Source organism: Lactuca sativa, chromosome 6, assembly GCF_002870075.4.
Source record: "Lactuca sativa cultivar Salinas chromosome 6, Lsat_Salinas_v11, whole genome shotgun sequence".
In the NCBI taxonomy this organism is placed as follows: Eukaryota; Viridiplantae; Streptophyta; class Magnoliopsida; order Asterales; family Asteraceae; genus Lactuca; species Lactuca sativa.
This window is the reverse complement of record NC_056628.2, coordinates 66,660,546-66,732,634: the sequence shown is the minus strand read 5'-3', so window position 1 is coordinate 66,732,634 and position 72,089 is coordinate 66,660,546. Positions and strand designations below refer to the sequence as shown.

The 72,089-nt window shown below is 38.7% G+C and overlaps 1 protein-coding gene across 1 annotated transcript; it reads left to right on the top strand.

Annotated features, from left to right (window-relative positions):
- Positions 1-29,006: 29,006 nt before the first annotated feature.
- On the top strand, positions 29,007-29,617 carry LOC111877508 (protein transport protein Sec61 subunit beta). Its single transcript, XM_023874031.3, has one exon. It carries the CDS (start codon positions 29,125-29,127, stop codon positions 29,446-29,448), a length of 324 nt encoding a protein of 107 aa, XP_023729799.1. The 5' UTR covers positions 29,007-29,124; the 3' UTR covers positions 29,449-29,617.
- Positions 29,618-72,089: the final 42,472 nt, after the last annotated feature.

Sequence of the window (72,089 nt, the reverse complement as noted above, 5' to 3'; positions counted from 1 at the left end):
TAGGGTTTCATTCTACCAGCTTACTCGTCGAGTTGAGGCTTCCCAACTCGTCGAGTAGACTTCTTAACCCGCGTCCCAATCCATCCCTACTCGAAGAGTTTGGGGCCTCAAAATCGTCGAGTTTCTATACAAAAATGAATAAATTATGATTTTAAATACATACCAGAAACCATACGTTACATATTTAGTTTGTGTTGTAACTGATGAGGATGTGGGAAATAGTATAGAAAAACATAGAGTATGTTTTCCCACGGGAAGGGATTTCTAAATTCGCTTTGATATTTTTGGAGTATGTTAGTTTTAATGATTTTTATATTTGGTGAAAATTAAAATTGATTTGTCAGATAAATATAAAATTAGTCTTCGTTTCTATCATCCTAAATCATTAATGACATTGATGTTAGACTGTTGATCAAAGTAATCAAATCAGATATCTGGAATGTATACTTGATTAGCTGCAAAGTAAGCTTCATGTTAAAAAAACTAAGAAAAACAATTAAATTTCCATTTTCAAAAATTATACATTTTAAATCCGATTACCATGTTTTTTGTGACACCCCCAATTTCACGGGCAGAAACGACCGATTTATTTATGCTTATTTAAAATCAGAGTTTCCTTTTTAAAGAATAATATTGCGGAATTTCTTCCCAAAACATGATAATAATATTATCAAAGCATTTACGAAGAAATGTATTTTATTGAAAACGTTGGGATGTAACGGTCAATACAATACATCAGCATAAACAAAAATAATACAGACCTTACACTAGTTTATCTAAACTACTGGCCTATAAGCATCCATACATTGCTCATCACAACATCACACTAGTGATTTCGTGCCACTACCTATAATACGAGAAACTGAGTGGGTCAGGATTGGGGGTCTGGTGAGCACATATGTTTTTCAACCCGCAATAGTTATATTATTTTAATTATATATTTTCATCAAAACATTCAACCCAATTACTCATTCTCGTTATCCTCACTTTCTATCCCCGAAGGCATCTAATTCAAGGGACCTATCCTAAGATCATCTTCAGGATAGACAATAATGCTCGGGAGATTCCTTACCACTATATGTCAATAAGGCACCGTGTAATGACGTAAATTTTCAAACAATTTTTCTCATTTTAAAAACTTAATATAACTCATATAAGAATTCTCAAAATCACATATGTCTCAAATATCAACAAATAAAACATAAATCCCAGAATCATAAAAACAATCTCTCGCCAGTTTGTACAATCATGTCGGTGCCTTGTCGTGATCCTCGAAACTACCTGAAACACATAACACATAACACGGTAAACATAAAGCTTAGTGAGCTCCCCAAAATACCACATATAACACTCGAGGCTATACTCTGTAGGACCCTCCGGTCGATGTGTCTCGGTGGGACCCTCCGGTCCCACAACTCAGTAACTCAATACAATACACAGCAAGTATATCACAGAATAATAATAGCATATCTCAGTACACAGCACATACACATAAGACCCTCTGGTCACACATAAATTACCATTCAAGGTAAGTAAAGTGAGAAGACTCACCTCGTAAGCTAGCAAAAGAAACCTCGGTCTCGGAAATCTCGAACTCTACCCACCGGTCTAGCCTCCGCCTAACACATAATAATTATCTCTAATTAGTATCGGCTACTAAGAACTAGACTAACCCTTTTACACTCAGAGAAGGGTGAAAAGACCATTTTACCCCTCCATAGGCTTAATAGTCCACAATTTGTCCAAACCCTAAAAGTCAACAAAATTCAACAGTAGGGAGTACGTTGCGCGTACTCGGTCTCTACGTTGCACGTACTCAAATACCATGCAGACATCGGGGGTGCTCGACGCCTACGTCGCACGTATTGGGATTACGCCTAGCGTACGCCCCAGTTTTACACTCTTCTCAATTTTGGTCTTAACCAGTTAAGACATAGGCTCATATCTCAGATCTAAACTCCATAATGTCTCTTAGTCCATATAGTCAGTGACTTTAAGCCTTTGCATAGTTGATTAGGTCAAAAACACTCAAAACACCCATTCCCTTTCCTTGTGTAGCTCATAACTCATGCATGGCTCACTGCCAACGCCCAAGATTGGATTTTTATGACTCTACAACACACAATACACTGAAAAGGGCCTACTCAAGGTCTCTGGAGTTCATTATCTCATAAAGTCTCCATCTTTGGGACAAAACCCTAATATACTCAAACAACATGGTCATGACAAAGGAAAGGCAAAGTTTGAAGCTTTATACCTCAATAAGAAGATTCCCACTCTGATTTGCTCGGATCTAGAAGCTTGGACTCCAACTCCTTCTTCTTCAAGACCTTCTCTTCTCTTCAAAATCACAAAAACACTCTCAAGGCTCAATCACACACACACACACACAATCTTTAGAACGAGGATTAGGGCACTCTTAGGGTTTCTTCTCTAGGAATGGTGGCCAGAAATGAGGCCATCATATCCCTTATATAGGGGACTCACCCCAAATTAGGGTTGCATTCTGGGCCTAGTATGCCCACAGTACCCATGGGTACGCCCAGCGTATTAGGTGGCCTCCGCGTTACAAGCATGCTGACGAGTACGCTAAGCGTACACCTCATGTACGCCCCGCGTACTCGTTTTTCACTCTTAATGCAATAGGGATCAAATTAGACAAAAACTCCAAAGATCAAGGTTCTCAAGGCATACCTGGACTCGGGATGTTACAAATCTCCCCCACTAGAATCATACTTCGCCCTCGAAGTCACGTTCCTCGAATAGTTCCGGATGCTGCTCCCGCATCTCCGACTCCGGCTCCCAAGTCATCTCACTCCCTTTCCGGTGTTGCCACCGAACCTGAACCAGGGGTACTTCTTTGTTCCTCAAAACCTTCACCTGTCGATCCATAATCGCGATCGGTCTGTCAACATAATTCAGGCCCGCATCCACCTAAATGTCCTCTAGGGGTACCACTGTCGTCTCATCGGCTACACACTTTCTCAACTGGGACATGTGAAAAGTATCATGGATCTGGCTCAACTCCGCAGGTAGTTCCAAACGGTATGCCACCTTACCCACTCTAGCGGTTACCCTGAAGGGACTGATGTATCGGGGCCCCAACTTGCCCCTCTTCCTAAACCGTATCACCCCTTTCCAAGAGGATACCCTCAGGAGAACGAAATCTCCAACCTGAAACTCAAGCTCGGACCGTCGCATGTCCGCATAAGTCTTCTGGCGACTCTGGGCCGTTAGTGACCTTTGTCTGACCTGCTGAATCTGCTCAGTCGTCTTTAGCACTATCTCAGTGCTACCCATCACTTGCTGCCCCACCTTTCCTCAATAGATGTGGGTCTGACACCTTCTCCTATAAAGAAGCTCAAAAGGAGGCATACCGATACTGGAATGGTTTGTTGTTGTAAGAAAACTCAACCAAGGGTAGGTATGCGTCCCAACTTCCATCGAAGTCTATAACACATGCTCGAAGCATGTCCTCGAGCATCTGAATCGTCCACTCACTTTGTCCGTCTGTCTGAGGGTGGTAGGCTATACTAAAATGCAATTACGTTCCCAACTCCTCATGGAACTTCTTCCAGAATCTGGAAGTAAAATGCACATCCCGATCTGACACTATAGATGTCAGCACCCCATGCCGAGCTACCACCTCTCGCACATATATCTATGCCAGCCTCTTAGCAGAAGAGCTCACACTGATAGCAAGAAAGTGAGCGCTCTTCGTCAACCGATTGACAATCACCCAAATTGCGTCGACACCTCGCGCGGTCCTCAGCAATTTGGTGATAAAATCCATAGAAATTTGTTCCAATTTCCATTGGGGAAACTCCAATGGCTGCAACTTTCCATGGGGACGCTGGTGCTCGACCTTAACCCGACAATAGGTCAAGCACCTCTCGACTACCCACGCAACGTCTCTCTTCATACAGGGCCACCAATAATCCTTCTTCAGGTCCAAATACATCTTAGTGACCCCGGGGTGGATCAAAAATCTCGATCTATGTGCCTCCTCCATCAGTGTGCGTCGAGCTCCGCCCGTATAGGGCACCCAAATCCTTCCTCGGAAGGTCATAAGCCCCTGGTTGTCCGTCACAAACTCGGACACCTGTCCAATCACCCGCTCCCTCTTTCGGTTCTCCGGTCTCACTGCCTCCGCCTGGGCCTCTCTGATGATATATAAGACTGGAGTCATCACTGTCATCCTCAAACACATGTCTCAGATCGGGGTACTCTCTGCTCTATGGCTCAGGGCGTCGGCTACCACATTAGCCTTGCCCGGATGATACAGGATCTCGCAGTCATAATTCTTCACCACATCTAACCACCCTCTCTGTCTCATGTTAAGGTTTGGCTGATCCATAAGATACTTCAAAATCTTATGGTCCGTGTAAATGGTACACTGAACCCCATACATATAGTGACGCCGGATCTTGAGGGCAAATACCACCACCCCTAGCTCTAGATCGTGGGTGGGATATCTCGTCTCATGAGGCTTCAACTGCCTCGATGCGTATGTTATCACGTGCCCTCGCTGCATCAGTACCGCCCCCATGCCAGAAATAGATGCATTGTAATCAACCATAAAATCCTCCATTCCCTCCGGAAGGGCCAACATGGGAGCCTCGCACAATCTCTAGCGAAGGGTCTTAAATGAGGTCTGCTGCACGGGACCCCAAGTAAGTGCAATGCCCTTCCGGGTCAAACTGGTGAGAGGGACAACAATATTGGAAAAATCTCTGATAAATCTCCAATAGTATCCGGCCAGTCCCAAAAAACTCTTGATCTCGGTGGGGAACCTCGGCACCTCCCATCTCATAAATGCCTCAATTTTGGCCGGATTGTGACATCCCCATTTTCACGGCCAGAAAAGACAGATTTGTTTATGCTTTGTTTTAAAATCAGAGTAATCGTTTACTGGAAAACAGTTGCGGAATTTGTTCCCAAAACAAAATGTGATAAGCATTTATCAAAGCATTTCTTTAAAGAAATGTATTTTCATTAAATAACAAAATCTCAGGATGTCATGTTCCGGTACAGACCAAAAGCATAAACAATATAAAATAGACCTTACAACAGTTATTTATAACTACTGATCCGTAATCCACAATTTCTTGTCAAGTCCACCAGCTTATACTCTTGTGTCATTACCTGTAATGCAAAGAAAACTGAGTGGGTCAGGCTTGGGAGTCTGGTGAGCATATAGGGTTTTCAACCCACAATAATATAATTATTATATTTAATCATCAAACAATCAACCCAATTACCCATCCCCATTATCTTCTTTATTTCTCAAGGTTTTACCCTAAGAATCAACTATCCTTTATTCATTCTTTCCTAAGGATTTACCTAAGGAATTGGCACGAAGTCCATTGCTGCCAAAGTTTATCTATCAGGTACTAAATCCATAGCTATCAGGCGCTTACTCCATAGTCACCAAGGTTCACTTAACAGGCGCTAACTCCATAGTCACCAAGGTTCACTTTAATAGGTGCTAACTCCATAGTCACCGAGGTTCACTTAACAGACGCTAACCCCATAGTCACCAAGGTTCACTTTAATAGGCACGAAGTCACATCGTCGCCAGGGTTTATCTAATAGGCACGAAGTCACATCGTCGCCAGGGTTTATCTAATAGGAACTACGTCTCATAGTCACCAGGGTTTACTCATACCATCTCTCATCACACACCAACTATTCCATCTACCCATGTTCTACCCAACATATTTGTAGATATAAATTACATATATAGTTTTAATCATATACAAACCTGTATAAAACATTCATCCAACATCCCTCTCAAATAAACAAACAATATATAAATATATAACACGTATTTCATAGAAAATACTTCATATCTATGTGTTAGAAGAAAGTAACTACACACTCACTTGATTAGACGATTCTCGGACAACACTACGGCTCGTAAAGTAGTATTCTTCGGTAAAACTGGAAGATCTTCACACACCGGGCTTCTCGCTGGTAGAGCTTCGGCTCAGAAACTCTTTTCTTCTCTGGATCTTCGGGCTTCGGGACTTGCTTCGGGTCTCGGGATGATACCAGGGGTTCGGGGGTATAAAATAGGGGTTATATAGGGTATTGGGAGTGGGAGAGAAGAGATTCAACAACCAAACTCGGCTGCCCCTTGAATTCTATTTATAGGGACATTTTTCTGGATTCACGTCGTGAATCTCAAATATTCACGTCGTGAGTTCCATAGTCATCAGGTGTGTCATCGCAACTTGCGTCTGTTAGGCTCCAGAAGTCATAAATACTGAGTTCACGTCGTGAACATTGTATTCACGTCGTGAACTCTGACAGTTTTGGTGTTTCGCTCCCCGAACTTCAGAAATTCATAACTTTCGCATACGAACTCCGTTTTCGATGTTATTTATATCCACGCATAGGTGAGATTATGCTCTACAACTCTCATTTAGACTTCGTCGGCTAATTTTGAATTTACTTTTATTATATTATTTTTAGTAGGCCGGGATAGGAAAACTACATTAGAAATCCAGAACTTCTTCGTCTAACGTCCGTTTTCGTCTGTCTTTTTACCGTTGGACTACAATCGATGAGATCTTCGATTCTTGTTTAGATCGTTTCGGCTAGAAACCACTCGATCTCATATTCAAACTTGGGGCTGCATACTACTAATGCTGAAACTTCGAAAAATCATAACTTCCTCATATGAAGTCAGATTTAGACGTTCTTTTTATGCACGCTCTTGGTTTAACGTATTCTACGACTTTCATTTAGATTGCTAAGGCCAAATATCTCTCTAACGTAAATTCACTATTTACGTCGCGTTGTGTCATGCCGGTTCTGTCGCAAAACTTCTACATGTCATAACTTCTTCGTTATAACTCGGATTTTGGCGTTCTTTATATGTACGAAAATCCTTGTAGCATATACTATAACTTAGTTAATATTAATCCTTCTAAATAATCTTCCATCAAAAAGTCATTTTTGATGCTTATCGTCTCTAAATTGACTAGCCCGGATCTACAGGCGTTACAATTATTTCCCCCTTGGATGATTACGTCCCGGAATCATCAATGAAATAGGACTTGTATAATGATTCCATACGTTATCTCTTCATCCTAGGTAATACATGTAAGTTCTATGTTTCCTCGAAAGAGTATCTAACTTTTGGACTTCTCGATAGCAGGTAGTGCTCAATCCTACATCTGCTCTTCGTACCATGTTGGACTTTCAATCGTAACCTTCGAGTTACAAAATAAATCCTTATTGAGGACTCCTTCTTCTTCTTAGGATAAGTAGTTTCCTTTATCTATTGTAACAGACCGATGGGTCGTGTTCTAATGACCTCTCATCGTATGATGCAACGCTTAGACTCAAGTCTCTTAGAGTCAAATTCCAGAATGGAATATACCTTCCTTCATATTCTAATGTGATATAATCACATTTTTGCATGTAACATTTCTAGCTACAAGCTTCCTTAACAACGAGCATGATGTCATCGATCACATTGATTTCAATCTTCTGACATCAAGTCAAATGCTACATCGAACTCGGTTCTCTAAACCACGTAACAAACTCATCGTAGTCCGACTCAATTTGATATGAACACTAAGGTCAGAATATCAGTCATCTTTTTAGTCATTATCGAAACAATGGTAACGACATAATTGAATAAAAACAAACTCAATTACAAGCTTCTTGGTAACCTTGTGACTTTCCCTGATCCAAGCGTGAGTCATGTGCTTCAAGTAGTATAGATCTATACTACTATTCACACCTACTCATACTCGTCCCAAGTATTGTCTCGTAGTCCCCAAGTCCTAAAATCACCAAAAAATTTAACACATACGAATATTTCCAGTTAATCATACAAATTTTCCTAGACTCTATTAGGACTTCTTTCATGCGTATCTTCTATCATCAATCTTGCTTCAACTCAGTTGGTGATGGAAATTCCAGATTATGGGACAACTTCACGAATTACACCAATCGTTCCATCATCCTGCCAATTGAAGGTGTACTTCAGACATACTGTACTCCTCTAAACGTTTCGCTATTTTATCAGACATATTCTAAAGGCAAGATACCACTCTTACGATATCTTCCGATAGGTGTCATTCACTATCATAAGCATTTCATTTTCTCCATTTTCTCAATTCTCTACGAGTCTCCACCATAACGTTTTGTACACCCAAGCAGACATTCGATGTACCGGGCGAGAATTTAAGATAAGAAAGCTTTATTTACGATAGACGTATAAATCTCCTTATCACTCTGAAACGTTTACATGCTAGTTCTAATATTGTAGTCATACGCTTAGAATCCTAAACACGTAAGGTTTCCAGACCCGGTCGGCAACAGACCATAGATCCGAACAACCAATATCATATATGGCAAACATATAGCACTTAGCACCTAAAAGCATTTTAGGCATCTTTCCTAAAATATACTAGTGCTTGTGTCTAAAATATGGTAGACACTCATATCACAATCATCGCTTAGCAATCTAAGTTTAAGTCTAGAAATCCTACAAATTCCTAGTTCTCTTAAACTAATGCTCTGATACCAACTGTGACATCCCCATTTTCACGGCCAGAAAAGACTGATTTGTTTATGCTTTGTTTTAAAATCAGAGTAATTGTTTACAGAAAACAGTTGCGGAATTTGTTCCCAAAACAAAATGTGATAAGAATTTATCAAAGCATTTCTTTAAAGAAATGTATTTTCAGTAAATAACAAAATCTCAGGATGTCATGTTCCGATACAAACCAAAAGCATAAACAGTATAAAATAGACCTTACAACAGTTATTTATAACCACTGATCTATAATCCAAAATTTCTCGTCAAGTCCACCAACTTATACTCTTGTGCCATTACCTATAATGCAAAGAAAACTGAGTGGGTCAGGCTTGGGAGTCTGGTGAGCATATAGGGTTTTCAACCCACAATAATATAATTATTATATTTAACCATCAAACAATCAAACTAATTACCCATCCCCATTATCTTCTTTATTTCTTAAGGTGTTACCCTAAGAATCAACTATCCTTTACTCATTCGTTCCTAAGGATTTACCTAAGGAATTGGCAGGAAGTCCATTGCTGCCAAAGTTTATCTATCAGGTACTAAATCCATAGCTATCAGGCGCTTACTCCATAGTCACCAAGGTTCACTTAACATGCGCTAACTCCATAGTCACCAAGGTTCACTTTAACAGGCGCTAACTCCATAGTCACCAAGGTTCACTTAACAGGCGCTAACCCCATAGTCACCAAGGTTCACTTTAACAGGCACGAAGTCACATCGTCGCCAGGGTTTATCTAATAGGCACGAAGTCACATCATCGCCAGGGTTTATCTAATAGGCACTACGTCTTATAGTCACCAGGATTTACTCATACCATCTCTCATCACACACCAACTATTCCATCTACCCATGTTCTACCCAACATATTTGTAGATATAAATTACATATATAGTTTAAATCATATACAAACCTGTATAAAACATTCATAAAACATCCTTCTCAAATAAACAAACAATATACAAACACATAACATGTATTTCATAGCAAATACTTCATATCTATGTGTTAGAAGAAAGTAACTACATACTCACTTGATTAGACGATTCTCGGACAGCACTACAGCTCGTAAAGTAGTATTCTTCGGTAAAACTGGAAGATCTTCACACACCGGGCTTCTCGCAGGTAGAGCTTCGGCTCGGAAACTCTTTTCTTCTCGTGATCTTCGAGCTTCAGGACTTGCTTCGGGTGTCGGGATAAAATAGGGGTTAGAGAGGGTATTGGGAGTGGGAGAGAAGAGATTGAGCAACCAAACTCGGCTGCCCCTTGAATTCTATTTATAGGGCCATTTTTCTGGATTCACGTCGTGAATCTCAAATATTCACATCGTGTGTTCAATAGTCATCAGGTGCGTCATCGCAACTTGCGTCTGTCAGGATCCAGAAGTCATAAATACTGAGTTCACATCGTGAACACTGTATTCACGTCGTGAACTCTAACAGTTTTGGGGTTTCGCGCCCCGAACTTCAGAAATTCATAACTTTCGCATACGAACTCCGTTTTCGATGTTATTTATATCCATGCGTAGGTGAGATTATGCTCTACAACTCTTGTTTAGACTTCATCGGCTAATTTTGACTTTATTTTTATTATCTTTTTATTATATTATTTTTAGTAGGCCGGGACAGGAAAACTCCGTTAGAATTCCATAATTTCTTCGTCTGACGTCCGTTTTTGTCTATCTTTTTACCATTGGACTACAATCGATGAGATCTTCGATTCTCGTTTAGATTGTTTCTGCTAGAAATCACTCGATCTCATATTCGAACTTCGGGCTGCATATTGCTAATGCTGAAACTTCAAAAAATCATAACTTCCTCATATGAAGTAAGATTTAGACGTTCTTTTTATGCACGCTCTTAGTTTAACGTATTCTACGACTTTCATTTAGATCGCTAAGGCCAAATTTCGTTCTAACGTAAATTCACTATTTACATCGCGTTGTGTCGTGCCGGTTCTGTTGCGAAACTTTGACAGGTCATAACTTCTTCGTTATAACTCGGATTTCGGCGTTCTTTATATGTACGGAAATACTTGTAACATATACTATAAATTAGTTAAGATTAATCCATCTAAATAATCTTCCATCAAAAAATCATTTTTGATGCTTATCGTCTCTAAATTGACTAGCCCGGATCTACAGGCGTTACACGGATCGACCAAAATACCATTCTGGTTAACGAGGTGTCCCAGGAACTGGACCTGTTGTAACCAGAAATCACACTTGGAGAACTTGGCATAGAGCCTCTCCAACCTCAGTACTCCCAGAATCTCTCTCTGGTGCTCCTCATGTTGCTCTCGGGACCTCGAATATACCAAAATATTGTCGATGAACACAATCACCGAACGATCCAACATGGGCCTACACACTCGGTTCATGAGGTCCATGAACGTTGCCGGTGCGTTGGTGAGCCCGAAAAGCATCACCACGAACTCATAGTGCCCATAACATGTCCTGAAGGCCGTCTTCTGGACATCCTCCTCGCGGACTCTCATCTAATGATTCCCAGACCTCGGATCGATCTTCGAAAACCAAGACGCCCCTACAAATGATCGAACAAATCATCGATCCTCGGAAGTGGGTAACGGTTCTTGACCGTCAACTTTTTCAACTCCCGGTAACCGATGCACATCCGGTGCGAACCATCCTTTTTCTTGACAAAAAGATCGGGGCTCCCCACGGCGAACTACTCGGTCTGATAAAACCTTTCCCCAGCAGCTCCTGCAGCTTTGAGGATAACTCCTGCATCTCCGGAGGCGCAAGGCGATAAGGTGCCTTGGCAATAGGCGCCGCTCCCGGCACCAAATCGATCCGAAACTCTACCTGCCTCTCGGGATGCACTCCTGGAAACTCCTCGGGAAAGAGATTTGGAAACTCGCACACTATCGGAACCTCAGAGACAGAACTCGATCTCTCTGCAGTAGCCCACGTATCCATCACATATGACAAAGATCCCAAACAACCCTGCTGAAGACTCTACCTCGCTCTAGCGGTCGAACAAAATGCCGACTCAGATTGGGTACCCTCGCCGTTTACTGTAAGTACTCCCCCACTAGGGTCTCATATAGTCACCAGCTGACGCTCACATTCGATCACAGCTCCAAATCGACTCAACTAATCCATGCCCACGATGACACATACATCCTTTGTCACACCCCAAAACCGAAATGGCAGAAACGTTCTGGGGTGGATGACGTCATGTCAAGTATTACAACACATGCATTATAGTAATCAAATTAAAACAACCATTGCATTAATAGTATTAGTTTTACATGGTTTACACTACAATACAACAAAGCAATACATATAATAATATAAGTGCAGTTTGGTACTAAGCTATCTTCATCAACAGCTCCGGGAGTGTACCTGTCTAATGCTGACCTGAGAATACAAGTTATTTGAAAAGCGAGTATCAGCATTTTTACAAATGCTGGTGAGTTCATAAGTATTTAGTGTCATTTTATCCAAATAACTTTAATGAAAGTGGTAGTTTTAGAGTATCCATTACATTAGTGTCTTTTCCAGAAAATCCTATATTTTCTTTAATAAAAGCAGTCTTCTACCAAGACTGGACGAAGTTATGTGGTGAAAGTAGTTTTCCCTTAATCGCTATCATTATCAAAATACAGAATTTGATTATTAAAGAAAGCAAGAGAAATCAGGGAAATAACATGTGCCTTAGCAGTGAAGACTGCTGACTAAGGCAAAGGAATCATAGACTCCAGGAGAGTATCGAACAAAGAACACGCCTGGCTCAGTCTAACAAAGAGAGACACAGACCCCAGACGGTACCAAATGAAAGGTACGGCTAGCAAGGTCTAAAAACAGAGGATACAGACCCCAAACAACATCAAATGAAAGATACAGCTAGTAAGGTCTAAAACCAAGAATACAGACCCCAGACAGTATCAAATGAAAGATACAGCTAGCAAGGTCTAAAATAGTGTGACTCTGAGAGTGGATTTTCATCATACAGTGTAGAGTACAGTGTAAAATACAGTGTGAAATACCGTTACCTTAAGGCCATGAATTATAAGGTAACCTGGGATACTCGTAACCATACTAACTGACAAGAGAGTACCTGACGCCCTGCAAGCGTCTATAAAATGTGACATTTGTCACCCCTTGGCTTGGTAGGCCGTGGACTGTAGCTAGCAGTCAATGTGAGGGGGTGTCAATCCCGTATAGATCTATACACACAATGTCCGCTCTCCCTACAGGAGACTCTGGTTACCAACTAGACTACGGAGAAGGCCGTGTCCCGAAGATGCATCCCAAATAGTGAGTAGTGGGTTTCCAATATAAGTGCTGAACTAGAGGTAGAGACTCATAACTGAACTGACTAGAGTAAACCTATATGGCTATGCTCGTATACATAATATATAACTAATGAATCAAATGACCTTCGGACGGACATCTGATCCCACCAGACCACATCTCAACGAAGAAAAGGAAATAGGGCTGACAAACCTTCCTAAGTCTTTCAATCATTATTTATATGCATCTATACAAGCACAGGCATACATCTAACTACGGTTGAGTGTGTAACAAGTGGAAACATATCGTAAAGTATAACCAAATTGTGATGTATAACCGAATCGTGTGGAATAACCGAATCATGAAGTATAAGCGTACAATGTGGAATAACCGAATCGTGAAGTATAAGCGTACAGTGTGGAATAACCGAATCGTGAAGTATAAGCGTACCAAATATATGTGTATCACGAAGTGGAAGTGACAACAGGTGAAGTAAGAACGTCTAACAGGTATAAGCGTATCACGAGGTAGAAACGACAACAAGTGAAGTAGGAGCGTATCGAGTCTAAGTGAAGTAGAAGCGATATCAAGTATAAGTGAAGTAGAAGCGTATCGCTAAGTAAGATTGTAAACAAGTATAAGTGTTTAACTAAGTAGAAGTATCAAATAAGTAAAAGAATAACAAGGCATTGGTATATAACGAGTGGGGTATCAAAACATGGGAGAAAAACTTTATACTTAAGAAAATCACGACAGGGCATTCTTTTGTAAAATAAGTTTGAAAACCTTTGGAAAACTCTCATAAATCAGTTTTAAATGAAACATTGATAAAACAACATAAGTAAAAGATTTGGACAAGTGAAAGCATTTTAGAAAAACCCATTTATAGTGTCATACCCGATAAAACAGTTTACAGTGTGGTAAATCCTTGTGCATGCGGGTTATCAATCACATGTGATTGATATGATAACTGGCATGTTTAACTTGTATTCCCCCCTATAAAACATGTAAAAACATTTAAAAGGTTCATTCAGGGGTATGAACTCACCTGTTGTAAGTGGATCCAACGGAGGTGCCGGTTGGGTGCTCGGTGTCAAGTAAAGACTTGGACACACTTAGTGACCTACTTAACATATGATAACATATGTTCAGATTCAATTAGTACATTTAATACTAATTTAACAAGTATACGCACTCTAAGGAGCAGAAAACACTTTGGTTAAGTGTTTGGGGGTGTCCCGGGTAACATCTAAGGGTGTGAATGACTTAGGAATGGAGTTTACTCTTCAAGAGTAAACTCTATACACTTAGTTTACGACCCTGGGACAACTCCCCATGAGTTTACGGCCGTAAGATCATGGTGAGGATGTTCTAGGATGCTTAAAGGACTTATATCAATTGTGGAATTTTGCTAGGTCCAAATCTAATGTGTTTGAATGGATTTAAGGCACTTATATGGACCAAATGGGAGTTTACGGACCTAAAATAGGGATTTTACGTCCGTAAGCTCCTATGTATATATCTTTTGGTGTTTTAAGGGCTTAAATGGTAGAGGATAAAATCCCATGCATTTTTCCAAGTCAAATGAAGGAGTTTGGGCACCATTTGGGCACTAAATGGGAGTTTACGGCCCATGAACCACCTCTATGGGAGTTCACGGCCGTCAACTCCTACTCCCTTGGTTTTATTTAAGTTCAAGGCCCTTACAATTATGGTATTGCATTCAAGCTATTTTTCCAAGGCTATAGGGGGTGTTGAGGGCATTTCTAACACAAGGAAATGAGTTTACTCCCCATGAAGGGGAGTTTACGGCCCAAGCACAATCTTGGGCAGTAAACTCATGTTTACTCTCCAAAATGCTAGTTCAAGGTGTTCTAAGTCCAATTCCATAAGCCTACAAGTCATATCTAAGCCTTAAGGACAATTTGGAGGGGTTTTGGGGCTTAAAAACCCCATTAAATGGTGTTTACGGTCCAAGAGTGTTCTTGGGCCATAAACACATCATTTTGTCCCTATTTTATGATTTAAACACGAATTTGCATGCTAGATAGGCTATGCAACAAGTTAGGATAGTTTACCTACTCGTTTGGGGCTCGAAACGAACGATTTTTGGCTCGGGAAAAAGTTGTAGAGAGAGAGTAAAAAGGTTGAAATGGAGTTTACTCTCCCTTATATAGGGGTTGGAGTTGAAGCTCAGTGGAAATCTACCCGATACTGCCGTCAAACGGGGCTTTTGGTCGCACCCGATTTGGCAGTCGTAATAAAATTTAACTTTTTCCAAAATAATATGGAAATGTAATCTACATGCTTTTACTTTATTTTATTACGATGAATAACGACATAGAATATAAACAAATAAAACATTTATTTATTTGACGACCTCTTATTAACGGAACTTTTATACAGTGGAATATTCTGTCAATGGAAACGGGGTAATGTAAAGGAATGAACTTTGGGTTGTCACATCCCTCATCGCGATCGGTACCAGATCTATTGGAAATTCAACTCCGAAAATCTCAAGCACACATCCTCGGATCACATCAGTCGCAAACACCGCATGCTCATCAGCTAGGGAAACTCTCAGAGGTCGACTCAACGCCTCTCGACGGATACTGAGGTGACGATTAAAAGCTAAAGATACGAAAGACCGACTCGCACTCGAGTCAAATAACACCAATACAGGCACAAAACTCACAAGAAAATTACCTATACACAATCACAATATAATTACCAAATATCTCAAAAGAATAAAATAAGAATACATACCGGACACAACGTCAGGTGTTGCGCGAACCTCCTCTGCAGTCGGCTGAAAGGCTCACCCATGAACCCTCGGTGTCTCGGCCTTCACTGACCGACTCTCAGTAGCACGCACAGATGTAGGTACAGATCCCTGGGCTGATCCCTACACGAGCTGGCGGCACTCGGCTTGCTGGTCGCCGGTCTGGTTGCAATGGAAGCAAACCGAGAATCCCTTGGGGAAATCCTTCGCCATGTGCCCCTCCATGCCACATTTATAGCAAATCCCCGAACGGAAAGAACCCTCGTGACTCTTTCCGTACTTGCTACAAGTGCGGCCCTTCTGGCCCCCAACTCTAGTATCAGCGGGCTTGGCCCACTTCGTCGCCGGCTGCGACTATGCTAGTCTCCGGTCCCTACCCCGGGACTCCTCCTCGTCCTCCATGGTCTGCAACTCAAGCTCAATCTCCCTCCTCCTGGAATTGGCCTGAAGCTCGGCCAATGTCTAGTACGATGAGTTCGCCACGAACTCTCGTATGTCCCTCCTCAATATGCTCAAATATTGACTCACACGTGCCTGCTCAGTGGACACGTGTTCAGGGCAAAACATCACCCTTTCATGGAACATCCTCGAAATCTCAGTCACTAACTCTGTCTTCTGCCTAAGAGACAGAAACTCCTGCGCCAACCGTTCCCGCTCCACCGGGGGAGCATACTCATCTCGGAACAACTGAACAAACCTCTCCCATGTCACTGCCGCATGATCTGCAGTGGTAAAACCAGCTGTCACAAACTTCCACTAGTCCTTCGCTCCCAAGCGAAGCTGGTTCAGCACAAGCCGAACTCTCAAGTGGTCGGGGCAAGAACACGTGTAAAAAACCTCTCGATATCTGAGATCCATCTCATCACAACGGTCGGATCCTGTGTCCCATCGAACTCTGGTGGCTTCGTGTTGCTAAGCTCCCGGAACAACAGCGAATCACCCTCTTGAGGCCTAGCAGCGGCGACAGCCGTAGTGGCCGCGACAACAGCAGCCTCAGTGAATGCAGTGTATCGCTCATCGAACGTCTGTATCAAGGTGGTCTTGATAGACCCAAACATCTCTGGAATCTCTGCTCGAATAGCTGCAGCCACCTCCTCATGGATCATCATCCGTATCTCCTCATCGCTACTCCCACTGCCTCTAGGGTTGTGGCGTGTTCCCACCATTATGTCTCTGAAACACAACGCAAAATTATCAGAGACCCGCTCGAGCATGATCACACTCGATGACTCGCTTCTACTTGCTTCTTAGCATCCTAAGGATTCTTACTTGGACTGCTCATTGATCCGGTGCTTCCAGTAGTACGGGCCCAATACAACCTTCTTCACCTTATCAGTGTGCACCCCAAGTCTTGCTCCTCGGATCCCAATTACAAGTACTTTATGCCTCACAAGCTATTCTCACAGAAAACCTTCTCATAGGTTCGCTCCTAAAAACTCATACTCAACGCAAATCACTGATAGCAGAAATCCCTAGGCTAAGGCATCACAAATCAGACCACCCTAGTCCTAATATATGAATTACCTAGCCTATTCTACAGCATGCATTATATTTCATGAAATATCTCGTAACACAAAATAAGGGTATTTTGGGAATTCACCGCTCAGCTCTGGCTGATTGTACACACTGCTCCGGCTCGTTTTCTCTTAGACTCTATCTCATTTTAGAAAAAAATGATCTCTTTTTAAAAATCTTTCTCAAATCCTCAGTTTGAGTCCAAACACACCCGAAGGTGCATCCGAATCCCTCAAACCAAGGCTCTGATTTCAACTTGTAACGACGAAAATTTTCAAACAATTTTTCCTGTTTTAAAAATGTAATATAACTCATTTCATAATTCTCAAAATCACATATGTCTCATATGTCAACAAATAAAACACAAATCCTAGAATCATAAAAACAATCTCTTGTCAGTGTGTACAATCATGTCGGTGCCTTGTCGCGATCCTCGGAACTACCCGAAACACATAACACATAACACGGTAAGCATAAAACTTATTGAGCTCCCCAAAATACCACATACAACACAATTGCCACTCGAGGATATACTCTATAGGACCCTCCGGTCGATGTGTCTCGGTGGGACCCTCCGGTCCCACAACTCAGTAACTCAATATAATACACAGCAAGTATATCACAGAACAATAATAGGATATCTCAGTACACAACACATACACATAAGACCCTCTGGTCACACATAAATTACCATTCAAGGTAAGTATAGTGAGAAGACTCACCTCGTAAGCAAGCAAAAGAAACCTCAGTCTCGGAAATCTCGAACTCTACCCACCGGTCTAGCCTCCGCCTAACACATAATAATTATCTCTAATTAGTATCGGCTACTAAGAACTAGACTAACCCTTCTACACCTAGAGAAGGGTGAAAGACCATTTTACCCCTCCATAGGCTTAATAGTCTACAATTTGTCCAAACCCTAAAAGTCAACAAAATTCAACAGTAGGGAGTACGTTGCGCATACTCGGTCTCTACGTTACGCGTACTTGGCTACCATACAGACATCGGGGGTGCTCGACCCCTACGCCGCGCGTATTGGGATTACGCCCAGCGTACGCCCCAGTTTTACACTCTTCTCATTTTTGGTCTTAACCAGTTAAGACATAGGCTCATATCTCAGATCTGGATTCCCTAATGTCTCTTAGTCCATATAGTCAGTGACTTTAAGCCTTTGCATGGTTGATTAGGTCACAAACACTCAAAACACCCATTCCCTTTCCTTGTGTAGCTCATAACTCATGCATGGCTCGCTACCAATGCCCAAGATTGGATTTTTATGACTCTACAACACACAATACATTGAAAAGGGGCAGATCAAGGTCTCTGGAGCTCATTATCTCATAAAGTCTCCATCTTTGGGACAAAACCCTAATATACTCAAACAACATGCTCATGACAAAGGAAAGGCAAAGTTTGAAGCTTTATACCTCAATAAGAAGCTTCCCACTCTAATATGCTTGGATCTAGAAGCTTGGAATCCAACTCCTTCTTCTTCAAGACCTTCTATTCTCTTCAAAATCACACAAGCACTCTCAAGGCTTAATCTCACACACACAAGCTTTAGAACGAGGGTTAGGGAACTCTTAGGGTTTCTTCTCTGGGAATGGTGGCCAGAAATGAGGCCATCATATCCCTTATATAGGGGACTCACCCCAAATTAGGGTTGCATTCTGGGCCTAGTATGCCCAGCATACCCACGAGTACGCCCAACATACTAGGTGGACTCCGCCTTACAAGCACGTTGACGAGTACGCTAAGCGTACACCTCAGGTATGACCTGCATACTCGTTTTTCACTCTTAACACAATAGGGACCAAATCAGACAACAACTCCAGAGATCAGGGTTCTCAAGGCATACCTGGACTCGGGATGTTACACACCGGGGGGGGGGGGGGGGGGGGTGGAGTACACTTGGTGAACACTTAGTTCAAAAACACCTACAGGTTGTGAGCCTATTATTGTACCACTAGACTGTCTAGAATAGTTTGTTGTCGTCATCTATACTCTACAGGACAACTAGATCATCTTTCAGGTCAAGGTCTCCCATCATCTTTCATCTCTCATCTGTATCATCTTACATCTACCCATCTTTACCCAACGTATTTACAAGCAATAAAATAGGTATACAGTTAAAATCAAGTAAAACATGTATATAAACCATTCATCTAGCATAGATATCAGGAAACACAGATAATAGGCACACCTAGCAAGTAATCATCGTAAATACTTTATATCTAAGTGTAAGATGAAAGTAACTATGCACTCACTTGCTAAAGTGATGACTCGAAACTCGTACAACGCTTCACTTTAGCACTTGGTTTTTCCTTTGACATGACCTAGGTTCTATTCACACTAAGTCTTAGACTAATATTCTTTTAATAATAGAAAACCTAATGTTAAGTTTTTCCATGTATTTGGTTCCAGGTGCTTCATCTTTAATTCTATGGAACAAAGGAACAAATTCGATAAGAAAGATGACGAAGGAATTTTCTTGGGGTATTCTTTAACGCCGAAGGCATATCGGATTCTCAAAAAAGATCAAAAAGAATCGAAGAGACCTACTATGTCACCTTTGATGACACTTATCTTAAGAAGTAGCATAAGATTGATTCCTAATCAGAGGAAATCTTTCCCATGAAAAATCCGATGACAATTCCTCTCTCTAGCCTTTATGAGGAATTCATGAACCTCTTTGACGAACTTGATAAAGCGATCTCTTTAGAATCCAAGGCAGCAGATAACAAAGAAGACAAATTGAAAAAGATTATTGATGATGCTGTGAAAGATATGGAATACGAGCATCCCACTCCGAAAGACTCCAAAATTTCGTCTCAATCAAAAGTTGTTAATGCTCCACCGCAGGGGGAGGGTTTCACTTCAACCTCCTCATCTCATACACATGTTCAGGGGGAGAAAGAAACCCCTGAAATCAACTTAGAACCACCATTCTCGGGGGAGGTTTCAACTCTGAATGAAGAAGAACATACACCATTCGAGGGGGAGAATGAAAATCAGAAGGATGCTTCCGTCGTTGGTCTTAAATGGGTGTTCAAAAATAAGCTCGACAAAGAGGGCAACATGATTCGAAACAAGGCACAGTGAGTTATAAAAGTGTATTGCCAAGAAGAAGGGATTGACTATGAGAAAAAAATTCACACCATTAGTAAGGCTGGAGTCAGTTCGCATCTTTCTGGCATATGCAGCACACAAGAACTTTGAAGTCTATCAAATGGACGTTAAGTGTGCCTTCTTGAATGGGGAACTTGAAGAAACAGTGTATATGGAACAACCACCAGGGTTTGTAAACGAGAAATATCCAAACCACTGTTACATTCTAGATAAAGCAGTTTATGGTCTAAAGCAAGCTTCACGAGCCTGGTATGAAACTCATACGAGATTCTTAAAACAAAATAAATTTTAACAAGGTTCAGTTGACCCAACCTTCTTTCGCAAGAAAGATGGTGACCATTTGATGATTGTCCAAATTTACGTTGATGACATCATTTTCAGTTCTACAAATCCCAGTTTAATTGTTGAGTTTTGAAAGTTGATGGAAACTAAATTTAAGATGAGCTTAGTGGGTCGAATTAATTTTTTTCTTGGTTTGAACATAATACAGAGCCAGGAGGGAATTTTTATCAACCAGGAGGCTTATACGAAGACCTTACTTGCTAAGTTTGGAATGGTGGGTGATTCGAAGGTGAAGGTTCCAATGGCATTCGGAGCAAAACTAACACCGTTTTGTACAAACCAGTTGCTGATATGACACTCTATTGTCAAATGATAGGGTCATTGATGTATCTAACAGCTAGTCGTCCAGACATCATGTTTTCTGTTTGCTATTGTGCCAGGTTTCAATAGAATCCTCGCGAACCCCACATAACTGCTGTTAAGAACATATTTGGGTATCTTAAACGAACCTCCTCGCTTGAAATATGGTACTCTTCCAGTTCAGGGTTCTTTGTGCAAGAGTTTTCAGATGTTGATCTTGGAGGTTGCGGTTTAGATCGGAAGAGTACAACAGGAGGATGTCAATTTCTTGATGGAAAACTTGTTAGTTGGCAATCAAAGAAGCAAACCTGCGTCTCCCTTTCAACCACAGAAGCAGAGTACATAGTCGTTGCCTTTTGTACATCACAAGTTATCTGGATTCAAAGTCAACTTCGTGACTATGGTGTCAATATGAAGCGAATCCCCTTATATTGTGATTCTGAGAGCGTCATTCACATATGTCACAACCCAGTGCAACAATCTAAGATCAAACACATTGAATTGAGGTATCACTTCATCAAAGATCACATAGATGATGGAAATGTCAAGATTCACTTTGTTAGATCCGCTGATCTGTTGGCTGACATTTTTACAAAAGCCTTACCTGAACAAACCTTTAATCGCATTCTTCAAGGCTTAGGGATGATTGAGGCTGAATCAGTTCCGAAACTACCTTCGCAGTCTTAAAGTTTTGGTTGAACCGCGAATTGGTGCGAATGTTCATAGTGACTCGCAGTCCACTGTTCACACTGCGAATCGGTGCGAATGTTCGTAGTGACTCGGAGTTTACTGTTCATTCATGGTTCGGAACGTCGTGTATCCTTTGTACATTGTGTTTATTGCTACTTATTTCATTTGTCTGTTTTTATTTTATTTTCAGAAAATCGAAAATCGAAAATTATTTTATTTCTTTTTCTTTTTATTTCTTTTTCAGAAAAACAAAAATGCAAAAATATTTTCTTTATCTTCAGTTCTTATTTCTCTTCATAAAATATTCAAAAATACCAAAAAAATAGACAATTGAGCAGAATTGAAGAGACATACCATGTTAGTATCAATTACGAATGATGGGGCATGTAATGAATTTCTAATCTTTACACTAGTTAAGTGTCCCTAGAAGCATGCTTTTGCATGTAGTTTGAAGCCTCTGAGACTCTGTGTTTGAAGCCTTAATGAATTGATAATACCAATCATTTCTTCCTAGTCAGGCTGAAATTCACATAAATCATTGAGCTACCTTACTCTTCTCACGTTGAGTTAAGAGTTGACTGCTTGGTCACTTTAGTATAGGAGAGGTACATTTCTCTTCGGAACCATCTCTAATTTTTCTCCATCACATTCATTTCCACAATCGTAATCCTTAAGACTCTCAAAAATTACCACTGAGGTTTATGGTTGCACAATCATTGTGTTTATGATCTTAAATTCGTTATAACTACGAATTGAGTGAAACCCAAAATCCAACACATATTTACGAATTGACAATGAACAATTTAAATGTTCTAGATTAATCACCATGGAATTGATGAAACTCTACTTTTTGGTTTGTACCTTGAAATCTCTTTTTGTTTTTGAGAGATCTTAATGAAATGGTATAGACCTAAGACTTTTCTTCCCATAAGATCCAATTTTTATTTTTCTTGATATTTCCATATTATCCAACCACTAATACATTTTCCAAAGCATACTTGTTCTTATGACTACATTGGTCAGACAAGTACTTTATACGAACATTCAGACTTATTTTGAGTTTCAGACTTAGTTGAAGAAGAATCCACCCCTTTTGCCTTATTAAAAGAAGCCTTTCACCGTTTCTCCACAAACAGATAATCGTAATTCAACGGGACACCACACAAGCACTTCAAAGTCTCTCTTGACTGCGAAGTAAGAGAGAGTTGCTTGAGATCCATCTGCTTCATGTCTTTAATGACATCACTAGAATCCCTTAGAGAACTTGTTTTGTTTCTTTATCTTTGGCACACTCTTGCACAAAGATCATTATGATTTTCAAAAATTTGGTTCGTTGTCCTAATGGTTACTTTCAGGTTCGGAGTATAGTAAACGGTAATCAATTGCGAAAGTATGAAATTGCAAAAGTATGAAATGGCGAAAGTATGAAAGTGCGAAAGTCCGAAACTGAAACAACGATATTTGTGGATAAGATTTGAATTTAGGCACGTGAAAACAGAAACGATGACTGCTGTCAGTTACGCTGCCCGACGTCACAGTTTTTAGTCACAACTTTTTAGGCGCTTTTTCAGTAATTGGGATTATCAACAGTCGATTTTTCTCTCTCCTATCAAATCGTATATAGGATTTCAAAGCTTCATTGTTTATTAGCACTTTCAAAAGCATTCGAAATTCACCCGACGATTTCTCTATCTACTGTTCATCATCTTCTTCACCAAACAACAATGGCAGCCTCTTCTGAAACACCTTCTGTCGATGAACAAATGGGACTATCAACTCTTCCCAACATCAAGGCTAACCAGAATCTAATTCTGGACCTTGATCCTACCAAGTACGACGCCTTTCTTCAACCTCTAATCGAGTGTCTGCGCTATTCACCACTGGTAATCACCCTAACGAAAACTGAGAATGTGCCCTTGGTTCATCTATCCAAGGCATATTCAACTGCTAGCTACCAATAAGGAGAAGAGCTTATCACTTTTGAAGTCGACAACAAGAAAACCCACATCACCAAGTCCAAGTTTTGTAACCTGTTGGGCCTTCCTCAAGGACGCGACCTAAATAATCGAGAATCCATCTCCAACTCTATTATGTTGGAGATGTTCTATCAAATGGGCTATAGGGAATACTTGGCCACCGTCTCCAAATTCAAGAAGCCTAGTTTTCCACCTGTATGGAATGCTCTGTTCACCTTGATTTTCAAAAGCTTTTCTGAGAGGGTAACAGGATCAGACTGTGCAAATTAGCTGTTCATGACCATCATGTATGGTGTTTACTCAGGAGTCAATCTCGACTACGGATCGGTGCTTTAGGCTCAACTCGTTCAGAGTACGCTTTCTACAACTAGGCACATTGAGATCTCATGTGCACGTTTTTGAACGCTCGTTATACAGAGGGCTATCGATCACCTTAGCATTCCGGTGATAGAGGGTTCAATTATGGCCAACATTCAAGTTTTCCACACCACCAACATCATTCTGTCCGACACTTCCAGATTTACCTTCATCGGATCAATCCTGGAATCGATGCTTCGCAACATTCCAACTGTGAGCGAAGTTATTCAAGCCTATCGCAGTCTACCGGATTTTGGTCCACGACCAATGCCTGGTGCATTACAAAAGGTTCTTGATGAGGCTAATAAGACAATGAAGGGAGGTAAACGTAAGGGGAAGGTTGTTCCATCCGAACCTGCCTAGACTCCAAAGAAGAAAGTGAAGTGAGTTGCTCGTAAGCCACGAACTCCCACCCCAAGTGATGAGGAGGATTCGCATTCCAACATTGTCTCTGAGATTCACATCAAAGAGCAAGTCCATCACGAACAAGATGACACTGCTGCGACTTCGTAACCCCAAGTTTCGGAGCCAGTATCTACCAACCCTGAGGTCACTTTTCACATACCTACATTTGTTCCATTTCAGATGATTTCTTTCAGAGTTTCACACCTCCTCACTCTCCAATTACCACTACCACTCCCATCACTATTGAACCATGTCCAACTATGGGTGTTTCACAACCCCAAGCAACTCTGGCACAGTCCACTCAATTGTTCAATGATTATACAGCAACAACCACAACCACTAGTGAACCTCCAATTTCTGTCAAAGTATCTGATACGGGGGGCAGGTGCTTCAGGTTTCCCTCTTGGTCAAGGTTCTACTCCTATCTTACCTCTCTAACAAGAAGATTCAGATACTATGTTTGGGGGTGATGAAGATTTTGAAGCTTTTGTTTATAGTCCTTCCACAGTTCAAGAAGATAGTGATGATGATGCTCCAGTTACCAAAGGGCAATTCAAGGCCATCAATGAGAAGTTGGATACCTTGCTTCAGTCTACCAAAGCATGCTCTCGCAGTGACTATTCTGAGGAAACAGTTAAAGCATTCCTTGAAACCCTAACCAAAGAGCACACTGCGAACCTTGACAAAACAAACAACGCAGTTGATGACTCTGCATCTATTTGCAAGGAAACGACCGAAAAAGTCGATAAACTAGTTTTTGATGCTCAATATTTTATGAGTACTTTCCAAACTTCCTTTGAAACAAACACTGCAAAGGCGAATACAGTTATAACCAATCTTGGATCTACCCTTCGGACTGAGAAGGATGCTCTTGAGAAAGTTCGCACCGACATTCAATCCGACAATACAAAGTTTCACACCTCTATCTCTTCCAAAATAGACAAACAACATGAAAATTTAGCTGTTGAGAACAAAATAATGGATAAGCTTGCAGTCAAAACAGAGAAGGTAAAATTTTTATTTGTCAAGCTTGCTCATGCTAATTAGCGAATTGACAATCTCTTGTCTGAAAAAAACTGCAATGAAGAGTTGCATAGTTGATGTGCATGCTTACTTGAATAATTTTATTGAAACTCGTGATTCACTAATCACAATATCTATAAGGAAACATTCGGTTGATAAAGAAGTTGCTTGACTCAGTGTACGAGGTTAATGAGGGGCTACTTAGGACTGTTTTCGCAATGCTAAATAGGCTTGAGGGTGTTTCGGAGTCTGACACACTTCTGAAACAAAGGGGAGACACTGTGAAGCCATCTACGAAAGAAACCCATAAACCAGTCGATACTGCTGAAGGATCTGATGTTCTGAAGCCAAAGTCAAAAGTCGAACCGAAGGATAATGTAGCTTCGGGTTCTAGAGGTGAAGAAAAGATTATCGATGACAGTGAAGAGGATGAACATGAGCTGAAACAAAGGAAGGCTCGTGAAGCTAAGATCGATGAACACAATCGCATTGTTAGAGAAGTTGAAGAAAAAGAGAAAGCGCTTCGTGATGCTCAAATCACTCTAGAAGCTAAGAATGTGTTATTTCCTCCTTGGTCTATGGAGAGAATTATAACCGAAGCAATTGACAACCCAAGCATTCACTAGTTAGAGTCGGTCACCTCGTTCGATCTTGAGAACACATTGGATTCACAACTTGTTTTTCTAATTACCCCAAAAGCTTTTTTGTTTCGTAGCTTTGATGTAATTGTGAATGCTTCAGAATCAGATGAAGGTGTTAACAAGTCACTAATTGAATTATATTTGAAGCATGGCCAACCTCAACACCTCACTTGGAATGCAACGAAAATAACAGTTGTAAAGGTGATTGGACCTATTCAAACTGAGAACTTTGTCAATGCGAAGTTTAAGACTGCTCGAGGTTCAGAGAGTTCAGTGTTTGAGTTCTCTCTCGCTAATTTGGCATGTTTAAATCCCTACGGTTGGATTATGCTGTTACACCTCTTAATGAAGGAAGAAGAAGAAGTATGAACCAATTATTGCTCATATCAAGAGGATGTTGGTTTCGTACATCCATGAAGTAGCAAAGATGGATGTTGAAATTGCCATTGTGTTGCGAAAGAAACCAATAGTCCTTCCCGAAGCTTCTATGAAAGACATCAAGAAGATGAAGATGGGGAAATTGAAAAGGACAAATGAAGCGTGATGTTTCAACGGGGATTAAAACAAAAAGGCGATGTCCAGAAATGTCTATTTGCTTTGCCTGATAAGCACCTGTTCTCCACTTCATGGTTGAACTATGTTTTGGAGATCACAGAACAATGCAAGGCAAATGATGCAACTGCGAAGAAGTGTTATTCTGATATGATGCGATGGTACATTGTTGTTCGTAGTTCATTGCACAGTATCATGCCCAAGCTCTTCAAGACACAAAAATGAATGCAACTGTGAAGAGTCTCCTTCCTCAATTGACACAAAGGGGGAGATTGTTGGGTCACTGGATTGCGTCAATTGTAATTATTATATATAGTCCATTTTATGTAACGGGTTGTTGTCCACCCGGTGTCTTTAATGATTTGGGTTTAGCTATAAATAGTGCATGTATGCACCGTATCTAGTGTCGATCTTCTTGTAACCCTACTCTGCCTTTACAGTAGCAATTCTTCAACGAGTTCTTCTAAGGCATAGATTATTAATCATTCGACATTATTTTGATCATTGTGTTCTTTGTTTATGATTCAATTACCTGTTTGAAATCTATTGATCTACTCATCTTAATTCTAACACCACCCTAATATTATTTCCTTTTATTTCATAGTTTAGTAATTTTAGTATTTGCCCCTCAACTTCTATTTATACCTTTTAATGACTTGTATTTACTCTATATTCCCACAAATCAATCTAATTAAATTATATACCCTTTAAATATCAATTACTTCTTTTAGATATTAATTAATATCCATTTTTTATTTAATTTATTTCAATCCATACGCTTAGAATTGAAATAAATTTACAATCACTAATATTCGAATAACGAAAAGCTAACATTGTTAACAACAAGATTTCGAGTCGTTAAAGACTAAGAGATGGATGGGGAAGTGATGGAAAAAGTAAAAGGAAACTAACAGGAAGGCGTAGTACACCCATACAAGAGTGTAGAGCACTTTCGAGAACAAAACAAAAAACAAGAACTCGCTTTTTTTTTTTTTTCCATTTCTATCCATTTACTCTCTAAAACACACACTTGAGGTGCTATTTCACCTAGAAACGTCGGAAGCATAGAAGCAAGGAGATTTCAAGAGTTTGTCCATTTATCCTCCAAACCAAGGTAATAGGTCATGATTCCAGCATCTAGTTCTTCATTTTGTGGTGAAATCTTATAGTTTTGATGACCCTTAAAGATTGAATATGAAAATGTTAGCTGGAAATGGTACTCATAAGTGTTGTAACAACTTCCCTAACTCTATTAACATACATGTATGTGGTTTGAAGATGGGTTTATAAAAGAAATTTCTGAACCATATCTTATTTGCTCTTGCATGTTTAGATTAAAACCATGGTTTAGTGAATCAAGTAATTTTGAGCTATTGAAAGTTGCTATAATAACTGAATGACTGAGTGTATTGAGAATTTAATCGTTGGATGGAACCATAACTAAAGCCACAAAGGGTTTGTGTCCGTTACCTATACGGTGGCTCATTTAATGAGTCTGGTGCACCTAGCATGCTATGTAAAGTTATGCCTTTGATAAGGGTATATAAAAAACATATATACGTTCAGCTGAGTAACAAGTATTCTGATACCTGTGTTTATATGTGTTATAGTGGTGCAAGTAAATGAGCTAAACAAGGAGGTCAAGAGAATGTAATATCACCCATACAAGACCTAACGAGGTAAGCAGATAAACTTGGTGTTAAGAATGTGTTTAGAATATACCTTGATACATGTATCTGGTTGTAAATGTTATAGGGATCTTTACAAAGTGAGCCTTATGGGTGTTCTAAGACTTCATTTCATTAGATGGTGAAAATCCAAGGGAAAGTATTATATGGTGCTCGTTACAAAGTGAGTCTTATAGGTGATGTAAGGTTCACTTCATTGGATGGTGAGTTTATATGGTGTAATGAGACTTATTCATTGGTGTTTATATATAACCATGGAGAGATTGTGCAAATCGAATAGCCTTAGATAGTTCTTACAAGTTGGTTGCCATACTAAAAGACATGTCAGGAGAAATTGATTTACTTTGTACAAATAAGCTTAATGGTATTACAAAACGAGCTTAATGGTATAACAAAAACGAAAAAAATGAATATATTGTATATTAAACATAACTAAAAGATAAACAAAATAACTTCACAACATTAAGCCCACAAAGCATACACTCATAAGGATGGATGAAGTCGAAGGAAATATGCAACATGTTAGCCGATGTTCTTTCTTCTATCTATTTATATAATGTGTTGTAAAACTTATGCAGAGGTTTGGATTTTGAAAGGATGGATTTCCATATAGGAAGGGGGTTGAAAATATTAAAAATAAAAGGTGAGATAAATATTAAATAATAATGTTACCTTACATAACATATGGATTGGAATGGGTGACCTTTACTTTCTTATACAGAATTTTTAAAACGAAAAAATCATTTAAAAAATGGAAAAAGATAAATTAACCCAAAATAAAAACCTTAGGGTTTCAAAGTCGCCCCTTTTTCATTTCCTGTTCAATTCTCACAATTTCTACATCTGTCTTCTTCAACAAATTCGGGAACTTTCCATCTTTCCATCTTACGATCTGCTGCATCGATGGTGAGGGGTTCATCTCAATCTCAGTCCTCCTCCTCTTCTTCCAATTCCCGACCAGGACCTGTCGGCGTCGCACCTCGCGGCTCCCCTGCTGCCACTGCTGGCCTGCGACGCCGTCGTCTTGCCACCGGATCGTCCTCCAGCGTCAGTAATGGAACCGGTGGTAATACCGGAGGCAACATGCTCAGGTTCTACACTGATGATGCTCCCGGCGTCAAAATCACTCCGACCGTTGTCTTAGTTATGAGTGTTTGCTTCATCGGCTTTGTCACTGCTCTTCATGTGTTCGGTAAGCTCTACCGTCGATCCTCCGTCGAAGCTTGATTTTACACGGATCTCGTCTAATCTTTCATGCTTTTGTTGTATGATCTGAGCTTTCTTGATCGGCGCCATTAATTTTGTGCTGTGTAAATTTGATCTAGATGCTCAGATCTTGTTTCCAGGTTATCGTTCCAAAAGATAAAGAAATAAAAAGGTTTAGTTTTATGAATCAGTTGTTTGTGTTTTTAGAGGTTCAGATTATGAATTTATGACTTGCTTTCTTGATGATACACAATTTTTCTTTGCTAATGAATGACAAAAGTTTTAATGAGGATCATAGTTCATTAATTTCATCAATCATCGTCTTAATCAAATTAAGCAAAAAACAAATGACGAGAAAACGATATAATGTATTTATTAAGGGCAAAGTAGTAAAATACGAGATGCAGCGGGATAAGTCAATTACTTAGCGAACACTATGAAGCTTTCTTTATGATCCACTTGTTTGGAAATTTGGTCACTTTACATGATACAATCTATGTTTTTTGGTTTGTATCCGTCTAAATATATAATAAAATTATTGAATTAAATAATTGATAAGGATAAGGACAAAAACCACAACAACCTTGTCAAAATAAGGATATTTGCAAGAAGAATCTTGTCAAAATAAGGATATTTGCAAGAAGAATCTTCTTGGCTACCATGTATCTTAACGAAATTGAAAACTATGTTTATATAAAAATAAATATCGTCTTAAATTATATATGTGTATAAAAATAAATAATATTAAAAAATACATATAAAATTATTAATTATATACAAAATTGTCGTCTTAAGTTACATCTTATAAATAACGTGACCAGTTACAACTCATAAAAGCTTGAAGTTTGATATTGTCGTTATTGAAAACCTTGATTTTAATCCTAAAAAAATTGTCACTTTGTAAAAAAAAAAAAACATAAGTTGTTTTAGATAAGTAATCTTAAAGATATTGCTATTGTAACACAATTAAGTTTGAAGTTTGTCCCGAATGGTTCATTAAAGTTTTTTTTTGCATGATAAACTTTTAATAGGGGTTTGGCCCCAAACTCAGGTTCACTCCTTTAGTTTGGCATCCTACATGACAAGGTAGGTTTATATTAATGCCACATGATGCTTACAAGGCATCCACCCCCAATTAATAAATTGAAAACAAAAAAGGTCGCCTTCCCCTCTTAACCATCATCGGTCTATGTTGAAGGATTGTTAGCAGCGCGTCCATGTTAGGAAATCAGGGGACACTTTTCAATAATCAAAATAGATCTAATGCCGTTTGTCAAACCCTAATAACCCTTATTAGAAAATAATATAGATAACACACAAAGACATAATATTTATGTTGTTTGGTTAAAATTACCTATGTCCATGGGCAAAAGGATAATATTCTCATTTATAGAGATCTTGTTAGAAATTTGGGGTATAGAAAGAGTTTGAAGTTCTGAGAAACAAATGCATATACGTTGTGATCTGGACATAGAGAAACAAATTGATTAAAAATAAACCAATCCCCGACAACGGCGCAAAAATGAGGGTTTGGTCTTTTAAAATACTTGAAATAAAAGTAGAGTTAAACTAATAATTAAATAGACAATTTCGACAAAACAAGGGTTTGATGTAAAATCAATAAGAGAAAAATGATTGACTTAAGGTTTTCTCACTTGAACATTTGATAAACATATCGTTAGAATCCAATGGTACAATACCTGTTTTAAATCTTTAATTTGGCTATAGTAATCCAAGAAGCTTGAGATTACCTAGACTTTTCTTAATTGTTAAAATAGTTAGAAAAGCTCATAACAATTTTCTTAGTCAAAGTCACAATTTCCATTAAGCATGTAATTAGTGAAAGTCAACTAGCATTAAGAACCAAAAAATCATCAAATCTAAGAGGAGTCAAATGTTTTCACTTCCATGTTGGAGAAAATGTTTTTATGATTGTGTGAAGTAAAACTAACACAAAAATCACTTGTTGCTTGCTAATTTGAAGATCCTTTACTTAATCAAGAAATTAGCCAACTAATCACCACAAACACATTTAAACTCATGAATAAAAACATACAAGTAGCAATAAGATGTTAAAACACAAAACATTCTCATAAAGAATCAAGAAGTTCATGGAGTCTTCAACATTCAACAAACATTCAAATGATTTCACCAAAGTCAACCAACTTTAGTCTAGCTAAACATGGATAAACACAAGAAAATAAAGAAAGTATAGATTGTACCAAACATTTAACAAGAATCAAGAGCAAAAAGATGAAGTTCTTGAGGTGTTATTGGTCTTCAAAATGCTCCAAAATCTTCAGAGAAATGATGATTTTTCGGATGTGCATGAGTGTGCAAAAGATGCACCCCAACCTTCCTCACATAGCCTTTCAAATGACATTCCGAAATTACCCCTGTAGTATCATGCGCGGCCGCACAGCCCTATGCTGGTGGGTTGCGTGAGTGGTATCTGATTGCGGGCTTCTTTGAGTTTTGGGCCTCCACAGCTTAGTCCATTGGCCCAGTTCGAGTCCAATCTGCTTCTAGCCCATTTTTCTTCAAGTTCTCTTCATTTTAAGCCCAATTTAGCTTCTCCAAATGATCCATAGCTCACGTAATTGCCCGATTAATAATCTACGCACGCTCGAAATTCTCCCATATCTTGCAAATTTAAAGTTTATTTCCTCCATGCCTTCAATTAATCAGCAAGCCCACTCCATGCATCAACTCCATTAGCGATCAAGCCCAAAATTCTTGTCGTCCTCTAAGTCCAATCGCTTCCCAAAGTTCCCGCTCCGTTAGTCTCCTTAAAATATGAATTATGCTCATGACACTATAAAGTACCTGAAATGGTACCTAAAAGGGAAATATGCATAGAAATTAATTAAATTATGAATGAAAAATGTTAAAATAAACTAAAAAAAGAATTAAATAAATGAAACTATTATCGATTCAGAACAAGTGTGTGACCATCTATCTCATTCTATGGTTGTGTGTGGCAATGTTTTCGTTTAGTTTTATGTTGATATCAGTCTGTGCTGTGAATGGAATAGTGCGTGATAGAAGGGTATGGCCCATGTTGTGTTCGGTTAGTATTGAGAGGGATGTTGATTGGGTTCCTGCAAGTTGGTGGACTGATGGTTGGGTATCTTTAGCCCCCTGTGGTGCTGGTCGCGACTCTTCAGGCTATGGATGTGATGACGGAAAGATCGGTTTAGTGTCGTGAGCTTATCGTATTAATGGATAGCAAGTGTCACGATGTATCGTGAACCAGTGGTTGTATGATTTATATGGGTAAGACCCGATAGTCTTTTTATTGAGACTCTTAGGTCTCATATCGTTAGCTTTCTTGGCTTATTTAGGTGTTAGTGCATTGTAGGAGTTGGTGGATTCAGTGACCAAATGGTTTGGATCATGTGGGCAGTTAAAGGTTGTTAGGAATAATAGTTGTGCATCTGTAGTTGCTTGCAGAGTGTTTGCATTATGAACTCTGTTTTATTGCGGGTTGTCTATTAGGAGTTCGGTTACCATTGCTAGGCATCGGTTATGGAATCTCAAGTCATGAAGTTCATTGTGAATGTCTCGAGTGATTTATCAGGTGGGGGTTAACCTAAGCTGACATGGGATTTGGATGCAACGTGATAATTTTTGGATTGACCATCCTTATGCTCGTGGGATGAACAGGTTGGTGATGACTTGTCAATAAGTTAAGTGTGTATTTAAGGTTGTTAGGCACAACCTCCGAATTGGGGATCGGTGAAATTCAATATCGGTATATTTTAAGCATTCCTTCTACATAGTAGAATGGTATTCCTAGTCAGATACTAGGGGAGGGTGAGATAAATGAATGATCAACAGTCCTAAGGAATAATTTTTGGGGTTTAAATTGATAGGTTCATGTTTTCGGCAAGTTTCATGCTTTAGTGGTTATCGTTGTAATATTAGGTCTTTCAGTTGGCAATAGTAAGGTAGTTGTCTTAGTTCTCAGGCAGAGCAGTTAGGCTTCCTTCTTTGGGTGACGACAGAGTGTTAAGGTTCATTCTTTTGGAGGTATAAGCGATTTCTACCAAGACGGGGCTCCTCCAGAAACTCTAGATACCCATCAACTATTTAAAGACCTTGACACGTAGGATTTTCGACCAATGGTTAGAGCATAGAAACCATAGCCGAAATTCTGCATATCCCCTCCTCTCTCCTTCTCATCCTCTTGCTATAAGTGTTTGTGAGCCATTAGAGGTGCAACATTTAGGGCACTAAATCTTTCAAGAGTCAAGATCAATCAAGGAATTCTTGTTATTGCTATAAAACAAGCAAGGTAATATTCTTAACCCTTTTATATATGAATTTCGAATTATATATGCTAGCTCTAGGGTTATTGCTTTGGAATTTCTTTTGCATGTTGATTTAGTGAAAAACTTAGATCCAAAGCAATTAGGGTTGCATGAACACATAGGATGTTGTTATGCTTATAACCCAACACAAAGTTCTACACTTCTTCTCGAGTTTTTGAACGTCCGACTCTCTGGCACGCCATGTCGCGTGCTGTTGACAACAACGTGTACAAAACCAACTCATCACCAGAATCTTCATCATCGGATGAAAGAAGAAACTAAAGCAGGAAAATTATTCATATTGTTGAAAGAGTGTGTTTGAAGGATGTAAAAATATGTTTAAGTGTTTGTATATATATGAGTTAGGTTTTAAATTTTAAAAAAGTAATTTTTTAAAATTCTCCAACGTACACAAAGAAGAAACGGTCAAATGGGCATTAACCAGTCACCTTCCTCGTCTTCGCCCGTAGCCAGAGTTACGTCGCACCACCCCTATGCACCTTGGGGCGTCGTTCACGTGTGGACTAAGCCTCCACGTCAGCATTCACGTGCAAATATCCCAACCATACCAGAAAACCTTAGGTGGTATATGATATACCATCTCAAGAATGAAGAATGTATGTGATAAGAAGTTATAATCGAGTTAGCTTTAAAGTGTTTTATAAAATCATGGTGTACATCCATCACATTATCGCACATAAAATGTTGTCACCTAGATGCTAAACCATCACCAATTCCTACCACTTATCAAGAGGATGTTCACCACTTCATATCAGTGTATCACTTATATTTTTATTATTTAATAAAATAATATTAATTGAAAAAAAATATATAAGATTCAATAAAAATAAAAGACTGTATTAATTAATTAAAATTAAAAGTTATGTAATAAACCTAAATAAAAATATAGATCAAACAAAGAAACTTCAAAAAATACATTTTTTGTAATATTGTTTACAAATTGTTTTTTACCATTAACATCGATTCGAGATCCTCACCTTTGAGATGATATGTCGACATCTAAAAGAATTGTATATCAGTTAAGACATGTTCCAGAAGTAATGTTTGCCGTCTATTTTTTACTTCCTTTTTTTAAACTTCTTTTTTAGCTTTTGCAATTAAATATGTTCCTCAAACTTTTCCTTAAAAAGTATAACTAATTTGGTTTTGATACGTTTTTACCCGAAGACGATGCAACTCGACTCCTTTATCCATTCCATTTGGTCTTCAAAAGGGTTTCTTCAGGAGGAATCTCGTCAACATCATCATTGAGGTTGATTGTATTCTGTGCGTCCAAAATTTGAATATAGTTATAGCGTTTGATGGATAGGATAAATTATGTAAGTACATACGGATTAAGAACCCATTTCGAGGCATTTTTTAGAACTTAACATGCTCTTATATTAGTAAATGCTTTACTATGGTGTTCTTGTTGATATTGTTGTTTTGCGGTAACAAATATGTAAAAATTATTTCTTCAACTTTATGTAGATTGCTAATATTGTTGTACATCTCGTAAAAATAAGTAATCTTAACTTTCATGTCCAATCGTTTGGAAAAAAAATCATAGTTATTTCAATTAACACCCATTCCTATTTCCATGTAGAGATGTTCTAAATTTTGCTTCCAAAACTCATTATATGTTTGGTGGTTTGCAGTTATGTTATCTTGGGAGATGGATACCCAATCACATGCTAATGTGTCTTCCTCGGCTAACAACCGTTCTTTGATGTCTTTTTTTTTGTTAGAATTTGGTTTTTCGGATGTTTATGTTTTAGGTATTGAATCTGGTTGTAAATCGTGTATCGATTAAGGCTTGGCTTGGGGTTGAGCAATTTGAAATTGTTATAAATATATACTTTAAGGTTCAATCTTAACATTTTTAGTTTTGGGTACTTTCTGTATAATTGTCTATTATGTAGGGTATGTTTTTGTATTTATGTAGGTTTAGGATTGCAGATCTGTTACACCCCAAAACCGGAACGGCGGAAACGTTCTGGGGTGGATGACGTCATGTCAAGTATCACAACATATGCAATATAGCAATCAAAGTACAACAATCATTGCATTAATAGTAATAGTTTTACATAGTTTACATTGTATGGAATCATCGAAGTAATACAGAAACTAGTATAGATGCAGCTTGGCACAAAACCGTCTTCAACAGAAGCTCCTGGAATGTACCTGTCTAATGCTGACATGAGAATACAAGTTATTTGAAAAGCGAGTATCAGCATTTTTACAAATGCTGGTGAGTTCATAAGTATTTAGTGTCATTTTATTCAAATAACTTAATTAAAAGTAGTAGTTTGGAATCAACAGTGTATTAGAGTCATTTCCAGAAAATCTTATATTTTCTTAAATAAAAGTGGTCTTCTACCAAGACCCGACAGAGTTATGTTGTAAAAAGTAATTTTCCCTTAAACACTATCATTACCAAAATACGGTGTTTGGTTTTAAAGGAAGTAGGAGAATATCAGGGAAAATAACATATGCCTCAGCAGTGAAGACTGCAGACTAAGGCAGAAAGAAATCATAGACTCCAGGAGAGTATCGAATGAACGGTACACCTGGATCAAGTTAACAAAAGGAGACACATACCCCTGACAGTATCAAATGAAAGATACATCTAGTAAGGTCCAAAAACAGTGAACACAGACCCCAGACAGTATCAACTGAATGATACGTCTAGCAAGGTCTAAAAACAGAGAACACAGACCCCAGACGGTATCAACTGAATGATATGTCTAGCAGGATCTAAAAACAGAGAACATAGACCCCATACGGTATCAATTGAATGGTACGTCTAGCAGGGTCTAAAAACAGTGAATACAGTGAACACAGGGAATACAGTGAATACAATGTATACATTGAATACAGTGAATACAGTGAACACAGGGAATACAGTGAATACAATGTATACAGTGAATACAGTGAACACAGGGAATATAGTGAATACAATGTATACAGTGAACACAGGGAATACAGTGTATATAGTGAATACAGTGAATACACTGAACACAGGGAATACAGTGTATACAGTGAATACAGTGTTTAAAACCCGTTACCTTAAGGCCATGAATTATAAGGTAACCCCGAGATACTCGTAACCATACTGATAGACACTAGAGAACTAGACGCCCTGCAAGCGTCTGTGTAAGTGTGACATTTGTCACCCCTTGGCTTGGTAGGCCGTGGACTGTAGCTAGCAGTCAGGGTGCGGGGGTGTCAATCCCGTATAGATCTATACACACAATGTCCGCTCTCCCTATAAGAGACTCTGGTTACCAACTTGACAACGGAGAAGACCGTGTACTGAGGATGTATCTCGTATAGTGAGATCTAACGTAAAATACTGGACTGATGATAGAGACTCAGAACTGAACTGACTAATGTAAACCTATATGTCTATGCTTGTATACATAATATATAACTAATGATCAAACGACCTTCGGGCGAACAAGCCTTCCTAAGTCCTTTAAACATTATATATATATATATATATATATATATATATATATATATATATATATATATATATATATATATATATATCTAGACAAGCACAGGCATGCATTTAACTAAGTAGAAGCATTTAACGAAGTTTAAGTGTCTAACGAAGTAGAAGTGTTTCACAAAGTATAAGTGTTAACAAGTAGGAGCGTATCGTGAAGTAGAAGCGTATCGTAAAGTATAAGCGTAATTAAGTAGGAGCGTATTACGAAGTAAAAGCGTTACAAGTATAAGTGAAGTATAAGTGTTAACAAGTATAAGTGAAGTATAATCGTAACAAGTATAAGTGAAGTAGAAGCGATAACAAGTATAAGCGCATCACGGAGTGAAAGCGTTATCAAGTAGGAGTTTAAACTATGTAGAAGTGAAGCAGTGGTATCTTAGCAAAGTAGGAGTATAAAAACATGGGAGAAATCTTTGATGAAAAACTTTAGGACAAACCTTTATACTTAAGAAAATCACGACTAAGTATTCTTTTGTAAAATAAGTTTGTAAGCCTTTAAAAATCCATAGAAAACCTTTCATAAACGCATTTGATTATAACTTTGATAAACAGTATAAGTAAAGATTTGAACAAGTAAAGACATTTTAGAAAAACATTTACAGTATCAAATTTGGTAAAACAGTTAACAGTGTAATAAATCCTTGTGCATGCGGGTTATCAATCACATGTGATTGATATGATAACTGGCATGTTTAACTTGTATTCGCCCCATTAAAATCATGTAAAACATTTAAAAAGGTTCATTCAGGGGTATGAACTCACCTGATGTAAGTGGATCCGACGAAGATGCCGGTTGGGTGCTCGGTGTCAAGTAAAGACTTGAACACACTTAATGACCTATTAACATATGATAACATATGTTTACATACAATTAGTACATATAATACTAATTAAACAAGTATACGCATCCTAAAGTGCAGAAAACACTTTAGTAAAGTGCTAGGGGTGTCCCGGGTAACATCTATGGGTATGTATGGCTTAGATAAGGAGTTTACTCTTCAAGAGTAAACTCTTTATAGAGTTCATGTCCCTGGGACTAACTCCCCATGAGTTTACGGCTGTAAACTCATGGTGAGGGTGTTCTAGGATTCCTAAATGTCTCATATCATTTGTAGATTTATGCTAGGTCCAAATATAAGGCAAATGAGTGGATTTAAGGCATCTAAATGTACCAAATAGGAGTTTACGACCCTAAACAAGGAGTTTACGGCCGTAAGCTCCTATACACTCATTCCTTTGATGTATAAGGGTCTTAAATGGTAGAGAATAAAATCGTATGCATTTTTCTAAGTCAAATGAGGAGTTTAGGCATCATTTGGGCACTTAATGGGAGTTTATGGCCCATGGACCAATTCTATGGGAGTTCACGGCCGTAAACTCCTATTCCCTTGGTTTTATTGAAGTTTTAAGCCTTTACTTCAATGGGTTTGCTTCTAGACATTTTTCCAAGGCCATAGGAGGTGTTTGTGGGCATTTCTAACACATAAAATTGAGTTTACTCCCCATGAAGAGGAGTTTACGGCCCAAGCATGTTCTTGGGTAGTAAACTCAAGTTTACTCCCCAAAATGCTAGTTCAAGGTGTTCTAGGTCCGATTCCATAAGCCATTTAGCCATATCTAAGCCTTAGGTGTAGTTTAGAGGGGTTTTGGGGCTTAAAAACCCCATTTAATGGTGTTCACGGTCCAAGAGTGTTCTTGGGCCATAAACACATGATATAACCCCTATTTGATGTCTTAAACTCGAATTTGCATGCTAGGTAAGCTATACAACAAGTTAGGGTAGATTGCTTACACGTTTGGGGCTCGAAACGGACGATTTTTGGCTCGAAAATAAGTTGTAGAGAGAGAGAGAGAGTGGAGAGAGGGTGAAAAAGTATCTAATGGACTCCACTCCCCCTTATATAGGGTTTTGAGTTGGGGCTCTGTGGGAATCTACCCGATACTGCCGTTAAACAGGGCTTTTGGTCGCACCCGATTTAGTGGTCGTATTTTGACTAGGTTGAAACTAAATTTTTTCGAAGGGATTAATGAGGGTGTTTTTAATTTGTTTCAACCCTAACAAAGTCATTTAAAAAGTCTCCAAACTAATTAACCAGTCCAAAGTTAACGGACAGTTAAATAAAATGAGGCTTATTAACGGAAAAGGGGGTTAAAAATGACGGAATAAATTTCGGGTTGTCACATCATCCCCCCGTTAGAGGGAATTTCGTCCCGAAATTCTAGTTTAGGCAAGGAAGTAGGTATAAATGACCGAGTAGAGGCAGGTGGGTACTTCCTATTTGGTTTGTCCTCGCACCCCAAGTGATCTCTGGCCTGTGTCTGTCATTCCAACAAACCTTCACCTACGGGATGCGGATCCTGTCTCATGCAGTTAGCAATTTCCTATAGGTATGTCTACGAAGCTAGGGTTCTCAATGGTTTCTATCAAGATGAGTGGGATACGAAGTGTGACGTTGGGCAAACACTTATCAAGGCTAAGGAGTGGATCGATCTGTGGTGAAACTTGTGGAATTTCCTAAAGTAGTAGTGGTCTGACGAGGGTTGGACCAATCTCCATAAAGGATCTCGGATGGTCCAAAGCTCTCGGAAGGGTAGAGCTTTTCAGTACTTAGAACACAGTGTACTTCTATGGCGAGATCATCACTGGCGTGATCTCCATTCCGAAGTTCTAAACGTTCTCTCTCATACTAGAAGTGTAGTCCTTTAGGTTGTTTCTAGATCATCGGATGGATTGCGTGCCTACGGTACTTGTTTGTTGCAGCGTGTCTATCTCAATCTCGTGAAAAATGAACCTGCACTTCTGATTCTTGAGATATTCCTAATGGAAACCCTCAGGGTCGGGGAGATAGGGTTTCACCAGACGAGTGTCGGATTATTCCGGGGAGGTGGTTCTACTATCTCTGCACGAGATAGTATTCTCGGAACACCTATTAGTCCAGTGAATCTCTAAGACATGCCCTATTCTCTAAGGTGTTGGTTTATTCTAGTAGCAGAAAGTGTGTGTTCTTGTATAACCCATCGATTAACACCTAGACTGGTGTCAAGTCTATAATCTCTTCGGGATATGGGTTATAAGGCTCAACACCACCTACTTTCGCACTTTATTCATGTATTCATGGCTGCGGAGGTTATCCTGTGGTTCTCAGTATTCTAGTGTTCACTTCAAAGAATGCAGTCTATTGTCTATAGGGTGACGGTGACTTCCTCCATGCGAGGGGGCGGAGGATCCTAGGTACTACTCGTCTGTAACGGGGTGGACGAAGTGCCTGAGTAGTGCGAACATCTTCGGCAACTACTCTTCCGAAGGTTCTGAGTTTTCTCGGTCTAGGTCAAATCTAGTGAATATAGGGTTCCATCACTCGGAACTTTAATCTCCTCATCCACTCTTCTCAGAGTTTAATTCATCGCAGCTCTCGGATTTCCGGGATATTCGCTGCGATGCTTAATTCGGGGGATTAAGCGTGAATGGATGGTCGTAGTCAATGTCCTTGACTCTCACGACTCAGATTTCTTTACCCACCGAGGGTGTTAGCTACTATGTTGGCTTAACCGGGATGACAACAATTTCGGATTTGTGGTCATTATAGTAGCTCAATCCATAGGGGTTCTCTTGACTATAGCTCCCGTTCCATGGGATAGGAGGAAGGGTCTTTCTAGGGAATCTACGAGGTATGCTTCGGGTGGTTATCGTCTTCTGGAATGCCTGCAGTGCCTTTCGCTTCGGTTTCTATCTGACTAAGAAGGGTTGGTTAATAGCGCGCGATACCCCTCTCCTGGGTACTTCGGAAGGTTTGAAATAAGAGTGACAACTGGCAGATCGTATTAGTCTTTATTATTTTTATTTTTTTTAGGTTCGGAAGAACCTTTATTTGCCGAATGGCTATGGAGAAAGTTCTTTTTACACAACACTAAGGATTTACACATGGTTGCACGAAGTCAAACCATGATCGATAGAGGCGTCGAAGTTGGCATACTTCGACATGATATAGAATGAGGGTCGATAGAGTCATGTGCCGAACAAGCACATAAGTTCTAGGCGTCTCGGGTTTCGTACCGTGTATCACTGCCGCGGATACTTGGACCGATAGAGTCGACGCAGAACTATAGAGAGTCCTGGATGTTTCTGAATAGAGTACCTTTTTATGAATGGATTCTCACGAGGCATTTCTATAATCGCCTCACATATACTAGTCATGTATAATTAAGGTGGGGACGATTGTTGACTAAGTGACTCCGCCTTAAATCCACAACCAAACGAGGAACATGAAATGAGGTGGCTTTCACTCACTCTAGGTCTATCCATCACAATTATACATGGCTGTAACGTATATATTTAGCCATTATAGTTTTACCTGATGAAATTTTAAATTTTATAATAGTGCTGCGACTTTCTCCTTAAAGGGGAAATAATTACATTTAGAGTTAGCCTTTTAATGTTCTCGGTTAGTTATCTGAGATCAAGAGACGTACCAAAATCTACCGGTTTCCTTGATGCTTCTCCTTAAGCATTATAGTTAGACTCCTCCTGTGTCCTTGTCTTTTCCTTCGGTTGGGCGGTCCTTCTTGAAGTGTCCAATCTCACCACATAGATGACAAACTGGATTGGCCGCCACATTGGAGGTTGATGTAATAAACTCAACCGGGGTTCTGCAGACGTGAGCAGTATGCCCCATTATGTGGCACCTAGCACAATAGAGCTCCCGGCATATACCATGATGATGGTAGCTACACTTGCTGTAGTGGGGAAGGTTTCCTAGGTATGGTCTTGTAGATGTTGGGATGGAAGGGTTGGTAGGGGTATTGACTGCCTCAGCTCGTTGCCCTTCGGAAGGTCCTTGAGCCGAGGTACTTCCCTCCTCGAGCTTGATCTTTCTCTTCCGTGGATTTGAGTGAGGTTCTTGGGTGGCTGGGTATGCAGAGGTTGGTTGTTGCTGTCCACTACTAGGATCTGAATTTCCGATAGGGCTCTTGCTAACATTGGCGTTGTTAGAACTCAGTTGGGCCATGACAGCTGCTACGGCTGCCGAAACTACAACTTGGAATGTAGCTTCATCGAATAGGAGAGTCGGTTTCTTGCCAGCGGATGGGTTACGCTTCTTCGAAGGCATGGTTTTTCCTACACGGAAAGGAACACAAGCTGATGAGAGACAATGGTTAACCCTAGGCATATCTATCCTTACTATGTTAGGCCTAAATTTTTCCCGTGCTCCGGGTATTGTTTGTCTGAGTGTCGACCTATATCCCTATGATGTAGTCCTGGTATGCAAGGTAGGAGTATGAGTATCGGAAAGGCCATAAGATGCGAGTCATTCCTACTAAGTTACCTTTATACTGGGAAAGGTTTCACTCTCCGGCCTGGAAAGATTTGAGAACAGTTCGGAACAAAGACTGTGGGAAGAAAGGCTCATGAAGAGTTATGGCTGAATGTCCTCAATAGAGGTGTTGGGATCCGCTCTAATCGTGTTACTGGCATCGGGAAAAGACGATTTACCTAACACATAGCGTGAGTAGTGTAACCACTAACTCACTAAATTGTATTATTTTTATGGGTGTATTAGCCTGACGAACACGAGGAAAAGACACTTCCCGGGTTCCATGTATTGGCTCCCTTTGTCTACCTCGTATCTTTGACTGGGACCGACATTGGTTTCCTTCGGGTAGTTACCTAGGGTTCTCTTCTCCTATAGAAATATTGAATTTCTACTCCGCCTTACTTCCGAATCCGACTCTGGGTGTCATCACTTCATGATGGATGACTGGAAATCTCGGAAGTTTAGCCGAATTTCTCACTGATGTCCCTAAAAAGATATAGGCACTTGGTGACTTCAATAGTCTAGACCCAATTCATTTATTTCCGACTGGAAATCTTCTCAATGAACCTCTTCGGGGTCTTAATTCAACTCTTCTGCCGAGTACTGAAGTGGATAGGGTTTTCTACAGGGTTCGTGCGAGAATGGAAATGTCTAAAGAATCCTAAGAGATTAGTAACATTTCACTGAGTGATCCATATCGAGTCCTGCTACAATTACATAGGGTATACAAATCATATATAACTTAGATCCGATAGGCCTTCGAATATGTGATACTACTCGGTATCCACATCCAAACAAGGAAAAGGAAGTAGAGCGAAACCACACATTCTTAGCCTATGTGATCCTTGTTATATATAACCATGGGAGTATACTCTCTGTAATTTTAGGTATATCAATAAGGATCTTTTTAGTTCTTCACACAAGGTTGTCTATGGATCCTAAAATACCCCTATGGTATTTTAATCTCTTGTTTGTTTCTTAACTTCTGAATTTGATTCTGGGATTAATGTGAGTCTTTTTGTATTCCAAAATACTCCCATAGTATTTTAAACTTTATGTTTGGCTCTAGCATTCCTAGTTGGTAAGTTTCAGACCTGTTGCGACACCACTATCACTCCCAAGCACACGTTCATCGCATCTCGAATAAATGTAGTTGATTAGGTTACATTTATTCCAGCTTACGATTACATAACTGCCCAGGTTTGACGGTAATGCTCAACATCCGAAGACTTTTATTCTTGTTCTTCTTGTGATACTTGTGTTCGAGTGTTTAGATTCTGGATGTTCTTATACTTTGGTTAAATATGGTTATATTTTAAAGTATAATTCTTGGTCTGATTGTTTTATCCCTATGTATTTATAGGCTGTATATCTTCTATGAATTGATATACTTAGCTCACTATAAACAATGCTCTGATACCAATCTGTCACACCCCAAAACCGGAACGGCGGAAACGTTCTGGGGTGGATGACGTCATGTCAAGTATCACAACATATGCAGTATAGTAATCTAAGTAAAACAATCATTGCATTAATAGTAATAGTTTTACATAGTTTACATTTTATGGAATCATCGAAGTAATACAGAAACTAGTATAGATATAGCTTGGCACAAAACCGTCTTCAACAGAAGCTCCTGGATGTAACTGTCTAATGCTGACCTGAGAATACAAGTTATTTGAAAATCGAGTATCAACATTTTTACAAATGCTGGTGAGTTCATAAGTATTTAGTGTCATTTTATTCAAATAACTTAATTAAAAGTAGTAGTTTGGAATCAAGAGTGTATTAGAGTCCTTTCTAGAAAATCCTATATTTTCTTAAATAAAAGTGGTCTTCTACCAAGACCCGACAGAGTTATGTTGTAAAAAGTAATTTTCCCTTAAACACTATCATTACCAAAATACGGTGTTTGGTTTTATAGGAAGTAGGATAATATCAGGGAAAATAACATATGCCTCAGCAGTGAAGACTGCTGACTAAGGCAGAAAGAAATCATAGACTCCAGGAGAGTATCGAATGAATGGTACGCCTGGATCAGTCTAACAAATGGAGACACAGACCCCTGACGGTATCAAATGAAAGATACATCTAGTAAGGTCCAAAAACAGTGAACACAGACCCCAGACAATATCAACTGAATGATACGTCTAGCAAGGTCTAAAAACAGAGAACACAGACCCCAGACGATATCAACTGAATGATACATCTAGCAGGGTCTAAAAACAGAGAACACAGACCCCAGACGGTATCAACTAAATGATACGTCTAGCAGGGTCTAAAAACAATGAATACAATGAACACAGGGAATACAATGAATACAATGTATACAGTGAATACAGTGAACACAGGAAATACAGCGAATACAGTGTATACAGTGAACACAGGGAATACAGTGAATACAACGTATACAGTGAATACAGTGAACACAGGGAATACATTGTTTAAAACCCGTTACCTTAAGACCATGAATTATAAGGTAACCCCGAGATACTCGTAACCATACTGATAGTCACTAGAGAACTAGACGCCCTGCAAGCGTCTGTGTAAGTGTGACATTTGTCACCCCTTGGCTTGGTAGGCCGTGGACTGTAGCTAGCAGTCAGGGTGTGGGGGTGTCAATCCCGTATAGATCTATACATACAATGTCCGCTCTCCCTACAAGAGACTCTGGTTACCAACTTGACAACGGAGAAGACCGTGTACAGAGGATGTATCTCGTATTGTGAGATCTAATGTAAAATACTAGACTGATGATAGAGACTCATAACTGATCTGACTAATGTAAACCTATATGTCTATGCTTTTATACATAATATATAACTAATGATCAAACGACCTTCGGACGGACATCCGATCCCACCAGACCACATCTCAACGAAGAAAAGGAAATAGGGCGAACAAGCCTTCCTAAGTCCTTTAAACATTATATATATATATATATATATATATATATATATATATATATATATATATCTAGACAAGCACAGGCATGCATTAATTAAGTAGAAGCATTTAACGAAGTGTAAGTGTCTAAAGAAGTAGAAGTGTTTCACAAAGTATAAGTGTTAACAAGTAGGAGCGTATCGTGAAGTAGAAGCGTAATTAAGTAGGAGCGTATTACAAGTATAAGTGAAGTATAAGTGTTAACAAGTATAAGTGAAGTATAAGCGTAACAAGTATAAGTGAAGTAGAAGCGATAACAAGTATAAGCGCATCACGGAGTGAAAGCGTTATCAAGTAAGAGTTTAAACTAAGTAGAAGTGAAGCAGTGGTATCTTAGCCAAGTAGGAGTATAAAAACATGGGAGAAATCTTTGATGAAAAACTTTAGGACAAACCTTTATACTTAAGAAAATCACGACTAAGTATTATTTTGTAAAATAAGTTTGTAAGCCTTTAAAAATCCATAGAAAACCTTTCATAAACGCATTTGACTATAACTTTGATAAACTGTATAAGTAAAGATTTGAACAAGTAAAGACATTTTAGAAAAACATTTACAGTATCAAATTTGGTAAAACAGTTAACAGTGTAATAAATCCTTGTGCATGCGGGTTATCAATCACATGTGATTGATATGATAACTGGCATGTTTAACTTGTATTCCCCCCATAAAAGCATGTAAAACACTTAAAAAGGTTCATTTAGGGGTATGAACTCACCTGATGTAAGTGGATCCGACGAAGGTGCCGGTTGGGTGCTCGGTGTCAAGCAAAGACTTGAACACACTTAGTGACCTATTAACATATGATAACATATGTTTACATACAATTAGTACATATAATACTAATTAAACAAGTATACGCCTCCTAAAGTGTGGAAAACACTTTGGTAAAGTGCTAGGGGTGTCCCGGGTAACATCTATGGGTATGTATGGCTTAGATAAGGAGTTTACTCTTCAAGAGTAAACTCTTTATAGAGTTCACGGCCCTGGGACTAACTCCCCATGAGTTTACGGCTGTAAACTCATGGTGAGGGTGTTCTAGGATTCCTAAATGTCTCATATCATTTGTAGATTTATGCTAGGTCCAAATATAAGGCACATGAGTGGATTTAAGGCATCTAAATGGACCAAATAGGAGTTTACGTCCCTAAACAAGGAGTTTACGGTCGTAAGCTCCTATACACTCATTCCTTTGATGTATAAGGCTTTTAAATGGTAGAGAATAAAATCCTATGCATTTTTCTAAGACAAATGGTGAGTTTAGGCATCATTTGGGCACTTAATGGGAGTTTACGGCCCATGGACCAATTCTATGGGAGTTCATGGCCGTAAACTCCTATTCCCTTGGTTTTATTGAAGTTTTAAGCCTTTACTTCAATGGGTTTGCTTCTAGACATTTTTCCAAGGCCATAGGAGGTGTTTGTGGGCATTTCTAACACATAAAATTGAGTTTACTCCCCATGAAGAGGAGTTTACGGCCCAAGCATGTTCTTGGGAAGTAAACTCAAGTTTACTCCCCAAAATGTTAGTTCAAGGTGTTCTAGGTCCGATTCCATAAGCCATTTAGCCATATCAAAGCCTTATGGGTAGTTTAGAGGGGTTTTGGGGCTTAAAAACCCCCATTTAATGGTGTTCATGGTTCAAGAGTGTTCTTGGGCCGTAAACACATGATATAACCCCTATTTGATGTCTTAAACTCGAATTTGCATGCTAGGTAAGCTATACAACAAGTTAGGGTAGATTGCTTACACGTTTGGGGCTCGAAACGGACGATTTTTGGCTCGAAAATAAGTTGTAGAGAGAGAGAGAGAGAGAGAGAGTGGAGAGAGGGTGAAAAAGTCTCTAATGGAATCCACTCCCCCTTATATAGGGGTTTGAGTTGGGGCTCAGTGGGAATCTACCCGATACTGCCGTTAAACGGGGCTTTTGGTCGCACCCGATTTAGTGGTTGTATTTTGACTAGGTTGAAACTAAAATTTTTCCAAGGGATTAATGAGGGTGTTTTTAATTTGTTTCAACCCTAACAAAGTCATATAAAAAGTCTCCAAATTAATTAACCAGTCCAAAGTTAATGGACAATTAAATAAAACGAGGCTTATTAACGGAAAAGGGGGTTAAAAATGACGGAATAAATTTCGGGTTGTCACAAGATCCTCTGATCCTAGGATCTTCTCTTGTGCCAAAGTATTTATTTGTGTTGGTCTACTGTGTTTGGCTCATAATTCATTCAATTCATCTCTCGGATATCACTACGGCCCCGTTTGATAAACATCTTTTCAGGTTTAAAGAGATCTTTTTGGCTGAATGGACCGCAAAGACTGTTTGATATGCACAAAAATGGGTCTTTCCCGATAAGATATGTTTTTCGCAGAAAGCTCCAAAACCATATCTTTCTTGCTAAATAGGCTGGAAAGACAATTGTTCCCCAAACACTGCCTCTTTCTTTCTTGCATTGTTAATTTCTTTCAATTAATTTTTTAACTTCTTTTTTATTGAAATATTATATATTAATTAATATTATTTTTAATATATAATATTTATGTATTAATTAATATTATTTTATTGGATTATAAATTTCCTTTAAATATTTTTTTTATTTCTTTTTAATGGATCAATTCTTTTTATTTGATTATTATATAGTAAAAAATATTATTTTTAAATATATTTTAATACATATTACTTTATCGGATTATTAATTTCTTTTAGTTATTTTTTTAATTCATTTTGATTAGATAGTTCTTTATCCTAATATATTTTGAAAAAATTCAGCAATCCCACCACCATCGTACATAAACCGAGTCAAAAATCACTTGTTGAGTTATAAAAAGATGCTAGAAAGAATAACGATGTAACATTAACTTGAAAAAAAACTAAAAACAACTTAATCGACATTCTATTTGGATTTTCAATGATTATTGTGTAATTTTGATTTTGTATGACAATTTGTATGCTTTTTATAATTATTCAGCAACTTCATCAATCACAGTATAGAACAACAGGGTAATATTGTCATTTTTCATCATTCAACAAAATCAGATGTACAATCAAACAACATAGTTTCTTTCCCAGTCAGAAAACTTTCCCATATAGAACTTTCTCAGACGACACTTTTCCGGATAGAAACTATCAAACGGGGCCTACTTCTCTCTCGACAAGTAGATTAGGGTTCTCTATAACATTAGGGTTTCTTAGTGTTCTTCAATCTGTTCTATATATTTTGAGTGTGAGTGTTATATGTAGTGAGCTTTCCCAATAAAAGTAAATGTACAAACAATCTAGTTTATCATGAATAAACTGACTATGTTGGGAAGTTCTTGAGTTTGTGATTTATTTTCATGGTATCAGAGTTCAAGGTAGCTCCGATCATCATTTTGATCGTTGTTCTTCATTCGATCACCGTTCATGGTAGAAAGGTTAGCTATTCTTGTGCTCCTTTTGTTTTCGCTTTTATCTTCTTATTCGTTTGTTGAAAATTGTTAGATATAATGCTTATTGCATTCAATCTAGGGTTTCACTGTTCGTTTCGTAATTAGCTTTAGATCTAATTCTTATCGTGCTAAATCTAAGCCTTTGACATTGATTTCTTTCTTTATTGTTATTTGTTCTTCGTTACTGTGGTCTATTGTGAAGGTTTGGTGCTAGTGTTCTAAAAGGCGCACAATGACACATGGTGTGAGGCGTGGCTTTGCCTTTACGAAAAGCCTCATAACGTTGTTGTTAGGCGTGACGCATGGCAAGTGGTGATATGGATGCCATGGCGCGTTATGGCGTGTGTTTTTTTTCATTTGAGACACATTTTTTTTTATCTTTGTTATGTCTTTTCTAATCCGGGATACAACTATTGTGTTTTTTTGTTAACTTCTTGTTATTAGTTATTGATATAATACTTCTAAAAACTAGTTATATTTGATATAAATTTATATTTATGTGGTAATATAACTATAAAGTAATATAAAATCGCCGCCTTACATCATGCCTTGAAAAACACCATGGATCGTAAAGCTTGAGGTTTGGCCTTGCTACTACGCCACACCTTACACCATTTAGAACCTTGTTTGGTGTTCACTGCGTAGACGATGTTTCTTTTATGTCTTCATACTGGTCATTCAGTCTCTTGTTAGGTTTTGAAAAACGATTCTCTTCTTCAGTTGCTTTGGACCTCTGTAAGACTTCTCTTGTTCCATTCTTCCCTCATTTTTAACTGTAGTCATCGGAGATCCTGGTGTCTTGAGTACACCAGTTATTGGTTGCGTTTCGCTTGCTTATTACTTGTGGTTTTCTCGATTCTGTATTGGTTGTCTTGGGCCCTAACATATTATGGTGACCATCTTGATGATAAATCAATACAACTGTCTGTTTTTTTCTTGTGTATTCCTTGACTTCTTTATATGTGTTGTGAATTATTCCTATTAATTCTTTTCAATATGACTGTTTTGTTGATATTCCGGGCGATAGTGGTAAATTTGGTGATATTCCTATTGATTTTGATGATCGATTGTATATTCACCCTTCGGATAATTCTGTCACAACAATTACAACTATAAAACTTACTGGTAATGAAAACTTTCGTTTGTGGAGAAGTTCTATGTATAGTGATCTTAAAGCCAGGAATAAACTAGGGTTTTTTTTTTTTTATGGAACTCTTAAAAAGAACACCGTAGAATCAATTAAGAACTTAAAATGGGAACGGGTTAATGTTGTGGTATGCTCTTGGATTCTTTCTTTTATATCTGAATCTATCTATGCCAGTCAAGCTTATTTTTAAGTAGTAGAAGACATTTGGAATAATCTTTTTGAAACTTATAATAAGGCTGATGGGTCTATAGTTTTCAATACATCAACAAATAAATTCTTTAAAATAAAATGGAATGTCGTTATCTGACTACTTCAATAATCTTGATGAATTTTGGAAAGAATTTGATGATCTTACTAGTCTTACAGAGTGCACTTGTGAGGCTGCTACTAGACTAAATCATCACTCTAAACTAATGAAACTTATGCAGTTCCTGAGTGGTCTTTATGGCTCTTACAATCAAGTAACAAGCCATATTCATCTTGTGGAGCCTTTTAAGTCTGCTTTCTCCATAATTCTGGTGAGTAATCTCATCAAAGCAATGGATCTCTGTCTAATTCTTTATCTTCATCTAAGTCTCAATGTAACAACCCAAAAACAGTGATAAAAGTTTTCATTTGAAATACCAACCATTTCATTCATTACATGCTTCAAAAACCATCACCAAGTATAATATCAAAACAATTAGAGTACAACTATTCAATATGCGTAAAATCATGAGGGGAGGATGATGTGCCATCCTACTGGACCCTTCCCTTTCAACCCAATCATGCCATAGTGGGCACCTCCCTTGGGTATATTTTAACCCAATCATATCATAGTTGGCCCCGCCCTAAGGTATATTTTAACCCGAACATGAAAACACGTATAAGCCACATAACATCTATAATTCTACATAACACAATAATAGACCGACATTGGTGCCTTCGACCCATAGATACAGTGAGAAAACTCACCTCACAGACGGATGAGAAGCTAAACAATACGTTGCTCCGATAACAAACTCTACCGATCACCTTTACAAATCATAGTGACCAAAACTCAGACTACAACTCAAAATACCCAAAATGCCCCAAGGTAAAAGTTGATCAAAATCCAGTCAAAGTCAAACTAAACCGGGTCAAATCGATGAGTATGTTGGGCGTACTCAACACGTACGCAGGGCATACAATCCTGTTGACCAGGATTTGAGGGGATAACCATGTACACGCAATGTACGCTTTGGTACGCCGAGCGTATGCGGCTGCCAACCTTTTTTCCCGTAAAGTGCTTAATCCTTTTGCTCTTTCATCCAAATTCCAGATCTAGCACTCAAATGATGTTCTTAACCATAAAGTTTCCAACTTTATGGTCTTGCATGGCTATTAAGACCTCAACATCAAAAACCCTAGCTTCTTGACTCATTAAAAGAACCTAGATCGTGCATGGTAGGAAACTAGTGCACAAGATCACATTTTTATGAATTATCACACCCTAAAACATCTGAAAGGACAACCCAAAGGTACTGGAGTATTCATTATTCACAAGGATCAATATTTAGGACAAAAAGGTGAAACTTTTAAGCTAGAACAAGATCTAAAGGAATACTCATCAAGGTTGGAGCTTTATACCTCCAAAAGATGCACAAGGGAGAGTAGTTGTTGGATCCAAGACCTTGAGTGAAACACCACAAATTCATGTTTCTTTCTTCACCACCAAGACCACCAAAATGGCCCCAAAATGACACTCCAAGCTTCAAAACACACTCACACACTTTAGGGTTTCGAAATAGAGATGGAGGATGGAGTTAAGGAAGAGTATGTGGCTATAATGATGCTTAAATAGGGTCCAAACCCTAAAACTTAGGTTAGCACCCCGGCCATTTACACCCAGTGTACTCAAAGTACACTCAACGTACGCGAGCATGGCTCAAGATTAGAAAAATGCCACTCGGGACTAATTTTGCAAACAATACTAAAATCAAGGGTTAAAATGCAATACCCAAAAATCAAGATGTTACAAATCTCCCCCACTTGAACTAGGCTTCGTAATTAATGTCTGTTTCCATGAATAAATCAGGGTAGTGCTCTCGCATCTCTGCCTTGGGCTCCCATGTCCATTTAGAACCCCTCTAATGCTGCCACTGGACCTTGGCCAAAGACACCTATTTGTTGCGTAGGGCCTTCGTCTTCCTATCCAAGATTGCCACTGGTCTCTCCATAGAATTCAGGAGATCATCAACCTGAATATCATCCAAAGGGATAACCACAAAATCATCGGCCATATACTTCCGAAGCTAAGAAACATGGAAAGTGTTGTAGATTTGACTGAGATCGTAAGGCAAATCTAGTCGGTATGCGACCTTGCCCACCCGTGCGAAAATCCTGAAAGGACCAATAAATCTAGGGCACAACTTGCCCCACTTCTGAAATCGGATGACACTTTTGTTGGATAAGGTGTCTAAGTCCATAACTATTTCTGGTATGTACTTGACCCGACCCGACATGGTGCGTTTGGGTTGCATGGCATCATGCATTTGGATAGACTAAATGAGAGAAATAACACTTGTTGTTTATTAATATAATATAAGTTCTAATATATTAATAGTATTATTTAATTAGTATTGATCAAGAATTAATTTGGAATTAATTATGTGATCAAAAGATAACTAATTAAATATATGGGTTGATTATGTAAATCATCCATAACTTGTATAGTGGGCTAAGAGGCTCCATGGATTATCAAGTTAGGTTAAACCCATAGGATGCTCCATTGGAGTTACAAACCCATGGGTCATGGAAATGAAGAGTCATGACACATTAGGGTTTACATGTTGTAACCCTAGATGTGTCACACTATATAAGGAACATACTATCCACCAAAATCGGCTACAAAAAGAGAAGTGAGGGCTAGGCCGATTTTTAGAGTGTGTGCATTCTCTCTAAAGTCATTCCAAAAGCATTTGGTGTTGTGTGAAGCATTTGAGGCATCACACTTGGGGTGCTAGGCTCACAAGGTTTCAAGGAATCAAAATCAACTACAAGGTATGTATTTCTAGATATCCTTTTAGGATTAAAGTTACCATGTATGCTAGTGTAACATCCCCCTCTGGCACGTATCACAATATTGTCCGCTTTGGGCCACTCGGCACAATGACTTCCCAGGGGGTCACCCATCCTGGTACTACTCCCGCCCGAGCACGCTTAACTGCAGAGTTCTTATGGGATCTACTGCCCTCACGGTTTTAAAACACGTTGTGACAAGGAAGGTATCCACACCCCTTATAAGGAGTGTTTAGTTCTCCTTCCAAGCCGATGTGGGATCAGATCTAACCCACTTTCACCCCCCATTATAGGGTTCGACGTCCCCGTCGAACACATCGACCTGTGCCCTGGCTCTGATACCATTTGTAACATCCCCCTCTGGCACGTATCACAATATTGTCCGCTTTAGGCCACTCAGAACGAGGACTTCCCAGGGGGTCACCCATCCTGGTACTACTCCTGCCCGAGCACGCTTAACTGCAGAGTTCTTATGGGATCTGCTGCCCTCACGGCTTTAAAACGCGTTGTGACAAGGAAGGTATCCACACCCCTTATAAGGAGTGTTTAGTTCTCCTTCCAAGCCGATGTGGGATCAGATCTAACCCACTTTCATAAGAAGTGGGTTAGATCTGATCCCACATCGACTGGGAAGGAGAACTAAGCATTCCTTATAAGGGGTGTGGATACCTTCCCTATCACAACGCGTTTTAAAGCCGTGAGAAAAGCAGATCCCATAAGAACTCTACATTTAAGCGTGCTCGGGCGGGAGTAGTACCAGGATGGGTGACCCCCTGGGAAGTCCTCGTGCCGAGTGGCCCAAAGCGGACAATATTGTGATACGTGCCAGAGGGGGATGTTACAAATGGTATCAGAGCATTAGTTTAAGCGAACTAGGAATATGGATTTATTTCTAGACTTAAACTTAGAATGCTAAGCAATGATTGTGAGTTGAGTGTGTCCATTATATTTTAGGTAGTACACCTAAATTGACACAGGCACTAGTTTATTTTAGGAAAATTGCCTAAAATACTATTATGTGCTAATTGTTATATGTTTGGATAAATGGTTATCATATTTTTGTTTTTGGGAACAAATTCCGCAACAGTTTTCTTTAAACGATTACTCTGATTTTAAAAACAAAGCATAAACAAATCGGTCTTTTCTGGCCGTGAAATTAGGGATGTCACAGTTGGTATCAGAGCCAGGGCACGGGTCGATGTGTTTGACGGGGACGTCGAACCCTATAATGGGGGGTGAAAGTGGGTTAGATCTGATCCCACATCGGCTGGGAAGGAGAACTAAGCATTCCTTATAAGGGGTGTGGATACCTTCCCTATCACAACGCGTTTTAAAGCCGTGAGGGAAGCAGATCCCATAAGAACTCTGCGGTTAAGCGTGCTCGGGCGGGAGTAGTACCAGGATGGGTGACCCCCTGGGAAGTCCTCGTGCCGAGTGGCCCAAAGCGGACAATATTGTGATACGTTCAGATGACGCACAAATGCGCGTCAAGGAAGGCTCTGTCATAAAGAGAGACGACACGCGCAAATGCGCGTCGTCTATAGATGACGCGCATTTACGACGCTCATTTACAACACACAATTACGACGCGAGTTTACGACACGCAATGCGTATCAAGGAAGGCCCTATCATAAAGGAAGACGACACGCATTCACGTGTCGTAACCTTACGACACGCGTGTTAATGACACGCAATGTGTATCAAGAAAGCCCCTGTCAAGAAAGGCCATGTCATAAATGAAGATGACACACATTTTTTCGTATCATAATTTTAAATGCTTTAAAAAATATTATTTACAGATTTACTAATTTTCAAATTAAATAATACATTAAAAATCTCATAATACAAAATAAAATACCATAAATAACAAAGATAATTAATTTCACTAATATGTCAAATACAAATAATTATTCCAAAAGTGAGTAAATGTTATAAAAATGAACTCATTTATATACAACTGCATCATCTAGCTTACTATGTGCCAACAACTCTCTGTGTGTTTACTTTTGCTTTAGTCTCGTTTCCTCCAAAGTTTCTAGCCATGCCAAAATATGATATCTTGAGTCTCGTTACAAGAACCAAAATCACCTTCAATCACCCAATTAAACTCTAATGTTGGTAGATTGAGAGTTCCAGAATCAAGTTTACATCCATCACATTCAATCACTCAATTAAACTCTAGATATTCTGTTGTTTGAAAGGAATTGTTTTTGTAATCTATGAACAAAAAACGCAAAGACCAAGGTTAATATTTGCTATATAGAAAGCACAACTAGACATATGAATATATAATACGCAACATCAACATTTTCATGAAAATAATATAGACAAATAAGTAAGAGTGATGATATTGATACCTTAATTACGCCATTGGTGAACGAAATTTTAATTGGTTTATAGCAATACTTGACGTCTGAAAACAAATAAACAAAGGATCGCATCATAATTAGCTCAATGAAGTAATTCTTGAACATTGTCTCTACCAAAAGATTCATCATGGAAACATTTTTGTTGGAAATAACTAAACAAAAACCTAAATACTAAGCAAAAAAAAATTAGAGTAATCACCATTTAGAGCAGGATGGGGAGTCCGATTAGGCCATATGAGACCATTTAAGCAGAAATTTAAGTCATTTGGTGTATCTCCAATGTCACCTCCATATGCCCAGTATTTGCTACCATTTGCATTTTCCTTGAGTAACCCCTGAAACCAGATGCAAATATTTAGAACTACCCTTGCACCACATTTACAATTTTATAAAATTCAAGAGATGAGTTTCAAACCTTGTCTTACTGTAATCAGTTATGGTCCCGTTGCAAGTCCAATCGCTTAATTTCTTTTTTTATCTTAATAATTTATTAGAAAAAAATGTTAACTAAAAAGCTTCTCACCACATGGGCCAACAATCTGCAAGGTCAAAGAAACCGAATTGTCATCATTCTTTATCCCTTTAAACCTGAACTCGTTTTGTTGATGAATCCTCTTGAATTCGCTCCATTTTTGGTGTTTAAACATACAGATAGATAAATCATCATGAAATTCAATGATCTTGGTGTTGCCTCTTTCAGAAAAGGATCTTCTAGAAGCTTTCCAGCAGATGATCTTTCAGTTGCTGGAACCAGACATTTTTCTATGAATGCCTTCAGTTCAGAATCACCCACTTTGCTAAGAGAACCCGGTTTAATCCCCTGTAGTTTTTTTAAACAAACAATCATTTAACTTATTTGATTCCATTAATAAAGCTACCATTTCCAAAACTTACTGAGGTTACTTTCTTATAGATTTGAGCTAGATTTTTGCATTCGCTATAAGATTTTTGCATTCGCTATAAGGATACTCATAAAGCCCCGGTGCCATGAATCACAGGTGGATTATGTTTCTTCCGATATCTAATAAATGCAAATTAAGAGTCGAGTAAAATATATCATTTATTACATTAATTATATATATATATATATATATATATATATATATATATATATATATATATATATATATATATGATATCAAATCTATTATTTCTTATTGTCTAAGGCTTCCGGATGTGAAGAGCTCAGTTATCATATTTATATTTTTCTTCTTATGATCAACCCACGAATCAAAGAACTTGATGATGTTATTGTGTTTTAATGATCTAAGAAGATGAACTTCTGAATATAATTTTTCCAAGTCTTGTGGTGACTGCATCACAGCATCAATCCTCATATGATTCCAGGCAACTTCAATTCCTTCAAGCTGGTCGAATACCTTGTACCTATTCAATATCAAAATCCTTTATTAACAAAATCTTATAAACCGAATGAAAAACAAGAGCTTCTTCTACTAAACGTTATGAAACCATACACAGTCTGAAACTGTAGCGAATAATATCCTATTAAGCATCATCATTACCAACATCTGAATCTTCTTCTCCATTAACTTCTTCTGGAGAAACCAATGACTTCAATTCATGCACAAGATAATCAATTTCAGTTTCTATGATTTCAAGTGTATTTGTCAGATCTGCTTTCCATACATGTAACTTGTCCATTGTAGTAGATTTCACAAATTTAGAACCTGGAGAACTTGATGCTTCCATCTGCAACAGTTCATCAAGTGCAAAGCTCAAGTTAAGCTCCAAATTAGATGATAATCCCTAGCCTCTGTGTGATTTTCAGACACATGACAAGAAGCAACACTAGTTGTTATAAACATATTACACTTTACATTAAATGAAATAGAAAGGAATTCAATATTACAATGTTTAGACTATATTACATATTTGGTTGTTGAGTTTGATTCAAAATTAAAAAAAGCCCTTATATCATACCAGTGGAAATGATGATTCACGGTCACGCAACTTCGCCACTTCCCACAAATCTTCACTTCCTCTTTACTATGCAATCTCTTTTATATTTCTGCTTAAAAAAATTCCAAATTTACAAACTTAACAAAAAGAAAACATAAAGTTTTGCAGAGAATGAAGATCAAGATACTCACTGATCAGGGTCACCACTAAACGGAGTTCTTCCAATGATCAAATAAAGCAAAGTAACTCCAGCAGACCATATGTCAATTTTAGGCCCTTGGTACATGGATTTGAATAATACCTAAACATGCATCAAAACCTTTTAACAGAATCTCATCTGTAAACATTTACAAATGACAGATGATATTTTATAGCAATAGAAGTTAAGAATTTTAAACTTCTTGCCATCAACCTCATTTAGGAGAACCTAGCAGCATCTGCCACTGCTCATCTACCCCAACTACACGCCTTTAATTTCATCAAATCACATTTGCAGGACTTACTTAATTCATGATCTACACTGTGGGACCTCATTAAACCATTGGTTTCCTTACCCATGAATCCTTCCAGCCATATCCCATCTTTCCCACGTCTGGCAGTTACAAAAAATGAGAATTTTGACCAAGGGCATTATGGTCATTTACACCTTCTTGTTTAAAGGTATAATTTTATTTTTACCAAGGGAATTATGGTAATTTACACACATAAGAGATCAAGAACGCATAAGAGAGAGATCAAGAATTTGTGTCTATCCCATCTTTCCCACATCTGTCAGGGACAAAAGATGAGAATTTTGACGTGGGGCAAGATTTGTGTTTTGTTATTAAGATTGGGTCGTGTTTTTTGGGTGTCGTTGACCTTCTAGTCAATAGATACCTGATTGGGAAGGCTTTCTTTGTTTCTATTTGTTACATCTTCCTTACTTTCAACAGGATCAAGCTCATTTTTTCACTGATTTTATTGAAAACAAAAAAGAAGAGAATTAAATAATGATTACAAGCATCATGGGAATTCCAAATTAGAAAATTTAGATATTGTGAAAGTTTTGTTTCACAAAGATCTACAGACCTTTGTTTCTCTAGTTCCAAAGTCTTGTTTAATGAATCTTTATTGGTTACATCTTCCTTAGTGTCAACGGAATTAGCCACAGTTTTTCACTGATTTCATCATCCTTAGTTCCAAATCTGTGAATGTTTATATGTTAATGAAAATAGATATGAAAAAAGCCTTTATAATGATATTCTCATTCTAGAGGGTTCTGTTAAGAAAGAGTGGATTCCTTTTAGGTGGATTTTTCTTTTCACTTAACATGTATTAGTAATCATCTGTCAAAAAGATCAACAATCATAACCTGAGAGTGAGACAACATAACACATTGTCTATATTTCCTTACATGCATGTGATATGATTTGTTGAATATAAAAAAATACCTGACAACTCAATATATGATTCTTGGCTTGCTCTTTATCCATTCCACTCTAACCATCCAACAGAGAAGAAATAACAACTAAAAAAATCAAAGTGGCCATAATGAGATATTAATCCAAAAAATGAATAATATTATCTAGGTGGTTTTAAGAAGCACAGGGTCTTACCAGAACAATATACAAACCATAATTTTTTTCATTTCCCCTATACGAGTGGGCATGAAACTGACAAATAGAGATATAAAGAAGAAAAAAAATAAATCAAGACAAGTTAGGCCTAGAAGATATATCCAATAAACCACAAATAAAAAAGTGTAAAGTTACCACCTATTCTTTGTATTTACCTAATGAAAAACTTGTGCAGCCTAATAAAGTTTTAATTGCTGAAGATTGTTTCAAGCTTCTTAGTATTCCGACTACCCGAGTGTCCAAAGTTGTTGCTACATCAATCGAGAAGTTATTTGGAGGTAATAATTTGATTTTTAAAATGACCATTTTTCCCCTGATTTATATCTAACATTAGTATTATAGGTGATATTTTATAGTTTATTAACCTTGGAGACATTATAGAAAGCAAAGTTCCAAGTCTGAAGCACTTCATGCAAAATGATATTACATAAAACAAAGAATCCAGCATCAAATCTTTGGTGGCTCTTTCTACTTCCATGCGGTTGCTTCAAAGGTGTGATAAAAGTCGTTATATTCGTTAAAACCCATATAAAGAAAATTAAACATAATAAAACTCATTTTAACTTTAGTAATTTTATTTAAAGAAAATTAAACATAATAAAACTCGTTAAAACCCATATAAGTTAAAGTAAGATTAATATTTGTTCGTTATTTTCAAAAATAAATATGTAATATAATAATATTGTGTCATAAAAGTCGCTTATACAGATTTTCATTCCATTCCGTGATGGAATGAGAAAAAGATATCCCATGACTATGGAATAAAATTAACAAAATGGAAGGAATCCCATTCCATCAAGAATGGTCCATTCCATTCCATCAGTCAAAAGTCAAAAAGGAGCACCTTTCAATAGTAACAAGCAAATTTGTGGGGTGATACTTGTCTTTCAACCTTGAGTCACCATTTTGTCAAGGGATATGGAATGTATATATGATAAATGAAAAAAAAATGCACTTTTTTTGAAAGTATTTGTTTTTTTTTTTATAAACAACTGATAAAAATAAGTAACCTACCATTTTCTCAAAAATAATTTGTGAAATCCCGATTGGCTCCCACCTTTAACTAATGTTAAGCTGATTCAAAAAAAATTCATTTTTATTTTTCTAAATTTCAGAAAATTAGTGGATTACCATTTTCAAGCCCCTTAGAGATACTAAAAATGAGATAATATAAAATGTTTTAAACCTGATAAGACGGAACTGTTGAGGGAAGAGTTTGACTGTGAACAGTAGTATGTTGAGCCAGTGGTCCGTGCGACAAGAACATATAATCTAGATTTGCCATTATAGATAGGATAAAACAATAAGATCAAGATTCAAACCTGTATTAGATATTCAGAGTTGATATATATATATATATATATATATATATATATATATATATATATATATATATATATATATATATTCGGATTTGTATTCTTGATACCTAAAGAAAAAGAAGTCTTCAACAAGTATATGTCCCATTCTAGTGTCTCTATGCCTTCAGACAGAGTCAGACTGTCAGAATGTATTATTTAGTTTAGGGCAACGTTATGTACAATACTTCTGTATTTAACTTAAATGTTGTCATCTAACTTAGCCTATCCCCAAAAACAAACTATATGTTTTGTTGAGCAATTATATTTGATGATCAACTGATGCTTACCTGATGGACCACCTTGGTACCCACCAGATGAGCGCCCACCATACCTACCACGGGGCCTATCATCAGGATAGCCAGGCCTGCCACCCATATCATGATCATAGCCACCAAGGTAATCATACCTAAACATGTATCAACAATAAACAATATTGTGTGAACCAAACAAATATTTTCAAGAAACTGTCTCTTTAAGCTACAATGCTTTTTATATGATTATATACAACATATATAGATATGTTTGTGTTTTCACAGATAAGAATAATTCATTATATCTCAGGTTTAATGAAAACATGTGTAGTTCCTTGCTCAAAATATATAATATAGCATACAAACACAAGAGTTGCTCATTGGGGCATTTTATCAAACAGTTGGTGTTCACCAAAAAGTATCCCTAAACAGGCAGTGATTAATCATTCAAAGATTACCAGGTTGTTGTCTTATGTAGTAACAGAGCAACCAAAAATCACAAGGAGTAGTGTAGAGAAATAAAGCATCAATTGTGTTTAGAAGATTTAAAAGATTTAGAAACAGCGTATTTCAGAAATAGGCGACCATACCAATATAAAGGCGTTATATCAGGTTGCGAGGCTCGATTAGGAAAATCAAATCATGGACTCATATTTGGAGCTGATTGTGGCGCCTCTTTGATCAGCACAGGAATCTGCTATTGAGTGCTCATAAACATACTAAGCATGCTCCTAGCCCATTCAATAATGGCTAACAGAACACCACCAAAAAGAGCAGATCAAACGGCGGGGCGGAAACCATACCGTATCTGCAAAAATCCTCCTGTGGCGGCGCCATAATCGTATACGAAGCGTAATCATCAAAATGGACCTAGGGTTTTCCCACTACTGACTAGTATTCGAAGAGACATTTTTGGTGGGTGATGGAAGTGAGATTGTAGATGGAAGAGAAAGTGGAGATGGAAGTGAACGAGAGATGGAGACAAACCAACCCTAACCATTTGATTTCAATTTCTTGGCCCTGTGAGCGGACGACAATCATCGATTTACTAAAAATCGCATATCAGGAACCCACACAATGCTTTTAGGGTTTCTTTTGATCGAAGAGGATTTCACAATACGAAGAAGAAGGAGGAGAGTATCAGGCGGGGTTTTCAATTTTTTGGTATTTCATTCCCCCCTTGGCAATTAAAAAGTTGAAGAACGCGTGTTGATGAAAAAAATTATAAAACGATAGTTCAACACGACACGCTTTTTTATGGCAGGTGCCCTCCGTGTTTTTAATTTTTTTGTTCGACACTAATTTTAGGGCACACATAAATGTGTGTCCTCTATGCTTCATATTTTGGAAAACTGACACCAATTTTTAGGGCACACACAAATACGTGCCCTCTATCAGCGAGTGTCATTGATTGCGCGTCGTAAAAGGCTGTTTTTCTAGTAGTGATTATGTGATCACTTATCTCAAATGGCGTATCATCATCTTCTCAGTTCCGAGAGACCTTGAAAGAGCTACGATAGCTAATCGGTTCCTAAAGTCATACTTGCAGTTATAGTTATTAGACTTATCCAAGTGAGAGACTGTTGGATAAGGTGTCTAAGTCCATAACTATTTCTGGTATGTACTTGACCCGACCCGACATGGTTCATTTGGGTTGCATGGCATCATGCATTTGGATAGACTAAATGAGAGAAATAACACTTGTGGTTTATTAATATAGTATAAGTTCTAATATATTAATAGTATTATTTAATTAGTATTGATCAAGAATTAATTTGGAATCAATTATGTGATCAAAAGATAACTAATTAAATATATTGGTTGATTATGTAAATCATCCATAACTTGTATAGTGGGCTAAGAGGCTCCATGGATTATCAAGTTGGGTTAAACCCATAGGATGCTCCATGGATGCTCCATGGGAGTTACAAACCCATGCGTCATGGAAATGAAGAGTCATGACACATTAGGGTTTACATGGTGTAACCCTAGATGTGTCACACTATATAAGGAACATACTATCCACCAAAATCGGCTACACAAAGAGAAGTGAGGGCTAGGCCGATTTTTAGAGTGTGTGCATTGTCTCTAAAGTCATTCCAAAAGCATTTGGTGTTGTGTGAAGTATTTGAGGCATCAAACTTGGGGTGCAAGGCTCACAAGGTTTCAAGGAATCAAAATCAACTACAAGGTATGTATTTCTAGCTATCCTTTTAGGATTAAAGTTCCCATGTATGCTAGATAGGATTATGAACCTTGGAAACCAAATTTTGCATGTATTTAAACAAACATAGATCCAAGGTTTATTAGGGTTGCATGTATACTTAGGAAGTGTTAGAATGATCACAACCCATCAACTTTTACAAGGTGACACCTTCAGAAGCACCAAGTCCCCAATCTGAAACTCGAGGTCCGAATGTCGTCGATCTGCATAACTCTTCTATCGGCTTTGTGCGACTCACAACCTGTCGTACACCTGCTAAATCAACTCAGTGGTCTTGAGTACCACTTTAGAACTCCCCATGACCTGATGCCTGACCTCCCCCCAGCAAACTGGGGTCCTGCACCTCCTCACATACAACATTTCAAATGGTGGTCGGTTAATGATGACATGATAACTGTTGTTGTAGGAGAACTCAACCGGTGGAAGGTAAGTATACCAAATCCCTCTAAAATCTAATGCACATGCCCGAAGCATATCTTCGAGCGTCTGAATCGCCTGATCACTCTGACCGTCGGTTGGGGGGGGGGGGGGGGGTGGTACGTTGTACTAAAATGAAACTAAGTAGAAAACTCTTCATGAAAATTCCTCTAAAACCTGGAGGTGAAACGAAAATTCCGGTCTGAAACTAGTACCCCGTGCCGAACCACCACCTCCCGAATGTATATGTCAGCTAACTTCTCAACAAATATACTCTCATAAATCGGTATAAAATGTGCACTCTTGGTCAATCTATCATAAATGACCTAAATAGAATCAACTTCACGTGTTGTCCTTGGCAGCTTTGTAATGAAATCCATGGTAATTTCTTCACATTTCGAAATGGGAATGGTCAATGGCTGCATTTTGTTATGGGATATCTGACGTTTAGCCTTGACTTTCCTACAAGTCAAGCAGTGCTCTACAAACCATGTTATTTCCCTCTTCATACAGGGCCACCAATAACTCAGTTTTAGATCTCGATACATCTTCGTGGCCCCTGGATGAATCGAGAACTTTGACTTATGAGCGTCTTATAGAACTGTCTGTCTCACCCCACCAGTAGTCGGAACCCAAACTCTGCCACAATGAGTTAACAACCCCCATCTATCTCTGAAAAATAAAGGAATCTGCCCCCTTAGTCGCTCAGCCTTCCAGTTCTCCTTTCTCAATCCCTCCACCTGAGCCTTTTTAATCATATCCATCAAAGGCAAAGTAAGAACCATCCTAAAGAAAATTTCCCTGATATGAGTACTCACTACCTTACGGCTCAAAGCATCGGCCACCATATTGGCTTTCCCAGGGTAGTACATGATCTTGCAATCATAATCCTTTACCACATCTAACCATCTCCGTTGCCGCATATTCAAATTCGGTTGGTCCATCAGGTACCTCAAACTCTTTTGGTTAATGTAGATAGTACACCTAACCCCATATAGATAGTGCCTCCAAATCTTAAGGGTAAAACCCACATCCCCCAACTCCAAATCATGCATAGGATAATTCGACTCATGAGGCTTCAGCTGCCTCGAAGCGTAAGCAATCACGTGACCCTTCTACATAAGGACAACTACCAAGCCTAAAATAGAAGCGTTACAATAAACCAAAAAATCATCCACACCCTCTAGAAGTGAGAGGATCAGGCCTCACATAATCTCTGCCTTAGAGTCTCAAAAACCAACTACTGATCAGGCCCCCACCAAAAAGTAATATTCTTCTTCATCAAATGGGTCAAAGGCACTTCGATCTTGGAGAAATCCTGGATAAATCTCTGATAATACCCCGCGAGACCTAAGAAGCTCCAAATATCAGATGGGGTCCTCGCGACCTCCCATCATATCACAGTTTTGATCTTGGCCGGGTCAACCAATATACCCCTCTGGTTGACGATGTTCCCTAAGAACTACACCTCACGCAACCAGAACTCACATTTGAAGAATTTGGCATACATCCTCTCCCTTCTCAAGGTCTCCAAAACCTCTTGTAAGTGCTCCTTGTTCTGCTCCTTGGGTAGACTAGAATATCATCTATGAATACTATCACTGACTGATTTAGCATCGACCTGCAAACCCGGTTAATGAGATCCCATGAATGTTTCGGGTGCATTGGTGATCCCGAATGGCATCACCACGAACTCGTAATGACCATAGCAGGTCCTGAAGGTTGTATTTTACACATCATCATCCCTAACCCTCATGTGATAGTACCCTGGTTACAAATCAATATTGGAAAACCAAGATGCACCCTGAAGCTAGTCAAATAAATCGTCAATCATTGGGAGTGAGTAACGGTTCTTCATTGTTAGCTTATTCAACTCCTGGTAGTCAATGCACATCATGTGTGAACTGTCCTTCTTCTTCACGAACAGGATCAGTGCTCCCTACTATGACCTACTTGGCCAAATGAATCCCTTACTAGCAGCTCTTGAAGCTACGTAGACAACTCCTGCATTTCAGGTGGTGCCAGGCAATACAGAGCCTTGACTATAGGAGCCTCTCCAAGAATAAAATCCATCCGGAACTCGACTTACCTCTCAGGAGGTACTCCTGGTAACTCCTCAGGAAACACATCGAGGAAATCCCAAACAATGGGAACCTCAATCAACATCGTCGTGCCCTCAACTCGAGCATCTTCACATAAGCTAGGAACCCAGAACAACCCTGCTGAAGATATCTTCGTGCTCCCACAATTGAGCAAAGAGACAACCCATGCGAAGCTCTCTAGCCAGGAATAACCGGTTCTCCCCTACTTAGGGTTCGAACTCTCACTAGCTGGTGATCACAGTCAATCATGACCCCATTGGGGTCAACCAATCCATCCCGATAATAACCTTCGATCCCCATAGAGGAATCGACACTAAATCAATAAAAATGTCTCTCGATAAACAGATTCATGAGACACCTACGATGAACCCTCGAAGCACTCATAGAATGGTCATCCATAATCTCAGCCTCGAATGGGTAATCCATAATCTTGGGAGCTTCACAAAACTTCTCGCTAAATGCAAGAGATACAAAGGATCGGGTAGCAACCGAATCAAACTAAACATGAGCAGTCATACCATTGACCAAAAGGTCCATATACATGATCAAATATAATCATGATAATAAATAATGAATGAAAAATAAAGATATGAATAATTCGCATACCAGTAACCACATATGGTGTTGTTCATGGGCCTCACTAGTGGTTAGATGAAATGCCTTGCTCTTTAACACAGGTGCCTCTGCCCTGCCCTGGAGGCCATCAGTAATCCTGAAGGTGGCTGGTGCAGGCACCATCACTGCTCCTCCTGACAATCTCATACATTCAATCTTTTTATGGCCGGTCTAATTGCAATGGAAGCAAATCAAAGTACTCCGGGGCAGTCCCTATTCATGTGGCACGACTAACCACAACTGAAACGTGTCGAACTCGTCAATCGACACACCCCACCATGCGGCTTGTTGCACTTTCTGCAGCGGCTTTGGCCCTGCAGGCCTCTGATGCACGAATCAGAAGTCTTCAGCCTCTTATCTGGCCCACCACTATCTACAGCTGCTCTGGCTTCCCCTTCGACTGAAGCTCCAACTCATTATCCCGCTCAATGGCCTTCTAAATCATATCATTCAGAATCTTGCTCACAAACTCCCTGATATCTGCAGCGTATTGCATAACTAACAGAGCTTTCTTACTGAATTTGGTGGTAATCTCCACCACAGTCTCAGTGGTCTGGCGAAGGTCCCGAAACTCCCTCGCCAGTTGTTGCACCTCAATAGGCGGTGCAAATTCCTTCTAGAACCTCGAAACAAAATCCTCCCAAGTCATGATTGCCAGTGCCACTAACCCTACAACTCGGCTAACCTCATCCCACCAATCCCGAGCTCGGTCCCTCAGCAGGTAGGATTCAAATCCCACCTTTTCCCCATCAGGTAAAAAACTTGTCCGTTAAGCATTCTCCATGTCAGCGATCCAACACCAACTAGCGATAAGGTCCTTAGCCCCAAGGGACTCAGTAGCTCCACGGGCCTTGAACTCCTGAAATGAGGGAGTTTTGGCTCTTATCTGGCCCGTAACAATATATGCTCGAAAAGAACCGAGCCTCTCATCCATCAGCCCCATAATCCCCTCCTTGATGGTACCGAACACCACATGAGTAGCATCCAAGATACCATGAGTAACCTTAGCCGTAATGAACTCGCGCAGGCTCTCATCAGCCAGTTTTGCGCTTAAGCCAGAACCTGAACCAGAACCAGAGCATGAACCTCCTCGAGTAGTCAACACCATACTCAAACTAAAACACAAACATATAAACAATCAATATATAACTTGATGGAATCCTCACTATATAGGTCTCCTTAGAGTCTTCAGGTCTGCTCTTGTCTCAAGTACATATCCTACGCTTCCAGTAGTATGGGCCCAATACTACACTTCACACCTATCTGTACCTTCCTTATGAGTTATCCTGATTCCTCTGAGTCACCAAACTAGAACCATATTCCAAGCCTATGCTAAACAACACACATGTCCTAGGCTTTCCTATTAATCCTCAACTCCCACCACTCGCTATACCCATAATCTCTATCAACACTGTTGGTTGCCTTATGTATGCAAGTTATACGCAAAATGGGATCACATAGTCTGTCAAATGATGATTCTACCCTAAGTCCACAACCAAACAAGGAACAAGAAATGAGGCCAAATCAATCATTCTAGGGCTATATGATCCTAGTTGTATACAACTTTCAAAGAATACGCTTAACAATAAACTGAGCCAATATCAATTCCAAGCAATACATAATACCTAATCCTCCTAGGCTAATAAGAATCACACAAATCAGGTAATTCTATCATATAATTCGTAAAGGTACCCTTAGCCCTAATCTATCAAGTAATTCTCAAATCGAGCATACTAATCATAATACATAAGTATGGGTAATTTGGAACCACTTACTTGAGCTCGACTGATTACACACATCACACCACTTTTCTTATTAGAAAAATTCTATTTAAAATCCAATTTCTTTTTCTTTTGAAAAGTTTGTCATTTACACAGTTTGGGTTCTGATACACCCGAAAGTGTGCCTGAATCCCTCAAACCAAGGATCTAATACCAACTTGTTGTTGGATTAATGTCTAAGTCCATAACTATAATTGGTAAGACTTGACCCGACCCGACATGGTCCATTTGGGTTGCATGGCATCATGCATTTGGATAGACTATAATGAGAGAAATAACACTTAAGGTTGGTTAATATATTATAAGGTCTAATATATTAATAAGGTTATTTAATTAGTATTGCTCAAGAATTAATTTTGAATTAATTAAGTGATCAAAAGAAGACTAATTAAATATATGGGTTGATTGTGTAAATCATCCATACTTATATAGCGGGCTAATGCTCCATGGATTGTCTAGTTGGGCTAAAACCCATAAGATGCTCCATGGTGTATTTGTACCCATGGATCATGGAAATGAAAGGCCATGAAAATTAGGGTTTACATGGTGTAACCCTAACTATATAATGATCTTATTCTTGGAGAAAATCGGCCACTATGAGTAATAGAAAGGGCTAGCCGATTTTATGAAGTGTTCCAATTTCTCTCAAGTCATTCCATGTATATTTGGTGTTGTGTGAACCATTTGAGGTGTCACACTTGGGGCACTAGGCACTCAACCTTCATGAAGACAAGCTACATCAAAATAAGGTATGTATTCTATCCATTTGATTACCCAAGTATCAAGTATTGTATGCTAGATAGGGTAATACCTTGGAAAGTTCATATTTGCATGTATAATAGAGAAAACATAGACCCAAGGTATTTAGGGTTGCATGTACACTTAGGAGTGTTAGAATGCTCAAAACCTAACAATGGTATCAGAGCCTAGGCTTGTTTTCTTGTTATACTTGCAAAATTGGCTGAAAAATCGTGTTTTTATGCTATCTGCTCAGCAGACTCGCCGAGTCCACTGATGGACTCGCCGAGTCCAAGGCAAAATGCATCCAACTCGCCGAGTTTGTTCGTGTACTCGGCGAGTTAGACCCCCAGACAACATATATTCGATTGTTTTGGCTGGATTTGGACTAGGAACATTACCCTAAGATGTTTTTGGACTTATAAACTTGTTTTTGATGTGGTAATGTTCATGCTAATCCAATTTCAAAGATAATTGTCAATAGATTCATGTTTTGAATTAGTTTATTGATTAGGCTAACTACATGAAAAAGTTTGATTTGAATTATCTTGTTCTTATGAGTTGCTGAGATTAATATAAAAGTTAATTGATTATGTGTTTTCAATCCATTTTAATCTAAGAGTTGATTCTAAAATGTGTTTTTGTAACTTGTCCTCAAGTTATATGAAAAGTCACATTTAAGTTTCATAAAAGTTGGCAATGGTTACAAAAAATGAAGAGTTTTGCCCTCAAGTTATGGAGGTTCAAGAGTCACTACATTAAGTAATAAAATGTGTAACCTTAATTAATTCCATAAGTTACAAAATAAAGAAAATGTACATTCTTTTATTAGTTTAAAGTCTTCCATAACTTGTCCTCAAGTTATGGAACTTGAAGAGTCTTTTATTTAAAACTACTTTAAACACATAAGTTATGGAATTAATTAGTTTTGAATAGTTTCAAAACTTGTCCTCAAGTTTTGGAATTTGAAAACTTTTCACTTATGAATACTTTAATTCCAAGTTAGCCCATAGAATTTTAAAAGTTAAAATTCAACCCTTATACTTTATAATATTATAATTTAATAATATTTATATATATGTATAAGAGCAAGTTAGTCTTACCGTTAGTAGGCCTCATTCACGAAGCCGGTCTATAATGGGGGTATAAGGTTACTGCCTATAAAATGGCAGTTTAATGGGTGTCCACTCTCACCCACCGCTTCCTTGACTGGTGGAGGGTCGTTAACCGAACGGGTAGGACAAGGACTATAATTCTCCCTTCATTAAAAGTATTAATGATAAATACTAAGTAACTAAACCTTTTATAAATACCCAATCTTAGTTACCTAGGAAAAATGAATAAGGTGCTAATTCATGAAATTACACTTTGCTCTTTGTTTAAGTCAGTTAGTGGAGCGTGTGTGGTTAACCGGCACACTAATCTGGACTTAAAAAGGTAGGCAAAGGGTAACTTAATATTTATCATAGTATCGGTGGAGCGTGTGTGGTTAACCGGCACATCGATTAAGGGGTAAATATTAAGGGTACCCAGTATATTTGCATGGTTACTTCACACATGGGTTTGTGATCCTCGGCATCCCAGTCACAAAACCTGAAGGGCACACTCGAGATTGAAACATGCCATTGAAAAGTTCAATGAATCTCAAAAGATCTAGGAGTTTCAAATCCAATTAAAACCTAATAATACATTTCGTTTATCTTGGTGGAAATTGGTGAATCGTCATTCACCTACCTTCAAATATTTTATAGCTTGGATTAAGGCATCCCTCTTCCAAGTTATAAAAGTTTTGTGTTGGGTCCTAGCCTTAATATTTCATATTGGGTGTTATATTAAGGAATTTAAATCAACTATCTTGAACATCTCCCAAAAAGATGTCTGGTTTAGACATTTATGATCTTCCCAAATCTCTTGAAACAAGCTCTCCTAAATGAAGATGACGTCCCATGGAAATCATACTTCCTTCACCTCCTCCAATTATTCTACCTAACCCACACGTTCTTGAAAAGTTGAAGGTCACTCAAGCCCTATTGGCAAGTAAAGGTCTATGTGTGGTCACATCTTGGAGATGTAGTCACATATTGACAAGCCGGGAGAGTTGGGTGTCAAAGTATTGAGAAAGCTGGTGGTTCAATCACCTTCTAAGTCACATAGTGAGCTCCTTTGGGACTCCTATGAAACAGACGATGACAAGACCCTTAATGATCTTATCTATTTGCTAAGATCAACTTCCTAAAACTTGTGGACATTGACAATAATGACATTGGATATCCAGTAAAGCTCTCTCTTCCCAATGGAAAGGGATCGGCCATAGTCAACTCAGTTGACCAAATGGTAAAGAGAAAGGCTAAGTCTGTGATAGTCCCATGTTCCATTACCAAAGCGTCCATATGTTTAATAGCCAAAGGAAGGGGCATTGGTTGTGAAGCTGCCAATTTACCTAAGGGTGTTAAAGTCAATAAGTTTGACTCTACTTCAGGTAAAGTCCACTATCTAACTATGCTAAGTTTCTACTCTGAGATTCTTGATACATGATGTGACTGGGGCACATGGTGATGTTTTAAGAATCAAAGAAAAGTGAAGGAACTTAAAGAAAGAAGATGTTGAATCTGATCGCGTAGATGGATTTCTATCGCATAGTTTGAAGATCGGATTCTTGAACTACTTCTTAGGAGTTATGAGATATTGCTTAGGAATAGATAACAACAAGCTTTCATATGGATTGTAAGGATAAGTTTTCCACAAAGATTTAAAAATAAAAGGAAATTTTTGATTTTATTTATTTTATGTATCCTTACAATGGCATTTGTAACATCCAGATTCTTGGGTATGTTATATTACTTATGTATTTTGATTTAATCGAAGGGGCTCGGCGAGTTGGTGGATTAACTCGTCGATTAGGGGCACGATCAGGTGACGTGTTTAAATGAATGGACTTGACGAGTCGAGCATTGGACTCGCCGAGTCAGCGCTGTGGAGGAAAACCCTAATTGTCCTGGTTTGGGACCTATTTAAAGATCCTTAGGGTCTTCAATTGCGGCTATCTATACCCTGGAGAAACCCTAAATCATCCTTGAAAGCTTAGAGAGTAAAGAAGATCCATCTTGAGCATCTTGGTGTGTCATTTCTAAAGAGAAGATGAGATTCTAGCAAGAGGGACCAGAAGGGGTTGATGTACTGAGGTTATGAAGCCTGGAGCTTCACTTTGAGGTAACAAATCGGACCATTTCTCCTGTTTGATGTTGATTTCATGAATCTAGGGTTTCTTAACCATTCTCTTTAGAGGTTTATGGAATGCTTGAGGTCCCAATGTGGAATAAGCCTTAGATCTGGACCATGGGAGGTCCAGAGAGTCCCTTATGTTCAACTTTATGCAATCACATAGAGAGTTTGAGCCTAGGTTTCAATTTAGATGGCTATTTCTTCATTTATGGCTCTAATCATGATGCATGGACGTAAAGTTTGGAACTTTACGTGATTTGTGGGTGCTAGAAGGATAGATCTACAAGTTGGTGAAGAAGATCTGACCTCAGAAGGTCAGATGAATTTGGTCATGGAGGAGACTT

What these genes read in the sequence shown, in the direction of transcription:
- LOC111877508 (XM_023874031.3), top strand. Translation starts at nt 29,125, where the DNA reads ATGGTGAGGGGTTCATCTCAATCTCAGTCCTCCTCCTCTTCTTCCAAT.